Here is a 72,089-nt window from a genome sequence, read left to right as displayed (position 1 = left end):
GTCTGTATGTTAAACATATGAATATGCATCGGCATAGAGCATTTGCTCTCAGAGTTAGCAGTGAGCCAGTGTTGTGCCTTGAATAATAATCTAGCTGGGAAATGAAATTTCTTTGCCTTTGCTTCCTAATTGAAAAAAAGATAATATCAACAATTTTTTATTTTTTATTCTTAATGTCAAATTACATTTTGATTAAGCAAACTGATAACTGTGTTTGTACTAATGTTTGCTCATATGATAAAAGTACATTTTACGTTTCATTTCAAGATTTAGCTTCATTCGTTTAACCAAACTGTATATTTGTGATCACGCTGTATCATGCAATACATTAGCAAACAAGTAGAGTGAATTACAATCTTTCACTGTGTTAATGGGAAATATAGCAAGTAACAATGTAACAAGTTAAACAGCAATATGTATTAGAGATGTTTCATTCCTGTCTGTTTTACTAAAAACATCCAGTGCAGCTTTTCTACACACACAGTCAGCCTGAGGGTGAATCTAAGGTCAGCAGAGATCACTGGATAAAGGTTAACAAATTACCACTATGCCTCTCACACGCTTGATTGATGTTGAGGGGGGGAGATGTGTGTATAGAAGTTAGGTCAAGATAAGGTAAGTTTAAAGCAATGCCATAAAATGTGCTTTACAGAATACTTGAGGCAAAAGTAAACAAAAACAAGTAAAACTGGAAAAAAGGCCAAACTTTTATTATATATATATACATACTTACATACATATATATATATATATATATATAGATAGATAGATAGATAGATAGATAGATAGATAGATAGATAGATAGATAGATAGATAGATAGATAGATAGATAGATAGATAGATAGATAGATAGATAGATATACACTATTGTGTATGCTCTTGCATTTAATTGCTTCATTATCTTTTTTTTTTCAACAACAGGACACAAGAATTCAGCAGTGGTATGTGCTTACTCGACTAATCGATGGCAAATCATAACTCGAGGCAGATTTCTTTAGTCAAAGCTGTATTTAATTGATCCACTTGGAATGCTTTTATATCAACTCTGTGTTCCAATTTCTTTTCCAACTGTGCTCTCATCATTTTTGACCCAAATATGATGCGTGGACATCTGTACACATCAGGCAGCATGTCATAGGCATGGATGACATGAAGCAGTAAAGTGAGGGAGGAGCCAAAGTTACTAATTTACTGACAGGACAATTAGAAAGGACTAATCTCCTATCTGAGCAAACTATTCCAGATAGGATGGGCATGCAGCAGGGTGACGAACTCTCCAGGGATCCGAAGGTGGGGGTCTGTTACCCAGCGGGGCGCCACGGGAGTGTTTGTGTTGACTGATTTATCAGGGTAAAGGTGAAATTCGGATGCATCAGACTTCCTGCTGTCACAACTGAGCTGTTGTTTTGCTTATTGTGCTCATTATGACTCAAGCAATTAGACAAGATTTTGCTCCAAAAATAGCAACAGTCCTGAAAATCAGTCCAGATTTAAAATCCAGGAAGTTAAGACCCAGACATCGAAATAGTTTCCAAGATCGTCATAAACCATTCCAAAAGGAGACTAAAACAAAAGTAGCAAGTTAATCACACAGTATATGCTGCTCATCTTTTCCCAATCCCCATTGTAAATACATAGATTAGCTACATCTGTACATGCAGTTTCTGACCTGCGCTGACTTTATTCCTTGAACATAACAGATTTCATTTTCCTTTTCTTTCCTTTTTTTTTCTTCCCTTTGATTTTCAAACATTATTATCTTTGCTCTCAAGTGCAAGAAGGGTAAACAGTAGCGGTGGAGAGTCATATGTCTCTTTAAATAAACCGTATTGTCTGATGATGTTTTAATGGGCAAACCTCGATCCCCTGGGCAGTGACCCTTCTGACTGTGTTTCTGCTATGTACTCTGCACAGGGTGCTGAGATGTAATTACTGTGTACATACCAGGCTTTTCTCTGGTTACTACACTGCAAAAAATATCCAACTCCTTTACTATTGCATTTTCACTTGTTTCAGGAAATTCCATTAAACCTTTAGACGCTTCATAACCACTTCTGGAATAAATCCAGAAAGATTCAAATTGGAGATAACATGAATAACCCCTACTCACTTGCAGGCCGGTTTCTTCATTTTCTCCCATAGATCATATTTTAGTTACTCACAACTGAAGTTTTGAAAATCACATCATTTATCATAACCATAACTGGATCCAAGAAAGCAGTGTTAGGATTCCTCCACTGTGTAATGCACTCAACAGATGTTAAAATAAATCAAAATTAACATGGTAGGAATAATAACAAACAAGATTATAGATAGATAGATATGTATAGATAGCCATGGAATATGAGCTTTGCAGTGTTGTGAAAGAACTTCCATCCAAATGGTACAAAAAGAGCTTGTGTAGTTTTGCAGTGTTTGTGTGATATATAGGACGTGTTCCAGTAGGCACACCACAATAGCAAAACATATGCACCAGATGCTGTTGTGGAAAACTTTTTAAGCATCTTCCAACTCATTAGCTTGGATTTGTTTTGTTTATTTATTGAATTATGTAATTATTATCTGGCTATCTGCATATAATGTGCGTCGCTTTTTAATACACACATGTAATTTGTGTCTTTTATTGTGAAGCACTATATGAAAGATGCTATTTAGTGTGAATAAACAAATATATTACCTAATTTTTACCTACTCCAAATGTCCAGGTTTGTTGTGCATCATGTCCTATCACTCTGGGACAATTCAGAATTTGACGTTAAATAGTTGAATCATATTTTTCAAGGAAATTCTTTTTTGTAGTGTCTGCCTGTACAAAATGTTCCTCCCACCTTTACCCCCCTGAAGTCCCTTTCCAGTCAAAACAGACAGGGTGTCCACAGAACAGGCAACACATAACTTTGGCTGCTATTTTAGTGATGTTTTCTTGGGAAGAAGCAGAAACATGTGCAAGACTGAGGGCATGACAAAGAGGATGGGAAACTTGAATGAAGGAATGAGCAAGAGAGCAAACAATGAGACAAAGTACCTCAACTCATATGTGAACTATTCCCACATTTTCCTTTTTCAACTAGAACTAATGAATTTTTGCAGACACAGGAAATGCTTTGGGAATAGGTAAAATTTCATCAAACACCGGATGTGTGCTTTTGATTAGTCATTCAGACCAAAGCTAACTTTCATAAGACAATATTATAAGAGTGCTCGAGAAAATAGCTAATGAGCAGCTAAGCTAACTTTATCTTGTTCCAAAGCATACAGTCATCTAATTTTTTCAGCACTGAGACCTAATTGGATTGTGAAGAAGTGAATCAGACAAAGAACATTTGTCTTTCACAATTATCAGGAATTCATATCTTGCGCAAATTTGCTGGCTTGCATTAACATTCGATTAAATTAAGTATTGATGAGTAGCAGAAACCATTGTCACTCCAGTCTTCCAACCCTTAACACTCAAGAGATTATTCAAAATTTTCATATTACAGAAAACTTCAAAAATCCAATGAATTCAGGTCATCTTGTTACTTTTATCGGTAATTCACCAGCTTTTTGGCCTTTTGCCTCCTAGCGCCTGTCTTCTATTAGAGCTCAGTGACCACCTATTGACTCAGTGTACAGAGGAAGCAATACAGTGACGTGGTGGACAGTCTAGCGTAATTCACGAGCCGACACTGAGGAAGCAGCCTGATGAAGACGTAAAGTAATATCCCAGCCGCACATGAGGTCAGCGATCCCCCTTTTACAAGCAGCAGGGAAAGTTCGAGCATCGGTCACGAGACAGGGCTGGGTCCTTTTGTTTCAACAAGAGTTCATCAGTTCAGATAATATAACAGGGTGAGGTGGCTGCTGCAGGCCATTTCTAATGTAATTAGATAATATCACATGCATGCACTAAAATTTGCAGACACAAACAATGTTCAAAAGAGAGTTACGTCATTCATTCCATGTGAACTATTTTCCTTTTTTTTAAATTATAACATAAAAAAAATTGTTCCACTTTGAAAGGAAAAGAGTTGCTAATCTGAGATTGGATGTTTCATTTATTTATTATTTTTTTACCTTTTTCTGATTTTTTTTTTTTATTTCTGCAAATAGCACTATAAGAAAAATACCAGCACGTCTCTCTTTTTAAATTATTTAATGATTATATATCTGTTGTCACCGTGATATTTTGTCTAGGTGCAAAATAAAGAAAAAAACACAGTATAAATAACACTGTCTAGTCTGTACTGACATTGTCCATGCCAGGCCACCAGTTAACCTCAGATGGATGGAAATCGCCCACATATAAGGTGGTGTGAGGTGAATCACCATAACTTTGGTATTAGTCCCATAATGCAAGCTGACGGTGGGGATTTCAGAAGCAGAGGAGGCAAGGCCAGAGGGTGGGACTGGGGTCCAAAGGGTTTGTGATCATGGATCTTCTGTGAATCATGCAGCCTAGCGTGCGATCGGCACACTGCCCTCCTCTTGACTCCCTCATAAGCTCTGTTACAATAACACACTTGCCTTCACTCTGGTCCTACCCCCTCCTCCCACCACCACTAATACTCCACTTCCCTGAAAAACACGAGTGGAAGAAAAAAAAGAAACAGCCACGTACCTAAAGTTTCAAGATAAAAGCTTGATGGTATTTATTTCGGCCGCTGGCTGCCCTCTGAATTCCATACTGTTGTTAGCATAACTGTGATGACAAAGATAATCTTTGTTATTATTATTATTATTCCCCACTTTAATTAATTTCACCCTGGGGCTGAGAATGGTAATGAAGAGCAGACATTGACTGCTTCAGCACCACTTGACTTCCTTAACACTGAAAGCCCAACCAAGTATAAGTCAAGGTTAACAGTGCCACCTACAGTAGAGAGAAAAGTCCATCATGTGCTCTGATGACATGAAAGGAACAACCGTGGACAGATATGAAGTATCAGCTATCCTGTACTGAAAGGATTTTACCCATTTTAATTTAGGCTGGATTCAGGGAAAGTGGGCCTCTTTATTGCAAATAAATTGTTTAAACATGTTTAAAGGTTTTAGAGCCTTAAACTGTGAGAGGCCTCCCCTTTAGACATGAGTTGTAGGCTGAGAGGGACAAGTTGACAGCCTGTGGCTGTATATGTAGTAGTTTAAGTTAATTGTACTAAATTTCAGTCAATTATACTAATTTATACTAAAAGTAACTACTTGTCAGTAGTTTAAAACACTTTAATAAAAAAAAACCTCTAACAAAAAGTATATTTGATGTTGAACCCTGAAACCTGGGAACTAAATACACACACAAAAAGATGTTGTGATTTGAGGCTAAATAAATAAAACTAAACTGAACATACAGAGCTGTATGATGAGCTTTAATGTTGATTTAGAATTCAGAAATTATGGTGTAATATATACAATATGTAATTGTACCACTTATGTAAGTTCACAGAATAAATCATTCATAATCAACGAATAAGATTTGCATTCTGTCTGTCTCTCACAGCTTTACCCTAATCTTTTGTCCAATATTGAATAAAAAATGCTTAATGCCAAAAATGCTACAACTGACACAGAGACTAAAACATCTGAAACAAGTGCTGAAAACAACAAGAAAAGCATGGCATTGTGCATTCTTGTTTTTGATTATGGTCAGTGATGGCTTTGGTTTTTATTAGCTTTTTTGTGTTTACTGTAGTTGTTCAATTTGTAGTTTGTAAAAGAATTGTGTTTTTAATCATCTGAACTGACTGCACTTTAGTGTCATCAAGCAAATATAAATTTGCCTCTCTTTAAATTTCCCTACAGTCATGATAATGTTGCAAAGATCTAAAAAAGACTGTGGTCCAAGTGTCTCATAAGACAAATTCATCTTGATAGAGAAACCCACTCTAAGTCATTGCCTACTTTGTTACAATTTATTATTTCACAGCTGACTAATTTAGTTCATCAGTTTAAGGGACTACCCGCAGGAATCCAGAGATTTAACCATTTGCCTTGGCAAGAGAAAGACAAAAAAGAGGCAGAAGACGAACCATTGATGTTTATCCTCAGCCTTATCACTGCTGGCGATAGGCTTGTAAATATTATCCTATTCTCTTTAATCCACTGCACGACGTCGTGCTCACCCACTTACCGGAAGCTCCGACATTTACCTCGGGATTTGCCGGGGCTTGGGTTAGAGTGGCTGTGAGTGGGAAAGTGCTAATCTACAAGGCCGATTCCGGATTAGTCTGGTGAGCCAGGTGACCTGAGGCCCTGAGATCTTATTGGTCACAGGAGATGCAAGCCTGTGGTTCATGGTCGGGGGGTGAATGGCTAAAGGAAAACTAAGAAAATGAGAAAGGGATCTCACTGACTCTAAAGTCTCTTTTTTTCCCCTTTTCTCTCACTCTTCTTTTTTTTTCCTCCTTTTTTCTCTCCTTGTCTCTCTTCCGCACTCTTTCTTGCTTACTCTGTCTCTCAAGGAGCCTTGATGAGAATTCCACTAATCAGCTGAGGATTAACAGGGACTCAGACAACACTACAACTAATTCCCCCTTCACCGCCACTGGGGCAGCATGAGGCCTCACAGAACACTGCTGTACATCAGCACACTAGTACAGAATAAATCATTATGCATGAATATGAATTTTTCTGCTAGGCTCAGATATAAGAGATATTCACCTGTTGATTTCAACATTGCTTTAAACACGAGCCTGGATTATGTTCAGCTACATCATTTTAGAAGAAAAAAACTGTTGAATTGTCAATGCGTTTAATAATACATTAATTAGCTGTTAAAATAACTAAACAATATGGAAAGTTATGTTTTATTGCTTAATAAACAACTTTTTTTTGTCATTTATTTTTGTTTCATTTTTGGGAAAATGCATTTCACATTTCTGGCCATTTTTTAATCCGCATAGCATTTTAAAAATTTGAAATGAGGATAATTAACTGCAATTTTAGAAGCCTTTAAGCTACGAAGTAGTAGTTCCTTCCTTAAAACTGTGCAGCTGCGCTTTTGTTGAGCACAAATATGATGAAATATTCAATAAAAACATTTAACAAAGGAAAGTAAAAAAAAAAAATGTTACTACATATATGACTCATCTTGTCTAAAATACCAAAATTGGCAATAATGTGTTGTACAAACACAGCACAGCTCGATGTTTTAATCGTAATGTTTTCTTATATCGTTCATATTTTCTCTAAGACAAGTGTGTAAGCCTGCATGACTGCTTTGAGGGTAATCCTGTAGGCTTGGATAGGAACACGATGGTCAGCTTGGGTTTTTCAAAGTGACACTGGCATCAGGAGCTCATTCATTTTAATGTCAAGACTCATTCACTTGCTAGGTCATGCAGGCCCACCCACAAAGCAATTCTCATTACAAAAAAAGTGAAAATCAAAAGTGTAAAGTTTCACACCATAGATATGGTACATATTTTGTCACGATATTTTGAATTTGCTTAATTTTAGTAATGCAAACTGCAATTTGACCAGTCCAGAGTTCATGATAATAAATTAGAGGCACTGAAGGTAATTCGGTTGCATTTTCAGTCTGGTTAAGTACATTTTTGCAGCAGTTCCATGCTATCGCAGAGACAGGTTGGCTTCTCAGCCTCCCACAGTTTTGCAGTAATGAAGGAGCTGTCTTACCCAAACAAACAGGCTCTCTGGAGATGTACCTCAACTACCTCCTTAATCCAGGAAGTCTCCTTATCTCCCCACAAATGGCCCCGTAGTGAGCCACAGCACACTACAGTGTCATTCATCAGTTAAACCCCAGAGCGATGAGCAGGTACGATTGCTTGATGTTCGGAAAGTGAAAAGTGACCGTTCTGAATATGATAGCATAAATCAGGGCTTCACCATTAGTTTTGTCAATATCGCCTCAGCTTATTTGTCACTATATTGAATCCTTACCGAATGATGTGCTGTTACAGTTCACTGGCAGACTATTAACGATCATCTAACCAAAGTCTACCTGGTGTGATGGTGCTGTTGTGTTCTTTCTTTTCAAAACATCACATCTTGGGCAATGAAATTCATTTCAGGTTTTGCAGGTCTAATTCAGTTTAGTTAAAAAAAATTTAAAAATAAAATAAATTCATAATTATAATAAAGGTCAATCAAATGGACCAATATGAAAAAAAATAATAATAAAAATTTTAAAAAAATTAAATGAATAACAAATTAAATCAGTACATCCCTTTGTTCAGATCTTCTTAATGTTAAATGAAGAAAAATACAACAACTGTTGGACTGGATTGATTTGTTGAACATATCAAGAAAAGCAGTATTTTTTAATAAAGGGCCTGTAGATACTAGAACATCATGAGCCTTACAGAAACACACAATATAGCTTAGCCTCACTCACTCCCATGCAATTATTTTCTTTGCTGGTTTTGAAAATAAATTAAACAAATGAACAAAAAAGGAAAAGAAAGGAAAGAAAGATCAGATTTCTGTAAGACTGCACAGAATATAACTTCTATCTTGATATATATGAGCAGTTTTGTTTACGAGTTCCAGAATTATGTTGAGACTTAAAAATATATGGTTTACAGCCCTTAAAAAGTTAAATGTTCAAATTTAACTTTTATGACAAGTTTATGACATCTGATAGAAATACACTGAAAGGGCTTGTGAAAAGAAAAAGGAGGGCCTGGAGGTGTTGACACGGAGAAAAAGGGGGCACAAAAACAGAGGAGGGAGGACTGGAAGCAGAGTAAAGTAATTTGTGGAGGAGTGGTGATACTTGGCGCCACTCATTAGACAGCTTCATAAAGAGTTAAAAGCTTTGCTTCTTGGACTGAATACACTCCCACACAAAGCTTAATGGACCATGTCAGAAACAGAGCTGTCAAATAACAAAAAAAGGAACTTAAAAATTTATATCTATACATAAATATGCAGTATTTTAAGAAGCATTAAGAATTTAAGAAAACAATAACATACGGAACTAAACTGACAAATTACAATCGATTGCAAATAAATATGGATGAATATGGCATGATGGTTTGGTAAGATTATAATTTCATATATTTATTCAGAAATGACACAAAATAAAAAAAAACCTTTTTTTAAGTTAAACTGCTTTTCTGTTACCAATAACAACACAGTTAAACAATTAAATGCTGAAAATAAGTAAAATATAAATAGACTAAAAATATAAAATTGGTTATGATTTAGCTAATTTTAATTCACTATAATGCCCCCAGGTTTGCTCTTTGTAATTTAGATGATTAAAAATGTCTGATTTTTGTTTTCTTTTAACAGCTGTCAAATTTACCTAGAAAGTTAAATCAATGTAATACGAGACTGACTGTTTTTATTTCAACTGACCTACATAAAAAGTAAGTATTAGGTTTAAGTCTAATCAGTCTTTTTGCTTTTGGTTTGCTAACAAGACTTTAAGGTTGCTTTGTTATTTTGTCATGTATTTACTGTATCTGCTGTATAATTTGTAAATCTTCTAATTTAATAAATTGTGCAGTTCTCTCTTATGATTGAATTGTTGTCTGTGTTAATATGTGTATGTGCTAAATAGCCGAGCAGTTTCCCATTAATATCAATTACTCTGAGGCAGGTTTTGAGCTAGTTGCTACTTGCCAGTTGCCAGAGCTTTCATCCAGCAGTGTTGATCGTTAATACTGATGTGTACATTTTTCCAACTAAAGCTCTTATAAAGAGCTAAGACCATAAGACGGTGTTTGCGAGTTTAGTAACTACGCCAACAAGGCAACAAGGAGCTGGAGAGAATTGGAAACCGAGTACGCAGCCGCTTCAGAAAGCTGAAAACAGCTGTGTTTTTACAACCGCTGAAATACAACGCTGGAAAGGATTTTTTTTTTCCTCAGCTACCCATACTGCACCTGCCATTTCCATCACAGCCATGTGGTCACAAAGGGAGCAGTATATCTGTCAACAGGATCAAGTCCTCAATAGACCCCGCAAGCCACTCAATCCTTCAAGACACCCCCTCCACAGGCCTCAACAAAGCCTCAAAACCCCTCAACCTGGCCATGTTGGCCAAATTCATTCAGGATATCCTCCAGTTTTCTACAAGGAAGATACCTCCATCACCTGTCGAACTTGTCCAAACTACCTGGGGAGCTGTTTATTACCATTCCAGAGACCAGGTCAGAAGTTAGTAACCTGTTTCTGAGCTTACTTTGCGCAATTTTGCACACCAAAAATGTCTGTATTAGCAACATTATTTAGTGTAGGAAGAACAAGGACATGGAAAAATAAAAACTCACTAACCCTCATAAAGACACCTGTCATCGTGGCTCAGCTCTGAACTCTCCATAAGCATTAAATAGTATGGGTCCTGAGTTATCCCCACATCTGACCCAAGCGGTAGTGTGGGGTAGGCACCCTCTAGGTAAAGCCCAAAAGACGAAGAAAACGGGGATACTGGTTCAACCTGCCGGGGATTAGGAAGGGGTCACAGTGGATTGGCTGGGTTTTCCTCTCCCACCGAGGAGGGAAAACAAATATTAATCACCTCTAGCACTTCACACACAAAGGGCCCCAAGGCACAAGGGCAGGAGGGCTAGCTGAGAAGAAGACACAGGCCCCGACAACTAATGAAACTCCCTCCTTAGTGGCTTTGCCATGGTGGGTCTTGATCTCAAGACACCGTGGAGTGTAGAGTATGTGTGTTTGCAATGTTTGGAGGCAAATGTAGTTGTCCTTCTACATGCATGTGATTACTGTTATTACTGAGTTATTAACATAAAGGTAATAACTCAGTATTAAGTGCATGTTTACATCTATGACCTGTATATGTTTTACATATTCCGTGTACTTAGAAAAGTAACAGAGTGATCAAGACAGAGAAGGAAAATGAGCATGTGTGATAACATAGATAGCAGAAAATGTGTGTTTGTTTACTCTGTTCCTACTTGGCAACACGTTCCTCTTCCTCCCACACCTCCCAAAACTCCCCCGTCCTTCGTCCACAAGGCATCTCACAAGTGGTAACGACGAACCCCACCTGGCATACTGGTGATGGTGCCATCTGGTTGTGGCCAAAGCTCGCCATCGGGCCCGCAGTCAGTACCCACAAGCCAGTGTGGTGTTGTTTAATGAGCGCATATGAGCAAACATTTGACTGCCAGGTGGCGTTGCAGCCACGCCATGCAGACCAGGCGTGGTTCTGCCATTGCCGTTCAAACCCGGGGGCATCAAAGAGGGGCCTTGGATTTCTAAAGTAACTAAGACATAATCCACCCCCTTATTGGTCCCATTCATATTGAAATACATGATCAGAGGAGCTGCAGAGGCCTTAATCTTGCCAATGAGCGGTCCGGCACAGCTGCAGGGATAAAGTCAGAGTATGAGACTGCCAGTATATTAGAAAAACTCAGGCCTTGCTGATTGGATTAGGGGAGACGAAGAAGGGGGGGTGTCTCGGGGGTGAGGAAATGTCATCTTCCAGCGTTATGTGTGGCGTGGTGGTCTCAGTGTTGGCGACCAAGGATCAGGAGGTGGGGCAGACACACTTTGTCCCAGGGTTCAGTGACCCACAAAATAGAAATTGAAGGGGGTGAGATGAAGAATAACGACAAAATGGAAAGCAAAGGCAAAGGCTGAGTGTGTGTAGTCAGGCCTTGATAGCACCACCCAGCCACCCAGCGTGAGCTCGTCTGGTATTAAGTTGTAGCATGGCAGTTTTGAGGAGGAAAAGAAAAAGAGAGTCAGAAAGAGGGAGAGGACTAAACCGGGCATTAGCTGTCGACTTAAAGGTTTGTTCTGGTTCCTCTGGTAGGAAGAGCCGCCCCGTTTAAGTGTGATTGAGCATGGCTTAGATGGGGATCAATGGTTATCCTCTTGACTGTTTTGTTTTGAGGTTTCTTTTCTGTATTTACTGTGAGGAAAAGGAGAAGCCATTTTGTTTCACAGAGCATGAGCCAAATATTTCCATAGTTGTATGTCTGGCACTGGCATTGTGATTTATTCATTTAAACTGGCAAATACTTCTCAAACACACGCTTCACTATTCATTACTGTTGCACACTTAACTCCTCCTTGATTATCAACCTAAACATTGTCTATAAAAACTGTGGACACTCATTTTTTCCTGGTGGTATTTTGAGAGTGCTTGTATATCACATGAACATTCTGCTCGAGTTTATTTCTTGTTATTTGGTGAGAGTGGGCATTTGACCCTTGCCCTGTTCTGCAATCTCCTATGTAGAGATGGCTTTAATGTTTATCTAAAATAACACGCTGTATAGGCTCAGGTTTCTTTGCTTTTCTCTCTCTCTCTCTCTTTTTTCTTAGCCTCACTTTCTTTTTTTTCAGGTGCTAAAATCTCCAATCTCCTGAAATCTTTGATACAAACTTGCAAAAGTGGTCATTCTTACCCTATTTTCTAAAAAATAAAATATTAATTTGTTAATTATTCTCTCTTAAGCTTTTGGCTTGGTAAGCCTGCACAGGTTTTTATGTTCTTCTGTATTAAGCACATTTATTTAGCTGGTAATGAAATATGCTATTGACATTGTCATTGCCATTAAGCAACATGTTTACCGTGCCTTTTTCAGACTTCACAATTTAAATTCTATGACCTGCCTGCAAGCTATAATGTCTGTCATTTAAATGCAAATGATATAACATTATCAATATACATTCAGGGTTTAAAGCGCATTTAAAGCACACTTTGTATACATGTAATATACAAAATATAAGCTATAAGACAAACATACACAAAGACTCTACAGTATATATGCAAAAAAACAAAATCTTATGTAATATTTTTTTTCTGCCAGGACATTTATTGCTGTGGGTGATTAGACTGATTCAGCATCATTATCTCCTTCAGACACACAGTTGGGAGCAAAAGCATAGAGTAACACGGCCTATATGCACTGGGCTGACGATGGATTTTTGGCTCATGGTACACCTGCCCAAGATATTTACACTGGATTGACACTTAGCCTGCACTTAGGAAAGTATTGCAGAGAATTGCATGACTCTATTTCACATAAATTATTATTCTAATTTGAAGATTTGAACAATTTCATGATATGATCGAATAATAATGTTTCCTAACCCGATTGCAAAATAGTGCCAAATACACTTCTACAGAGAGAGAGAGATTTCAGGTTTAGGTCTTTTAATAAATAAAAATAAAATAAAATGTTGCACTACAATCTACATAACGGGGTCTCAATACTTTCTGAATCCCCTCTGAAATTGAATTCATATAAATCAAAGTGTACTTGCGCAAATCATTTCTTATTAGCGGACCATATATTATTTAAAATCCACCAGCAATTATTATTGGATATATGTGTGCCTCGACAGACATATATATGCACAAACATGCGCATGTGCATAACCAGACACACAGGTGGGACATCTAATCTCAGTCATTCTTTGAGTTTGTAGACAGCAGACTTTCATGGAATCCCTTTGCAAATTTAACCAGCCACACTGGAAAAACTTTACCACTTCGTGTTTTCACTGTGAGAATACTATGCCAAGCACATTTCTCCATAACATGTTAAAGATAAACTTTATATCCAGGACAACATTTTAATCTGAGAGACGTATACACAAATAGCAGCTTTCAATTAAGGTTCATTGTATTTTAGGATTGAGTTTAGATTCATTTTGAATCTTTCTCTAAACTGGAAGGTTGAAGTTTAAACTCTCATTTCCTTAAATTAGATCCACATGACCACTGATGTTTTTAATGATACTGCCCTGCCCCAATACATATCTACTATATCTATTATATCTACTATCTACTAGGCATGAATATTTTCCTACATTATTACTGAACAGTATTAAATATATGATTAAATATGACATTGTTGTCATATTATATAGTATAATGCACAATAGACATGAGAGGTGTGCAGTGCAAATCAGAATTACAGATTAGTACAAATGTTTGACCAAACCTCATAATACATTTAGAACAAATTTAACATTTACCTATCAAATACAGGTATAAATCATACATTTCTCAAAATGATGACATATTTCAGCAGTATTAATTCCTTTATATGTGCATTTTTTTCCTTTTTAAACTGTATTTATTCCATTTTGCTTAATTAAAAAAATTCACCGTGAATTACGTAATTCACTGTTATTTCTATTAAATACATGGCTGCACCGGGGTTTGATCCCACCCAGGATATTTACTTAAGCACTACATTGCTGCATGCTCTCTCAAAGAAGAGTTGATCATTGTATTTTGTATTACTATAATGTTCTCTCTGGAGGTTTGGAACCTTAAAAAACCTGTCTACCTCCGTTATCTATCATATGATGTCATACATCTGCACATGTACCGTTGGTCACTCGAGTCAAAAAGCAAATGTCTGCTTTGGTCCCTGTGGGCTAAATGAGCTAGCTCAACAATGCTATTGTTCCTTCGAGGGATCTACAGTTGATTAAGTACCCTGTTGAGAGAGTGGAGCTGTTGCCAAACAAATACTAAAATGTCCACAGCAACAATGGTTGGTCCAGTGCCAGAGATAATTATCCACTGTGTGGATTCACACACCAATGGCGGCAGAGCTGCCAAAGTGCTCGCCTGACATTGAGCATTTAGGGTTCGGTGCCTTACCCAAGAACACAAAGGGACCATGGATCAAAGTGCCAAACTACTCCTTATAATTAGGAGACAACCTGCTCTAAATACAAACTTCTTACCAAGTGTGAAATTATTTTACTTATTTCATTTATGTAGCATTGAAGTTCAGTCTTGTTTATGATAACACAGTGAAACACAATGATGTGATTCAGTTCATTAAAAGATTCTTAAACATAAAGATAGAAGTAATTAATTGACTGGCAGTTTTTTGTTTTTTGTTTGGGGGTTTTTGTAAGTAGTTAGCCGTCTTTTGGTATGACACACCACAAGTATACTGCTTCAAAAACTGAGTGTAAAGAACATGTTGATAGCCATTAACATCTACTTGTCTTATTTATAACTGCATATATATTTCCCTTCTAACGACTGCAATGGTGCCTATTCCTGCTGCTCAGGATAACAGTCTGTGCCAGTATGACAGACGGCAGCACGTAGCCCATGTGCGCCGTGGGAATTGACAGTTTGTGTCAGCTGTGTCTTCTACCTGTCGTCAATAAGCTGCCACTAACTCTCTTCCTCTTTCCCTGAGCAGGCTTGTTTTCCGTCCACTTGTATCTAAAGGCTCCTTGCTGGGTGACATACCTCTGTAATGCCAAGGAGCTCCAGAGCTATTTATCTCCATCTCTGCACCTTTTGGAATTAGTAACATCGCATTTCAATAGTGATTCCTCAATCAACAGTGGAGTGCTTGGACATCTGGCTGTAGCTGTGATACTTGTATATTCTTACATGTTGAAATAGCAGCAAGTAAATGAGGGAGTTGGTGAGTGATTGACTGAGTGTTGAATTTGTCAGGGAAGCACCATGTTTAGTCAGTGGTAAGACCTTCAGGCATACAAACTACAAACTACTACAGGAATGTAATATCAAATCTCCAAACAACTTGTAAATTAGTGAAGCTGAGCATGATCTAGGATGTACTGTCTAAATAACCTTAACAATGAGCTGGCTGCTAGATTGTCCTATGTCAGAATTTTACCTGTACTTTGGGAAGTGTACAAATAAAATATTCTCAATAAACTGCAATAGTCAATTTGCCAGCATTGATTTTTGTTCTGCAGCAGCAGAAAAACGTTGGTATGCCTCAGCCTGTGAGTGCTGACAATTTGATCTAACTAATTTCCAAATATTTGTTTGGCTCCAAGAAGTTTCAGAGTTGACCACACTTATCCTTTGGCAATAACGTGCAAAAACTGCAGCGATAAAATGCATTATCATTCACCGTTAATTGTTAAAGGAAGCTGCAGAGTTGGACGTGTTGTATTTTTAAGTAATATTCTATGAACTGCATCTTTAATAAACTCCAAAATTAATGGAACTGTTTTATTACAGTTTGAAAAAAATGTCCAGAATACCACCAACATCAGAGAGGTTAATTTTGTGAATGTGTGTTTCATCACAGTAAAATATGTTCCACCTAGTATAGCAGACATGACCACAAGATCAACCTGCAAACTGAGTTTGAATGTGGGTATCAAAATTTACATGTAACCAAAGTACTTTGGTTACATGTAATTATGTTACAAGTACAATGTAAAAAATTAAATTTAATGTAATCTGGTCAAAGAAAATGTATGTAATTAGTATACATTCATTGAGCATATTTTGTTAAGTATTTAGAGTTATTATTTTAAATAAATCAACCTTTTATTTTATACATCTCAGTCACATTTTACTCAAACATTTTTAGTGTCAAACTTACTGATTCATGTTTATGAGGGCAAAAATAATTTATTTGAGTGCTGGTCGCTTTCAGCCACTATCCGGCTTAGAGCTCAGTGACCCTGTCTGTAACTTTATGAAGTCTGCCACTTTATGCCTGAATTGCTGTGGTTTCTAAGCACTTCCACTTTGCAATAATACCAATTAAGATTGAAATATCTAGGATGAAAGAAATTTCACAAGCTGCCTTGTTGCAACAGTGGCATCCTACTACAATCCCACACATGAAATTCAATGAGCTCTTTAGATCAACCTATCCTTTCACAAATGTTTGTGAAGGCAATGTGAATAGCTAGGTGCTTGATTTTATACACATTGTACATTGTCCACAGTGTATTTGTAACTCCCCTTATGATGTATCTTGATCTGGTGGTATATTTCAATCAGCTTTGAATCCATCATGAAACAAACATTGCTTTACTCTGCTATGTATGGTAACCAGTAATTTACCTGAAGCCTGCTTCTCAGCTGCTGGTTAAACATTTAAACTGTGTGTCAAAAAAGTAATATAAAATCTTTAAATTGCCTGGTTTTGTCACTGTAGCTTCAGAATGATGATAAATTAAACTGAATTCTTCATTGTCTGTGGGCTCAAAAGTCAACTCCATATGACAGGAACACTGAAAGAGCTCAATTTTAAGTCTAGGCCCTCAGATTATACTAATTATACGCAATAACAGACTCAGTTCTTTGAAGGTTAAGCCTCATTAACTTCTCCGTGTAGGCACATGTAGCAGTAAAAGATCATCGGAAAACCCCTGGAAGAGTGTCAACATGTACAAATTCGGCTGTATCTACAAGTGGTATGTATTGTAAGTATTTCGGCATGCTGTACTTTCTGTAAATTATTCTGACTTCATGTTTTTTCCATTTTGTAAGTAGTTTTGTTAAAACCACTACTGTTTTCTAGACCAAATTAAAACAATTTGTGCATGTATTGTTTATCCAAGATCCATTCATTCACCTGACAGTTGTTGTTGATCTACTTATCAACTTCAGCTTAGTAAATTGTGTGATTTTTAATGCAATTTTGTTAGGCCTTTTTTGTAAATGAAAAAAGACAAAAAGGTAATCTACTTGGTTTAACTTGAAACAAAGTTGAAACACACAACCCTAAATCCATCTGCTTCCTCGGTGCTGGTACAAAATTCATCTCAAAAACAAACACCTGTTTCAGAGATGCTCGCTCCCTCAGTTTTAAGCTTTATTATTGGAGAACAAACATGGTGTTTAATCGTTCATATTAGACATGATTTTGATAAACCCAAGATTTTAATGTATCTCAGTGCACTGGCTCAAAGGTCACTGCCTTCCACCTAACAGAGGAGTCATATAGTAAGAGAATGAGCCCTGTAAAGGAGACCAGAGATTTACTGTGTCTTCCTCATACCCATGCTTTGATGCCATAACATTTTATGATGTATTTTCAGCAATACTTTTTAAGCACATCTATCCCATAAGGCAGAGACATAATTCACTTATGGCTATAGCTGAGTCATAGCCTTTCAAAGCCTGATCTAAACCTGATTTGAATTGCTGACGCACACAAGAGCTCATCTACAGTGTTATAGAATAGTCCATACAGAACGGATTTAAACTGATTATTATGTTATGTATACCATTGTTATGGTACTATAATGTTATTGTTGATAGTCGCATCATAACTGCACTATGCAAGTCAGTGTCAATTAAAACTCATATATTATACGCTAATTTTATTTCCATAATTCACTTATTATAAATGGGAAAATAATTTTGGTAGCTTCTGTGGATATTTTGTTATATTGTTATGGTTATATTTAACTTATGACTTATTATTTTTGATTTTTATTTAGATTTATTTATTTATCTAGACATATGTTGTGTTGCAAGGAAAATTAGCTAAAACTATTTATATTATACATGCAGAAGAAGAACATTCCCCACATTTTCCCACACTTAAGGTCATGAAAGTGTCTTGAAAAAATGATTATCGAAAAGAAAAAAAATGCTTACATATAGATTTAGCTAGGTGTCTTAACTTAGAAAGGAACCACTGCCACTTTTAGCCACTTCTAAATGTACATGAAACTCCCATTAAATGTGATAGAATAAAAGAAAATATCTAAAGATAAACTTTATTAGATAATTACAATTTATTGTTACTTAAAATGAATCAGAACATTTCCATATAAGGATGTAAGACAAAACACATTCATGTCTGATGCAGACAAGCAAATGCATGCAATATTTAGTTTCAGAAATGTTACACCGTAAAGAGTTTTGGCAGTGAGGCTGCTCTAATTAAGCTTAGATGTTTTGGTTCATAGTTCAAACTCACCCGTTTTTATTTGGAGAGCAGTAAGGGTTCAAACTTGTCCTCTGAGTGATGTGATTGGAGGACACTAAATCCTTGTTCTGTTAAGGCTCAAAGAAATATTGTGGATGAGAGAAAATATCTTGGCAAAAAGCATCAGTCAGAGATGCTCATGGGAAATTATTGTTTTTAAGTTAATAAGTTGTTTTACTCTTAGCTGAGTGAAAGGGGATTTTAGGGATTCAAATCAAAACAAACAAAATGTCCAAATGAACTAAAGTGCAAAGGAAGAATCCTTGGAAGGAAATCAGTTCTACACATGGTATGAGCAAAATAAAGTCCAGATGTAGTGAGCTGATTTTCTGCTTCAGCTGTGTTTATAGGCATGCAATAACTAACACAAACACACACACAAACTCTCAAAATGGCTTGTCAGGAATAAAAAATTATGAAGGAGCCCACAATTTCTTCATACTAATCAAGATAAATAACCTCTACTGTAGCAAATTGAACTTGCTCCATTTAATGCTTCTCTAATTTCTTATCTCAGCTGAGACATGGCATTAATACAAATTGTGAACACGAAGGTTTGGACCATATTTAAAAGCTTGATTGCAGCCACATGATTAATGGATTAATGTAGTAGAGTTGACAGATAGGAGCAGCTGTCATTTTAGCACCTTGACAGTCCATTTTAACTGAGTCTTGTGCACTTTTAGTATATTTACAATATAAAAAACATGTATAATAGCAATATAATAACTTTCATTAAATGTGCTACATTTCATAATAAAGTTTTATGTGTAATATGTACATTTTTTTCTACCTTACACACAAAAGACAGATTTTTCATTATATTATTAAATATATGTTTTCCTTTTCAATAATAAAATTTATAATTACAGTTAACAATGAACTCCTTTGCATGATGTCTCCCAGTTAGGGGATGTACTTTTCTCTAACCAACTACTGTTGCAACGTTGCTCCCCCTAGTGGACGTCCTTCTCTGCTGAATGAACAAGAAAACAGAAATTGTAAACAACTTATTTCACACAAGCAAGACTAGTCATATTTCTTGATGATGTTGTTGAATTTACTTTGAACATGTCTGCAAAGCTACAGGTTTCAACTTGGGCAACAAAAATTAATCACAGGAGACAAATCTCTCCCTTAATATCTCCAAATATTGAGCACATCTCAAAGAGCAATGCTGTAACTGATCATTAGGCAACACTCTCGGGTTAGGGCTCCCTTTGAAAACAGCCCAGTTAGCAAACAGAATGCTGATCCCTCTGTCACTGTGCTCTTCAACCATTAAACCGCCTTTCTTTATGAGTCCAGAGATGAGGTTTAGGTGCTAACAGAGAAGGACGCAGAAGGAGCAAGGGCCATAAAATCACTTGGCTTCCCATATCTCCATAAAGTCATATTTTTCATGCTTCACACAAAGTTATGTTCTATTTGCCCAGAAATGAGATATACCGACTCATAGAGATAGACTGTTAACTTCATTAACCATGAAATTGGATGCTTTGTTCATGTCTTTTAGGTGTTCTGTACTTTTTGAACTGTATTATGTGATACTGGCATTTAAAACACATTTTGAAAACTTAAAGAAGGCACAATTAATCATTTTGATTAATCTAAATGTTCTAAAACAAACATTTTATGGTGGTTGTGGGTGTTCCAAGAGCCCATGCAATAGTCTAACTTGTCAGGGCAGGGCAGAGCTCTGGGGTGGGTAAATCTACCTCCAGTACCCTGGGGATGTGGGATTACCCTGGGCCATTTGGCTGTTTCCAAACAGGTGAGGAGTCAGGTTAGACAAGACGGACTTTGTTGGGGTGTCCAGGGCTTAGTGGATATTACTTTAAAAGCAACTTGGTGGGTGTTCCCTTTGGCATCTCCCTGCCTCTCTGGGTTGTTTGTTTGTCAGTCATTAGAGATGGAGCATTTTGTGTGGGTAGTAGGTCTTAATCCAAGTGATAGTGATTATAGGGGCAGTCAATAGAAGCTAATTGTGTGCACTGCAGAGTTAATAACACAAACATAATCAGTCAGCTTTTAAACGATGAAGTAATCTTGTATTGTGCTGAAGGACTTTCCTTGCTGATTGCTAATGAATTAACATAGTATGAAAACTACTTCTGCGCCTTCTGTTAAAATATAATAATTTCTATGTACAAATGCAATGACCTTTGACTAGGGTGCGTATTCAAAGTCTTTAAATTGAATTGTTACTCGACCAAACTGTCAAGCATAAACCCTACCTTGACTGGGGACTTTGTGTGCCTTAATAAAGTCCTAATAACTGGGAAGCATTGTTTATTTTCTGTTACACTGGCCCTGGGGCCAAACAAATTTAAACCCACTGGCACTGTGGCTTTACCTCAAAGCCTCACATATCCGCTAAATACCATTGGAGATCTGAGACTTTTCCTCGACCGTCCCTTTCACTAATGTTTCTGGTGACCTGACTAGGCCTCCCTGGCACTAGTTTCATTTCCTAATAGTGGATCAGCTATGCTTTTTCTGTTAAACATAATAGAGTTCATTCTGCAGGGAGATTTGTTATTGGTTGCCGAGACGCTGTGCCGCTGATTCTTTTACTTGTTATCATTTGTTGCTTTACATGTAATGTTTGCAATTTAGGATTTGTAGCTTGTTTTGCTGTTACTTTTAGTATCCTGGTTAAGAGCAGACATTTAATGCTGAGAAATACAAGAGGAATATCTCTGAAATATCAATGTAAAGCTAGCGTTCTGTCAAAATAGAAATACATAAGCGCTTGAATAATAGACAAAGAATATTTTGATTAACAAGCTAAATTCAAGTAAACATGGCAATCTGGTCTTTTTTTGTTGTACTAACTCTTTAAAAAGTTCTGTGTATTTGCAGTGGCAAACAAATGTTTTAAAAAGATTTGATAGTATTAGCTTGGAGTATTTATAATGTGGATGTGTGGATCTGGGTTTTTGTAGATAAGCACATCACCACCTAGTGGAGCTTATTGTTTTTACAGCTACAGCAGATGCATTTCTGTCTCAAATAAAAGGCAGCCAATAGAATGAATGAAAAAAGAAAACCGCTAAATCATATTTTGTAGAAAATGTCAGGCCATGTATGTCACTTTATTACATCTCTGTATGTTGGGCATTTCAATGTAGATCTAAACATCCCATCCTATAATCGCTGACTGTCACTGATATCCATATCAAGGCCAGATTTTCCACGTTTGCTCAGAGAACATCCCTTTCAAGCAAATGTGTTTGCTCTTACACTCAAGACATGTGAGCTGAGGAATGAAATATCAAACAGGACAACTGTTTAATGGGATGCACGCATGCTCGCGCAGCCACACGGGCGCACACACACACACACAGTTATGCATGCAAAAACAAAGCAAATGAATCTCTGAGTTTACACTTGCAGACACTTCATACCTCAGTGTCCTTAATGATAATTAGTCCTCTATGATGCCCACCGAGTGATCAATGACTGTTCTGTGGGTTTTGCATGAATAATTTGTAAAGGAGAGAGTATGACAAAGAGATTGAGAGAAGCAGTAGCTGTGTCCTGTTGTGTTCTGGGACAGGGGAAGGCTAGATTACCCATGTGCCAGGGGAATCTAATGCAATTACGAGTGTTTGCTTACACCATGTGTCCTCTTCCGTCTGCGCAGCGGCATCGGGACTGCACCCGCCGCCATCCTCCCATTCAGCTCTCTTGTTTGTTTTCAGTATTTACGCCACCACAATTCCCTGCTCCTTCACCACCCCCTCCTCATTTGCCCCTGTTTTCAATATCACTAATTAAAGTAAACCAATAAGGTTGGGGGAGGGCAGAAAATAAGATTTGTTTGAAGACCAGATTGAACTCTACCGGCAACTCAGAAGTCAAAAGAGACATTGTGGGGGTTGTTGTTGGTGGTGTGTGTGTGTGTGTGTGTGTTTTGCTGGCAAAATATACATTATTTATAATGCAAGAAAGGAAGCCACAAAGGGAGAAAGGAGGTTTGTTTAAGAGATTAACATTGGCCTGCTTATTAGCTTTAGCACTCATTCCCAGTCATTTGCCTGTTCTCCCATGCCATCCACAATGGAGCCAGATTATTGATTAAAATCAACTTTTACATTTTAGTCTTAATTTGAGTCTCCAATAACGCTTCACATTAATGTATCTGTACGTAGAGCAGTAGAGGTAGGATGTTGCCCATTGTACTATATCAAGCCCTGGCTTGGCTGTCGATACCGTGGGACATGGATGACTTAAATATTTTGTGTATTAGCTCCAAGGATGACATTAAGTTAATCTGTCTATGCTCCCATTTGTTCTTTGAGATTTAAGAAATATAAGCAAACATGAAGCACACAGAGACTCCAGCTAAGATGAGGGCCGATTGAGAGACTTTTGGTAAAGAGAGGGAGCTGATCGCAGTGAACTGTTGGCTTTCTCAGTGTGAGGCTGTAAGAACACTGTCCATGTTCAAACCTCCCCGGTTAGGATTACATATTTGATGGTTAATCCTTTGCTTAAGTTTAAATCTGTGTGTCTTGCTGACAGCAAAGTTGACCTTACAATGTGAACCTTCTTAAAAACTAACTTCCCAGAGGCATACAAGATTTAATTCAAGATCACTAGGAAGAGATCACATTTACAAGCGATATGCAGTGAAAAACTGCGTCTACATGCAAGTCTGTGTTTTCAGTAGCAAGTCTTTACTTGCTAGCCTATTAATGAGGAAGAAAAAAACTTGCTGCAAGACCTACACTGTTAGTCTCTAACCCCTTCATTGAACAGCATTATTATCATGCCACTATAAATTTTGTTCCTGTTGCCCACATGCTAGAGTACTCTTACAGAAACTCTCGATATTAAAAAACTCCAAAAATCAATCTATTTATTCCTGCTAAACTGCAACCATTGATAGGTGATACAACTAACATTGTTCATCTCACTAAAGTGCATTACGCAAGCTTTGGGTCGTGACGTTCATCTGAATGTTACACGGCCATATAATTTACAATATAATAAAATAATATTGTATCTGCTTTTGAACACCATTTCTTACTGTCTTAAATGTATTATTCAAATATTGTCTGTGCCCTGCTTCATTACTGCTATAATATAAAGTATAATACAAAAAATAAAAGTTAAACTCTCTTAAGTCTCGAGGCATTAGTTTCCGGTTGCTTTAGCACTACATACATTTCTGTGTACATCGGTGAGATGGATTTATCTAAAACTGCTGAATCTGTTTGTCAGCTATGCAGACTCCTAAAGACACAAAACAAAGTGTCTTTATAATTTAGACTTCCAGGTACGTACATATTTAAATACACGTATATGTGAATTCAGCATTACTCAGTTGAATTGCTGCTGCCCACGTGTAATTGAAACTGTGGGATGGTTGAGTATGAGTAATCTAACCCAGCCACCTATAATGGATCATTTCAGGTTTCTTTTCTGTTCACCACAATTACTATCCAAAGAAAAGTGTATCAACTGTGTGTGTTTTTTGGGATTGGCCCAGTCTTTTTGTGGACAGGCAGTAAAAAAAGGAAGCGTGATCCGGGTGCCTCAATTTGGAACAATGGTGAGTTGTTGTGAGGAAAAGTGGAAAAACAGAATGATGTACTTCACCGTGGTGGTAGAGCAAGGTTAACTATGGCCAACCGCACTCATCTTGACTTTTCTTGTCTTACCACAACCTTGAAACTCCTATGAAGCAATGTTCAACTTGGGAGCCATCAGAGCCAGAATATTTTTCAAGGCCAAAAACAACGAGTGCTTGTCTACCACTAAAGTCAATTTATTTCACGTGATTTTTTTTTATCCTAATATTTTATCTCATCATATTCTTGGGAAAAGGTGAACAAAGTTCTTTTAAATAAACTGCAAAAAATGTTATAAAAATGTAACTCGCTTTAAAGGCATATTACTACAGCATATTGACCATTTTAAATTGTTCCATGTAGATACACAACCACTTATTTCATATCAATTATGTTCTTACAGTCACATAAATAAAACGTTCACAAACCCTCCCAGGAATTACCTCAGCCACATGAGGCTGTGGGAAACAAGGGAGAGGTAAACTGAGCAGGTTTGGAAGAAAGGTAAATCTCCAAGTACTTTCTTCATGCTTGTGAACTTCTCCGGGATTACCGGGTAAACACACAGGGTCTCAGAGAAATATTTCCCCTACCTCCATGCCATAACCACATCAAAATACTCTGTTGACTCAAAGTTAGCACTAAAACAAAGAATAAGTGGCAGATGGGATAGGGCTGTGTTCAAGTCTGTCATGGATAAGTCCTGTCAAGCCCACAGGGTCAGAAGTTATTCCACTGTTTTGGGGCACTACATTTAAGTCAAGTGACAGTGAGTCACGGGTAAGAGCATGAACACAAATTATGATTCTCTACTTTTGCCATGGTATCTAATTAATATATAATAAAAAATGTATCCTCAGAGTCTTTAATACTAGGTCATAAGAGCTATAAAAAGCTAGACTCAAACTACCCCAGAGTATGACTCCTTCCCATGCCTGTTGGTGATGTGCTGGGTGACCACTATGGGAGAGACTAAACAAAGGAGTGCCATGATAGCACCTTAGAGCTAATCTCTCAATTACTACTTTACTGCTGCTGTCAGACAAAACACAACAAAAGCTTAGACCTGTCACGCATGTATCTCTGTATGTGTGTGTTTGTGTGTCTCTTTGGTAATAGCCATGTGTGGTCTGCCTAATCCTGCTCTTTGTTGCAACTTAACTATTAAACAGTGTCACAGGTTATAAAACACAAACATATGGTCATGCATGGCTCAATAAGGGGTGCATGATAAAGTTCTTATTAGGGTTAAAGGTTTTGTATAACACTAATGCCGCTGAGAAATGTAACTATAGATTTTAATATTGTACGAGGAGCACAGAAAAATGTAATAGTCTTGTATATACTTTTGTTAGCCATGTCATATGTCTTTTGCTTTTAGAGTGCTGTTGCATGGAAAACATTACTATAACAACACTAGTATCTGAATCCATTTCAGTCACTTTATAATGCCAAATGCACTGTTATCAAGTCTTCAACACATGGCAGCCATAATTTCTAAAAATAAATGATAATACCTAGATAAAGTAGGCTTTTCACTTAAAAAACAACACACAATGCCGTGCCAGATATGTTACTGCACAGTTCACTAATGCAGCAGAAAACCAGTTGTCCTTCCACTACACTAAGTACCACATTGTGCTGTCCTCCAGTGAATCTGAGTATATTCCACTAACACAGCAGCTAAAGCTAACCGTGTCAGTGAAAGACCGGGAATGTCACAGGCAATGCCTGGCATTAGCCGTATAATGGCCAGGATTTGCTGATAAAACAGGGGCCTCACACTGGCAGTCTTTAGTGACTTAAGTGGGCCGTTCTTCCATAGCCTTGAGGCTATACAGTATATCTACTTGGTCTCAGGTTTAGTTCTCACAGATATGGATATTGTAATTTCTTGACTGATCAATTTTAGTTTTACTTTTTTGATTTTCCAGTGACACGAAACAAGTGTGCAAGAGGTTTATGAGAACACAGTGATATCAGTATCGTATAGAACTGAAGCCCTGCAATGTCGCACTGCAAAAAGAACATATAAAGACTAATTAAAAGTAGTTAACACTGAATATTTGCAACACTGCGTTTGCCACTGAAACACATCAAAATATATTGTGTGTAGAATGGATATAATACAGAATGATTGCTTCTGTATGTTCACTGAATACATCATCAATGTCCTTAAGAAATGAAAAAATGGAAAAGTGAAACACTTCTAGAAAATGTATTTGTCATAGAATAAAATATCTCAACATTTTGTCAGACTTAATTGTTAGCCAGTGAAAAACAAATAAACCTGTCACTTTTCTTGTTTGATATGAATTCTCACTGTGTGACTGAAGCAGCCATAATGTGAAACGGGAACGAAAAACAGATAAAGCCAAATATAAATTAGATGTGTATTAAATTATTTCAGAATATCTAGTAAAAGAATAAATATTACTAAGAGTAGATGCATTGCGTTGCTGTATTGTGTAACCATGTTGCTGAAACTGACCCTTTTTTTCGTCTTTAATTGTTTTAGTTTTGTTATTTATTTATTCTCCTTAATGTGGCAGAGAAAGAAAAATATTAAAAATTAAAATTAAAAAAAACTTTTTTAAAGTAATGTCTTTTACTTTTTGAATATACATAAATGTAATCATAAAAATGCATACAGCTTGATTCCAGGTAGCAGGAATGTGAAAATGATGGGGTGAAACAGCTAAACATCGGCTGCTGCTTTCAGCGAATCTCATCGAGTCAATGCCACTCCACAAGACAAATAATATTCAACCGCGTCCTTCTATTTCCATTACTAATTCTTTTGTGTTCAGAGAAACCTTTTCCATATGACATGAAATAACAAACAAAGACCAATATAGCATATTCTTTTTTAAACCCACATAGACTGTTTTCTGCCTACTATTCTTATATTCTTAGCATATATAATGTGCCATCATCCTGTCACACAGGAATATAGCTTAATAAATATGAGGAAATCCCTTGATCCCACTCTAAATGTTGTGAAAAGGCAAGGCAGCATGTTTTGATTTTTTTCCAGACATACCTTTATTTGTGCCATGGCATTTACCTCAAGTATCGTGTCTAAAAGTCTCAGGAAAGTAATGATACCAAGAGAAAACGAAAAGAAAATCAACAGAGGGGGGAAAAAACATGTAAATATCAGGGTTGGTATCTCTTATCACTATTCAACTCCATGCTCCTTCATGCTAAAAGGTTGTATCCAAGAAATATCTGCAGAAAAGCTGTACAGATGAGTGAAAAATATGACGAGATGGACAGTTAAGGCTTTTCAAATGCATACAGTGCTGAGGTTGTAATTCAGATAACATGTCCTCCCTGTGTTGGTGCACAATGCTGTGATAATTCCAGAGGTTACAAGGATCAAAAACAAAGAGGGGAAAAAAGAGGTGGGAGACTTACGGTCGTCACTTTGGATAGTTTTCCCATGGATGAGGCAGATATTTGGACACATGTCCGCAAGAAAGCCTTATAAATCTGTGAGCATGTCCAACATTTATAGATGACAGTGCCCAGTCACATAACCACCTGTCAAAACTTGTCTTCCTATTTCTTTTGATCTTCCCCTCTTATCTCCTTCTACTGCAGCATTATGTGCATTATTATGTGTTCTATTTCTCGACAACATTCTCTACTTTGAGGGTTTTTTAGTAACAGAAGGTGACCTAAATTGTATAATCTGTGATTGATAGCATACAGGCAGAGGAGAAGGAAAGGAAGGAAGAGCACCAATTTATTTTCCATTTTAAATAAAGATGGAAAAGTGAGGTAAGTGCCAAGGGTATTCATCTGATCTGAATGGAACTTCAATAAAACAAATTCCTTCGGCAGCTATTTCAGCTCTTCACTGGGAGGCATTCCCCAAACAACCTTTTGTCTTCTGTCCTGACAGCCCACAACTGTTATTCTAGCCCTTCTCTGTGACTCCCATTTAAATCAATATATAATATTACCAAGGACGAAATTTGGTAAGCCTGACCACATGAAGCAGATGCTTCTTCATGGTTTATGACAGATTCAGCTACTTGGTTCCTGTGTCTTTTAGAGCACCTTCTATACAAGGGTATTTAATTACAACTATTGCTGTACATTGATATCTGGATTAGAATGACCATCGTTGCAGCTTCCAAGCATGACAAAAAAAAATTGCCCTGATGTTCCTGCAGATGCTGTATATTTATAAATTACAACCAATTTACAAAAAAAAAAAAGAAGTAAACATTTTTGTGTGATGGATCATGATAAACAAAAACAATAATCTCAGAAATCCACATGAATAAATGATTCTTTGCACACTGAAAACCTGTTTTTATTGAGATGATGCCTTTAGTGGACCTAAACATCAAAGCTTTTACACGACTGCCATCTAGTGGCAGATGGTGGCATGTCATTTCCTACAAAGCCGAGCATGGAAAATATTGTAATTGTCAAACTAACACAAAAATGACAAAAACAATGCAAAATGTTATAAAAGTGACAGAATACTTCATTTTATGAGCAGACATTAAAGGTTTATCCTTTGTTTAAGAATCTTGAAGGCTGACGACAGTGCGGATGCTAAGAAAATAAAAAGAAGAAGATGAATTAATATCGAAGTTTCAATTCCCAACAGAACCAAAACATCCATCCTACAATAGAATTGCAATGTTTATACAATTAATCAATCCAGTGGACATTACTACAAACATTATCCATTTTTTTAAGCCACAAGTCACTGTTCTAGCTTAATCAATGTGAATATTTGGATGTTTTAAGGTCTCAAGGTAATCAAATACTTAATCAATAGAAATATTAAGGACACACTATACCAAATAGTATTTAAATTTTAATGTCCTGGGAAATAAGTTTCTGAAATTATTTCTAAAGATCAATCAAATTGAATCTAGTGATTTGTTTAACCAAACAGAACATGTTAGACAGACGTTAAAGATTTGAAAATACTTTTCTTACATACACAATTTTGTCCCTATATAGCAATTCAGCCCCAATATTTATGGCTAAGTAGACTTTTTCGTTGTTGTTTATGTACACATATGAAAGGTCTCACCTTTTACCACTTTTTAAAAGGTCAAAGGCCTTATTGATTTGAACCAGCGGGAGCTTCTCCGTAATAAACTCATCCAGTTTCAACTTGTGATTCATGTAGTCATCCACCAGTTTAGGCACATCCTTCACACTCTTCCACCCTTTAGAAAAAGTTAACAAGCTCAATTTGTAAACATGTTTTCATGTAATATGAATTGCATTGTTGTAAGACCGTCCTGTGGACACATTCACAGCCAGTTCAGTGCACATCAGATGTGAGTTTGATGTGCTCATAGTACATGAAACATATGTAAATGTATTGTTACAAACTGTAAAAGTGATTATATAGTTTATGTAGGATATACCTAACTGTCTGTTCTCACTGAACTTCTTCTTATATACGTTTTGAACTCAGGAACCAAAAACTGATGGGTATTTTGACAGAAATTTAGACGATTCATCGATTGTTTAATTTGTTAACTGAGCACAACTCAAGACTTTTTACAGATTCTATTTTTTGGGGTTATTCTTTGGGTTATTAAATTGTACTTCAATAATATTTAGGTTCAGGAATGTTGATCAGAGAAAACAAGCAATGATTGTTTTTAATGCTTTACCTAAAAAAATTACAAAATAAAATTCTAATGCCAAAGCATTTGTAATATAATTTTTAACACATTTTAAATATTAATAATCCAATAGTAAGGTTTTTTACTCCAATATAACATTCGATTTTGCACTGAAGGGCAACATTAGGGACAGTTTTTCAGGATGATACACTCAATTTTATGTTCATCACTCAATTCCACAATTACACCAGTTACCATAAACCTGTTGATGCGTTATGAAATGCTGTTAAATAATCTAATATGTATGGTAATTTTTTTTACTTCACCTCCAAAATAAGTGCCCTTTAAGGTACGTCCCATGAGAAGCTTTTCAACTGAAATGCTCATTACTTCTGTCTCTGTCCATCCAGCAATGACGCAAGTACCCCAGGCATCTCTTGTGGACTCAAATGCAGCATTCTAGGGTGACAGAAGCAGTTGCTTAGCTAATTATCATTTTGTATTTGCATCATTATAGAACTGTTTCACTTGTGTCACTTTTGCAAAAGAGATCAAATCTAGGTTAACAAGGAAGACATTGTACAGTGTATTCCAATTATAGTCACAAGACTTAATTTGCATTGAACAATCGCACGCCAAATTTCAAATGAGGCACCCACCATGATAGCTGGACTTCCAACACACTCTAGCGCATAGTCCACACCTCCACCTGTCTTCTCCACCACAACCTCTTGGATAGGCTTGCTGTAATCTCTTGGGTTTATGCAGTCTGTCGCTCCAAACTGTCGGGCTTTCTCAAACTTGTCAGGGTTGATGTCAACCCCGATGATCCTTCTCGCCATGGCAACTTTGCAACCCATGACAGCAGCCAGCCCGACAGCTCCAAGCCCAAAAACGGCACACGAGGAATCTTTTTCAACCTGAACGCACAAAAGTTGGAAGCCAGTCAACTAACAATTCTTAAAGATCATTTCAGCATTTTCACAGATAGTTTTTACAGTAAATATAACATTTAGAGTACATTCCTTTAAACGCATACATGAGATATTATCAGGTCTGTGAATCTTGATTAAAGTTATGTCTAAATAAATAACGCATGCAAGGATTTCCACTCATTTTTAGTTGGTTTCTTTTTAGTAAATGAGTACAAAAGTGTCCTGATTTTGTCATTTTGTCATTTTATTTATGTGTGTGTGGACCTACTTTTGGCTGCTCCCTTATTCACAAAGGGTCACCTCAGTGACTTTGGCAATTTTTAAAGCAGATTTCTTTCCACATGCAGCCAAAACAGGAACATTTATTTCACATGTTATACAAATGTGTAAACAATTGCACTACTTTGCATTATTTGAATTTGTATAAAGTAACAAATTAAAGTAGTTGACATGTACACCTTATCCTGAAAACTTAGAGGCACTCATGCCATTTCTGCCATCTAGTGTTGATATTAAATGACTACAGTCTTGCAGCATATTGTAAGACAGAAAACTTCCAAATACAAATATCACTAATTTTTCCTTTTTTTTGGTTAAAATATGCTTGGCTGTTTATATATTGTCATGTTTATCAATATATCTTTTCAAATTTGTTGCTTCGTCACATCTGTTCTAAGAGTATTAGTTTGAACCTTTAGAGTTCAGTTTTCTAACCTTGCCTGCATTAATAGCAGCTCCATAACCCGTGGAGACACCACATCCAAGCAGACAGACTTTGTCTAGCGGTGCATCGCTTCTTATCTTTGCAACCGAGGTGTCGGGGACCACAGTGTATTGAGAGAAAGAACTGACTCCAAGGAACTGGTAAACCTGCTGTCCCTTGCAAGATATCCTGCTAGTCCCATCAGCCAAAATTCCAGCTTGCATATTTGTCCTAAAAACCACAAAGAACAGTATTTACGTGAACACATTTTAAGTAATAGAGTAAACGTGGTTGTCTCAAAAATGGGGAAATAAAATCACCAGTTTTTCTTGCAATGATTTGTTTTTGGACTTAGACAGCGTTCACATTCCCCACAGTATGGCAGAAAAAGAGGAATAACTTTGTCCCCTGCGAAAACAGCAAAACAATTATGTAAGTCTGAGAAGAAAAAAAAGAGAAATAAGACAAATGTCATCTGACTGGTTGTGGCGCACTTTACCCGGGGAGAATCTGGTGACTTCTGGGCCAGTGCTCTCCACTATGCCAGCTGCCTCGTGACCAAGTACCAAAGGGAATGGTCTGAATTTCATCCCTTTTCCAGTCTCAAACAGGTATTCCCAGTCTGTGTGGCACACACCTGTGGCAACAACCTGTACAAGCCAAATGATGTGACAGTTTTAGGAAGTGGAAGTGTCTGTGGTTAACAGTCACACTAACAGGAAATTAGATTAATCATATGCAAATCATATGTATTGTCATATTGCTGACAAATTTGAGCTGTGCCCAACCTTAATTCGGACTTCATGAGCTTTAGGTGGTGCCACCTCCACTTCTTCAATACAAAGAGGCTTCCCGGGCTCCCACGCAACAGCTGCCTTGCATGTGATCACCTAAAGGGGAAGAAACCCCAAAACAAAACAAACAAGTTTGCAAGGATGAGTGACTGTGTTTGGGCGCTGTTACAGATGGAAACAAACAACGAACACTCTCCATGACAGAAAACTTTCGAATGAAAAGCAGAACCCCCAAAAAGCAGCAGTAGCTGTTTATAAGACAAACAGTAAAAAAGAAAAAAAAAAGCTTAAAAACAACTTTTTTCTTACCTTTCCAACTGTTGCCATTGTTGACAGATGCTGTCTTCATATAAAACAGCCTGTATTTAAACAAAATAATTTAAATAAAGGAATAATTAAATCTTCACTTATCACCAAAACAGCTGCGAGTTACATTATATCAACATTTGAGTGGGTAAGGTTGAACTGACCGAGTCAAACAGCAGACAGGTTGCACCCTCTTCTAATTCTAGTTTTTCTTCAATGGTTTAGCTCTGTCAGCGCATTTACGACACTTTCCGAGACTGCCCGGTGCCTTTACGGCACGTTACGGTCACACGTGTTGTAGTCGCATGGAATTTCGGCAGGGCGGTCTGAAGTCTAGCCACTCGGTCAAATTTGTGAGTAATTTTCTTTGTTTGTGCAAAAACAGTGTTGCGCACTTTTTCGGTGTGTATGTTTTTAAACGACTACGTATCGTGTTGGTTTATGTTAGAAAAAACAGATGAATTTTCGTACTTTGAATGACTGAGTAATGCTAACGTGAGCTAACGACTTCAGCTAGCATAAGAAAGAGCTTCCAAGTCGGCATAGTTTGCCTGAATCATGGGCAGGCTAATTCATTCATAAGTGTTTAGCTTCAAGCATGAAATCACGTGAGCTGTGTCGTCTTTGTGTTTTCGTTATTTCTTATTACAGAGCATTTGAGGAAAATGTCGTTCAGAGGAGGAGGAGGACGAGGTGGTGGCGGATTTGGACGAGGTGGAGGAGGATACGGTGGAGGCAGAGGTGGTGGAGGATTTGGACGAGGTGGAGGAGGATACGGTGGAGGCAGAGGTGGTGGAGGATTTGGACGGGGTGGTGGAAGAGGGGGTTTCAACAGACAGCAAGACTATGGACCTCCTGAATATGTTGTTGGTAAGCCCAGTTCTAACAAAACGCTAAACCGAGTGCTTCTTTATACACATGTGAAGCTAAACTTTTACCACAGCTTCGCGTGAGTTCTCAGCCATTGAGATACAAGTAAACAGTCTTGATGTTGCCAAAACACTGACTCTGTAATATTACCATTACACAGTTATGGAGAAATGGTGTGGATGAGTAGGCTGTGAGAATTTTGTCATCATCAAAGATGGAGACTATCCAAGGATGTGGAAAACAAGACTTGTCCTGTTGCCTGTCTTCTGTCTCTTCTTTTCTATGTTTGCTGAAAAGTCACCAGGAACTAGTCTGTGCAGTCACAAAAACAAACAAAAAGAACAGGCAGGCATGCAGATGTCCACGCACACCATCTTGCTTGAATCTATGTAAAGCCCATGTAACATATGTAAGATGACATTATCAAGCCAGCATTTACTGTGTTAATTACTTTGTGGTAGAGTCCTGGCAGTTTACATGCGGTGCCAGTCACGATAGAAACAAACAAAAATACCAGAAAGTTTTTTTTTCCCCCTTCTGGGTTGCCACTCTATGCTTTGTCATTTTTATAATTGTTCCTCTAGTTTTTCCACATCTTTGTACATTACCCTAGTGTCCATTCCAATAGTTTTGGCAATCTCCCTCCAGGAATTTGCTGCCGATTGTGAGTCCGTATTATGGTTTCTATTCCTTTAACAGATCCTTACATTGTTATTCTGTCATTGACAAATTCTAGCACTGCATCAAAAAAGTAGCCAGAAATGCATAGGAGAAATCAAAGGTATTCAACAGGCCATTCACGGTTGTAGTGGGCAGTGTTGATGTGACATGTAATTAAGTTTCTGGGGAGGTGCATGTCAGTTTATGAGGGTAGGTTGCATTATAGGGTTTCTCAGTGTCTGCGGCTATGTACATTGCCCACTGAAGCATACGTTTCCAGTCAGTATTAGCAGGCAACTCTAAAACAACGGTGGACCTTTGGGTGTGTGTGAATGGTGAACTTCAGTAGATATTCTATGTGACGAGAGTATGAAATTAATACACCGTGTGTCACCTACATGAGGTATTCAAGATCCAGTTCATGTTAATTAACTTTAACTACATGTTTCCAAGTTGTCCCAAAAACACCAGAAAACCAAAAAGATGTTATATAATATTAGTAATAGTAGTGGTGATAGTAGTAGTAACAATAGTAATAATAATATGAGCAATATGTAAGTGTTTAAATGCAAACTGCATTACAGACAATCTTTTATATATTTAATGATCATCCCACAAAATGTGAATATGACATGCTGTACCAGGAGTTAGGGTGCATGGAATATATTTTTAAGTCCACATTGTAATATTGTTAAAGATGTATCTGTGTTTCTACTCATTGGGCTGTTCAAAAACAATTTTTTTCCAACTTATTTGAACTTTGTTTTTATATGTTTATATTCTAGTGCCTCAAAGTCTCTGTTTTAGCATATATTCTGGGTCACTTCCTTTAACCCCCATTTATTCCCTCGGCCTCCAAAGAATTTCAGACTTACAGAAACCTTGTGCTGGATGCCCATAAAGTGAACTGCAGAGCAGTCAAGCATATGCTGACGTATTATAACCAGACAGAAATTTAAATTGGGTGTCAGTCATGGTATTGCACGTCTTAAACTTTAACTGTGTTTCATTGTCTTCACAGCAGTGGGAGAGTTCATGCATCCATGTGAAGATGACATTGTCTGCAAGTGCACAACAGAGGAAAACAAGGTTCCCTATTTCAATGCCCCAGTGTACTTGGAAAACAAGGAGCAGATTGGAAAAGTCGATGAGATATTTGGCCAACTCAGAGACTTTGTATCCTTTCTATTGTCTTTGTTTTTCTCTAAACCTTTGATTAAGTAGGGAATCTGTTTGACATTGTCAGTGTTCTTGTTGCTTCCTTAACCCACCTTTGCAGTATTTCTCAGTAAAACTTTCTGAAAATATGAAGGCATCTTCATTCAAGAAACTACAAAAGGTACCAAAAATGTCTCACTAAACTTTTCTAGTGACTAATTTAATATCTTAGATTTCTAACCAAAATGTTGTCTTTTAGTTTTATATAGATCCGATGAAGCTACTACCACTGCAGAGATTCCTCCCGAGGCCACCAGGAGAAAAGGGGCCTCCAAGAGGAGGCAGAGGTGGAGGAAGGGGTGGTGGTCGTGGAGGTAAGATGGCATTCTCATTTTAATTTAATCTTCTGGCTACGTGTTTAGAATATATAACAAAACAGACATTTTTGTTTTTCTTTAGGAATTTTGCTCAGTTTTTGCTCAGTATTTACTTTTGTAGATTGAAAATGGAAAAAGCCTAATGCATGCAAGAGTAGTTTGATTAATTTTACTTTCTTTTTGTCTCAGGTGGTTTTCGAGGAGGCAGAGGTGGAGGTGGCCGTGGTGGAGGAGGAGGCCGTGGTGGAGGAGGAGGCCGTGGTGGAGGAGGCTTCAGAGGAAGAGGAGGTGGCGGTGGTGGACGTGGATTCAGAGGTTGGCAGGTTTTCTATCGTCTTACAATGTTTTGGTTATTTTCCCTGATGTGACACATGGTTTATTATGTCTGAACTTTGTTGATCTTTTGTTTTCTTATAGGTGGGAGATGATCTGACTCTGATGGTTCATTGTGACCATCACATCCTTATGGTCACTCTCGCAGCTAAAAGGTTATGATCTGTGTCAGATCCTGGCCTGTTGGACTCATATGAAGATTGTCTCTATTTGTAGAGTTGATTTTCCTGTTCTATTTTAATTTTTTTTTTTACCAGTTTTAGAAGATTGCTGGATCTTCAAGATTTGTATTTAAAATGTATTCTTGTAGCTGGAACCTTTTTGAGTCATTTGTGGGGATTATTGTATATTTGTGAGAAGAATGACAGGCGTTCGAACGTATTCACAAACCTCCATGTCCAAATGTCTTCATGTGCAGGATGTCAGACGTGTTTTCAGCTAAAAACATTGGTAGTTTGTAATATAAAGAGTTACCATTGCAATCAAATGCCTCAATTAAAAAATGTGCTTTATAATTGTGTGGCTGTTTCTTTATCATTCAGCAGTTTTATCCACATAGAAATTAAAAGAAAAGAAACAAAAAAAACCAGGCACAACTATGTTTTTACTTACTTTGGGCATCTCCTTGCTTATAAGTCACCTAAAAATATGCTCTATTTAACTCAAGTTACAAACCAGTGGAGGTTATGTTTCAAAACCCCTTTAAATTAAGGCTGAGAAAATCCTTCTGCTCATACTGGGTTCCTTGTAATGGCAAGAAGACGTATCTCTTGTCCTGCATGAGTAGGACTGGATGACTTGTGACTTGGGGACAGTTTTGTCAGTTCTTTTTATAAGACTGAAGTGGGAAACTCAAAAGAGGAAGTGATCGATATCATGTTCTTCTTTTGACTTGTTTTGAATGCACTGAGTGACAAAAACAAACGTGTCTTATTCATTGATGTGTTATGGGCTTAGTCTGTGGTTTCTGTTTGGCATGCTTTTAAAAAGCAAAAATATACTTAAAACGATGCAGGTGACGGTTTCACGAGATTGAGGCTGGACCATCTGGCTTGTCCATACTTGCGCAGCACATTGAGGTAGTGCACTTTTATAAATATCTGGGTGTCCCACTGGATGAGAAGTTCTACTGGTCACTGAACACTGATGCTCTACACGAAGGCGCAGAGCCAGCTGGTGGGCAAGCCAACTGTGCTTGGCAGGAGGCTGGACACTTAAGACTGTGGTTGTGAGGGATACATTGAACAAAATGAAAGCTAAAATGGACAACAGCAGACACCCGCTCCACAGCCTCCTGACTGGGCAGAGGAGCAGCAGTGGCATACTGCTGCAGATCTGAGTGGTTCAGGAGGCCCTTTGTCCTCACTGCTAGTTTAACTGGCAGTTTTTTTAACTGGTGAAAGAAGTTTTCTTAGTTGTTTTTTTCCCAACACTGTAGTAGGATTCTTCTTTCCTTCTGATTTTTGCAGGTAAAAATATCAATAACTGAAACTCACATTTTTATATCTTTCTTATATGAGTCTGGCATGTTACAAAAGCCAACTCAGCTTGTTCAGTGTGAATCTTGTTTCCTGTATCTGGGCACAGTGTGTTGATCTATGTCTCAGACTAAACCCTGTGAGTTTTTCAGTGTAACAGAGTAACAGCTGGACAGCATTCAATCAACCCTGGGTTCTGGATGAATCAAACCTAAACAACCGAGCCTAAATAAGGACTAAAAGCAATTCTAATAAATTATTTTATTTTATTTTATTTTTAAAAAGGTGCAAAATGAATAATAAAGGTGCTAAATTGAAAACAACACCAATGAAGTAATTATTCATATAGTGCTGAAACAAATGGTTTGTGACTCTGACTTTTAGATTTATATTGAGGCTTAAAAGCAGATTTGGAAGAGTGTGCTGTACTTTGAAACAAGCTTCAACATATCAAAGATAATTTCCTTATCTAGCTTTTTTTTTTTAATCCTAACATCATCAACATTATTTACATGAAGGAGGTGCTGCTGGCAGTATCTCACCAATCAGAAACAAGGACAAGACTACTGGAAGTAGAGTGACTGATTTTAAAAAGGAAACTCTGATATTAGGAAAATATGACGAGGTTAAACACAGAATACAGACTGAAAACACCAGAGTGTGTACGGTATGTGAGGAAATTTAGAGTCTGGTAGGGAGGTCAGCTGTGTAAGGTTGGCATTTAGGCATTATATATATATATATATATATATATATATATATATATATATTTAATATTTGTATGACAGGTCTATCATAAGTGAATTTGATAGCTTATAATTGTTATTCCAAATTAAATTTTAGATGTGTGTGAAACAGTATTTCAGCTGCATGCCTGGTGCTGCTTAACTGCCATAAGTGAGTGAAAATGAAATATAAAAACAGAATTCAAAACACAAATTGCATTGTAATCCTGCTCACTCTTTAAAGACACCTGAAGCATGTTTGGTCAAGAACATCATTTATTATTGATGTTGACTGGCACCGTTAACAATTGTCTAGTTTAACACGAAGTACTAAGATGTTCAAGTTCAGAGTTAGTACTTATTCCAACTGTACAAATATATCAGTAAACTTTTAAAGATAAACATAACATATTCTCCAGCATCCAAAAAGCAAAAGTCCCCACTGTCAATGATGACATTCAACAATGACTGAAGTTATTTCTAAAAAGTGTTTAAAAAATAAAAGATTGCAGCCTACATGTTTTCATTTATTAATTCGTTTTATTCACAAGTATTTTTTTAAATATTTTTTTTTAAATTATTATCAGTAGTAACATAAGTAGTACCAGCAGCATGCAACTATTTGAAATTCTTAAGCGCCCTTTTTTGGCCTATTTTCTTCATTGCTCCCAAATGCGTCATGCGTACGCTAGTCGTTCTCGTATCTGATTGGTCCGAAGGTTAACTCCTTTACGGCTGCTCAGTGGCCCGTCTTCTTCTCTAGAAACAACGAGCATGGAGACAGCTGGTGAAGTGAGTACTGTTCACAAAGACTGTGTAAGAAATATATGAAAAAACAAACAAAACAAACAAAGTTTCCGTTTGTGCATTAGTCGTAAAGTTGCCTTAAAGTTCAAGTTTATTGTAAACCTGGCAAGTTCTGTAAGCTAGCATGCACGCATTAATTTGCTCTGAATGAAGTACAAAGAATCACTGTTCGATTACTTAACAGGGAACTTTGGTGGGTCAGCGGCAAATGTTTTTTTGCAAGTAGCTGCAGCACTTAAAAGCCATAGTGATAATAGTGATGGCATGGTTTAAAAAGCATCAAGACTGACGGCGCTATTGGGGGTTATGTAGGCTGAATACTATTAAAGCAAACATCAGGAAGAATCTTAGAGATGCATAATCTTTGACAGAGTGCAAAGGCTAACTACGCTGGGTGCAACTAGCTCGATCTGCCACAGGGACTGTAAAGCTGGAGCCAACCCACAGCTGCAGCTACTCACTTGACTTGGAAAAACATGCACATGTAGACATGGAAAAATACTGTCCTTTGCCTTCAGGTAATCAAGTGCAAGGCAGCTGTTGCCTGGGAGCCAGGGAAACCTCTTTCTATTGAAGAGGTGGAGGTAGCCCCACCTAAGGCCCATGAAGTTCGCATTAAGGTAACTCAGATCATCAGACTCGTTCATAAATCTAAAGCCTGACTTGACTGCAACTGAATAAAAACACAAAACAAAACTATGTTCATTTTAGATTCATTCAGTATTTGTGTATTCTTTTAAGATATGTTGCTATAGTCATGTGATAAATAGCTTTCATAGGACTCTAGGCAATCATTTGAAAAACTACCTTTACTATTCCCATAGGAATTAAGAGGGTAAGTAGCAGCCGGGTGCTGCTAATCAAATGCACTTAATTAAAGGATCATCAGCAAGTGTAGCTTCCATTATTAAAGCAGATTTTTTTGGCAGTTTGCTTGTCTGAAGTATTTATACAGTGCTAGAAGTTTGGACATGGCTTTTCAGAATGGGTGGAAAGAAAAGAATGAAGCTGTTGCAATCATTGAAAGTCCAGACCGCATCCTTAAGAGAGCTTAAGAGCTGTGCATAAACAAGGAAGAGTCCTATGAAAGTGTTATTTGATAAGCAGAAAAATAAACACTTTGTTTTTGCTCTTTATTCTTTCAATCCCATCAACCCCAGGCTTTTGCTTTTAAGGTTTGAAACCACATGTTAAATTAGTCAGTGTTTTTTTTTTTTTTTTCATAAATAAGGTTTAAGTTCAATTCAACATAATGTTTTAAATGTAGTACTAATATTATACTCTTCCATCCAGCAGCCATGCCTGACGTGAACTTTAAGTGACACTGTGTCTTTCAGATCTTTGCTACAGGCGTGTGTCATACAGATGCCTACACGCTGAGTGGCAGTGACCCTGAGGGGCTTTTCCCTGTCATCTTGGGACACGAGGGTGCTGGAATAGTTGAAAGTGTTGGCGAAGGTGTTACCAAGTTTAAGCCAGGTAAACAACTGCCAAACAAAACATTAAAACTTTAATATTTTACTTCTTGGTATACTTAGGAATAAATATTTGTTGCATGTGGGTTGTTTTTGTCTTGTTCTTTTTCTAAGGTGATACTGTCATCCCGTTGTATGTGCCTCAGTGTGGTGAATGCAAATTCTGCAAAAACCCCAAGACTAACCTTTGCCAGAAAATTAGGTAATGTATGAAGGCCTATTTCCGTAACCTTGAGGTGCTGAAGTCTACTTTTGTGATAACAATTTCATTAAAGAAAGATGCCCCACCACAGGGAAACAAAAGCTCAGTCAGAACAGATTATGTTTTCTTTGCACATTTCATCATGCTAATCTGCACATTTCCTTCCCCCTTCACCCTGCAGAGTAACCCAGGGTCAGGGTCTGCTTCCTGATAAGACATCACGCTTTACTTGCAAGGGAAAGCAAGTGTATCACTTCATGGGGACCAGCACCTTTTCTGAGTACACTGTAGTGGCTGACATCTCTCTGGCCAAGGTGAATGAGAAGGCTCCGCTGGATAAAGTGTGCCTTCTCGGATGTGGCATTTCTACAGGATATGGTGCTGCTCTTAATACTGCCAAGGTGGGAATGACATGACGCTGCTCATCAGCAAAGACATTGTGCAAAACATTAGATTTCATTGGAATATTCACAATCTTTTTACATGTTTGTCGCAGTCTCACCTATAGAGTAATAAGAAAATAGTTGATAGATTCTTTTTTCTTAGTTTGCAGTTTCACACAAATAGTTTTTGATGTGCTAGCAGGTCCTTCAATTTTAAATGATGTATTCAGGTATTTACAGAAAGAATAATAAAGGAGGCAACTGTTAAGATCCATGTTTCAATTATTGTGTGTTTTTTACACACACGCACACACACACTTAAAAAACATAAGAACAGCAATAGGTAGGCCAAATCTATTTTAGAGTTCATACTTGGATTATTGTTTATATGGTTATTTATCATGTAGGCACAACACTTAAACTTTCACATTTGTATTCTACCTCATGCTCACTCAGGTTGACCCTGGTTCCACATGTGCTGTGTTTGGCCTTGGAGCTGTGGGCTTGGCCGTTATAATGGGCTGCAAGGCTGCCGGAGCAACCGGGATCATCGGTGTGGACATCAACCCTGATAAGTTTGAAAAAGCCAAGGAGTTTGGAGCCACTGAATTTGTAAACCCAAAGGACCACAGCAAGCCAATCCAGGAGGTTCTGGTGGAGATGACTGATGGGGGTGTGGACTACTCATTTGAGTGCATTGGAAATGTGCAAATTATGGTGAGACTCAGGCCCACCAGCATGCATGACCCTCATGCATGCTAGAAAGATGTGTGAAAAAACAGTGCACATTAGAATTCAATTTTTATAGCACTGTGGTGTAACTTTGTAAGTAGTGTACAAGGTAAGTTTAAAAAAACAACAACATTATTGTTGTTTGGGTTTTTTTGTGTGTGTCAGAGAGCTGCTCTGGAGGCATGCCACAAAGGTTGGGGTGAAAGTGTCATCATTGGTGTAGCTGGAGCTGGACAGGAGATCTCCACCAGACCATTCCAGCTGGTGACAGGTCGCGTGTGGAGAGGCACAGCCTTTGGAGGTAACGGCCTGAGTTAAAGAATTTATTTTAAAGTGCTTAATATTGTCTGGCTGCAGCTTTTGTCTTTATTTTGTGTATTTTTTATAAGCATAACCTTTTATTAAGTGGAGTCAGATAGGACACATTGTTTTGTAATGAAAACACAATCTATAATGGTATTTTATGAGCCTTATTGTTGTTGGCTAATGTGAAAACTGGAATGCATATGCTGTTTTTAAACCCATAGATTCAGCATGTTAAGTTTTGTAGCTTCTTTTAGTTGTATTAAGACCTATTATTTATCTATTTTATCTATGTAATTGGTGCTTTGCCTCAACACTTTCAGCAAAATGGTTCAGTCATGCCTTACTGATATTGGCAGTTGTAAAACTGGTTTTGTTGTTCACCCTCAGGGTGGAAGAGTGTGGAGAGTGTTCCTAAACTGGTGGAAGATTACATGAGTAAGAAGCTGAAGGTGGATGAGTTTGTAACCCACACACTGCCCTTTGAGAAGATCAATGAGGGATTTGACCTCATGCATGCTGGAAAGAGGTGTGGAAAAACAGTGCACATTAGAAATTCAATTTATAGAAGTGGCTCTGTAGTGAATGTATTTTGTTGTTGAACTGCAGTGCCTTGCATCCTTAGCCTAACTTTCTTTTTTTTCCCCTTCTCATTGCAGTATCCGCACAGTGTTGACTTTCTGAAGTGCCTGAAAGAAACATCCTTCACATCCAGCTTTTAAAGAGTCTCCTGCCATAGTTAAAGCACTTGTTTCTCAGCACTTGTTTTGATAGTGTACTTTTGACTGTTAGATGTTTTTACTAACAGTAAGATATGTTTGACTGATCCATTTCAATTAAAACCTCTGTAAAACCAAAGGTTTCTGCTTTTCTGTTGGTTGTTGGCTGCTCTTGAGCAGTGTCTTTCAGTGACATTTAGTTGGTTAATATCAAGATGGCAATATTTAATCATTAATTTACATAAAGGCACCAATATTTGTTATATTTTGGAAGCACCTGTTAGATAATACCACAGTGAAATAAATTAATAATTAAGAATGTTGCTTACATACTGCAATATGGTCTCACAGGTCACTCACTCATATTTCCAGTTCTTGTGTATCATATAATGGACAATGGACGTCATACTTTTTCCTATACAGGTACAAAATGAATTTAAAAAATTGCCTTTGCGATATTCTAATGTCTTGTGCATCAGGGTCTGTATAAACTGACAGGCTGTTTGGGTCAGAGGCATGCATAGTCGAAACACAAGAACATATAAATATATATATACACATACACACACTGATTTTCCTAAATGCAACAACACATTTTAGGAATAATTGTCCATATCAAACTGTTATTTAGAAAAACATCGACAAGTTCCCACTGCTACAGTGAAATATTCAGTCTTAACCATAAGATGATTCTGTTTTCGCGTAATGTACATAATTATTATGAATACAGTTTATTCAGTGCGTTCGTATCACTTCAGAGTTTATTTCCACTAACCACTGTCCACGCTATCAAACCTGAAGGAGGATGACGTTTTTCCCCCTCACACGTTGAACCAATATTTAATTTTGTACGTATTTGCTTGCGCATGCGTGTTGTGCTTACCATACGACCCAATCCAAGCTATTTTAACACACGGCGAAAAACTCAAAGTGATTTCCAGAAGATGGCGACCGCACTGGTGGTGAGTCCCTTTGCTAGAATAGGTTATATGTGGTTCTTTATCTTTCAAACAGCACGTTTATGGAGTATTTAATTAACCAGCGGTAAAAGACAACTAGGCGACAGTTTAGTCTAAATAATCGAGAGTCTGAGAAATCTTGTAAACTTTACTTCTGACAGGTAACAGAACTCGCTAGCCAAGCAACTTAGCGTAGTAAATTATAGCCAGTTGTTTTTAAAATCTTAATATCAGCAATATTGCTTGTAAGACCATTTACAGTAACTGTTTTTAAAGCATCGTTTACGCCGGGTTAACACTGCGTTGACTGGGTATATGCCCCGGTCGGTGCCCTGAGTTGAACTCAGATACTTGTATGAATGAGAGGACACCGGTAACGACTCTCGTGGGTTCCAGCTAACGTTAGCTGGAAACCAAATGTTGGTCAGTGTGGGGAAATGTGTTTAAGAATGAGCTAGACATCTTCTCTATAATGCAATTTAAAGTGGCAAACGATAATAAATGCTACCCTTTGAGAAAACCTATTTCTTTTCTCAAGTTTGCTACAAGTCTGTAGATTCAAGCCATTTTACGTCAGCATGGTTCCACGGGGAGGTGGAGCACTCAACAGGGCTAAAGAGGCCCTGAACATGTAGACACGATAGCATAATGTGGCATGGGTTGAAACGATAAAATATCGTAAGACGTTAAATTACTAAACCTCTCAGACACCGTGTGCACACACTTGGTTATAATCATTAAAATACCAAAACAACTTGCACTTCTTTTTCTTCTAGGTGTCAAATTCCGTTCCTGCAAATGGTGAAACTGAGAAATGTGAAACAGCTGTTCAGAAGGTTGTGAATCCTGAAACGTACATCAAACACCCACTACAAAACAGGTAAGCATTTATCCACGTCTGTCTTTTCTTGTAGAAGTATAAATCGATACAGCTTATAACATTCATGTATCATTCTACCTTATGTATAACAGTTGCAAAAATACTGAAGACAGTTAAACTGTTATATTCCAGTAGTGTGAGTCTCCTTAAATGAATTTTGCTGTTATATAGTATGTGTGAGGTGGTAAAAGTTTGCAAATTTTTCTTCACTACCAACCTGACAAATGTAGACAGTATGTGGTCATACTCTGTAGTAAGACGTTTGTTTGTTTGTTTTTCCCAGGTGGGCTCTTTGGTTTTTCAAGAATGACAAAAGCAAAACGTGGCAAGCCAACCTTCGTCTCATCTCCAAATTTGACACTGTGGAGGACTTCTGGGCGTACGTTTTTGTTACTTGTTGAGTTCATGCCACTCAGTATCATAGACTTAAATGCAAAGCTAGAATTATAGTATGGATGGGTTTCTGGTTTTTGTTTTTGTTTTTTTGAGCAAAAATGTTGATGATAATTCCTGTTTGTGTTGGTGTGTTTCAATGAAATTCAAATTGGCCTATTTGTTGAGGAGAGGTTGCATGTATTCATATGCTATGCTCATTATACTAAGCTTGGAAAAAGCATGCCCATCCTTAAACTATAGATCCTATAGTGTAGTCTCTGGGCCAATGGTGACCCTTAGAAGTTATGAACCACTGTAAATTTTATTTGTCGCAGAGTTGACGCCTTATTGTGATGGCATCTCTCTCCTTAAGAGAGAGAGAGAAGTATTTCCTGTGTTGTCTTCTGTTCCAGACATCACAACAGACTAAACCTTCCTAACACTGCCAAATCCAGCTTGTCACAAAATATGAGCCTCACAGTTGAAAAAACAAAATAGACTCTCTACAACTTAACTAACAGTGTTTGATGTTTATGTTTGTCCTGCGCAGCCTTCAGTCATATGCTGAGTCTATGAAATAGGAATTTATTTTTTTTTGTGTGTTGTGCCAAGACGAGCTGTGGGTTGCTGGTGATGCATGAAATTAATTTTCTTTAAAAAAATGCTTTCTTTCTTAGATTATACAATCACATTCAGCTGTCAAGTAACTTGATGTCTGGCTGTGACTACTCTTTATTTAAGGTAAGAAGTGCTTTTGTCCCTTTCAGGACTTGCAGTATCCCCATGTAAAATGACATTTTTCTGGTATTTCCTATTCTCTGGTTCACAAAAGTTGTTTTAGTAAACACTGAAAGTGGACCCCACCTATCGAATAATCAGAATGGAAAGGAGCATCTTCTGCATTAGGCTGACAAATGGCGTAGTCCGTGTGCATTGACTGGTTTATTTCAGCTTTTCAGTTTATTGAAATGCTTCATCCAGTCTTTCAACAGAAAAACCTTCCAAAATTTAAAATCCCACAATAGAGTATTTATTTATTTTTTTGTCTTTTTTCCTCTCCCCGCTGTCATAGATGAGGGTAGTTGTGAGCATACACGTGTCTCAGTAATTCAGCTTCATGTGACTTTAGTTAATACATTAGTTGTCTGTTAATGTATTAATTTCTTGATGACTTGTTTGCAACAGTGATGTATGTGGTGTGGGCTTGTGTTTGAATACAGGATGGGATTGAGCCCATGTGGGAAGATGAAAGGAACCGGCGAGGCGGCCGCTGGCTGATAACTCTGTCCAAGCAGCAACGTAAAGTAGACCTGGATCGGTTCTGGTTGGAGACGGTATGTTGCGCCCTCTTGTATTTTTGTTTGCTCTAACAGAGTCATCATTCTTTTCATCTATTGGCCTTGTACACTGTGTATGTTTTGACACATGGCAATAGGAATGTACAGTGTAAATGGGTGTAGATAAAAGGATGAGTTCCATGTAGCAGTCTTTTTTTATAATAGCAAACCACAACTGTGACAAGCCAGTGAATGCTAAGTACACAACTTTTCAGGTACTAACTGCATGTAAAACAAAAACATGTGTCCACAATAACAAATCTTTTAAAAATTCATATTTTCCTGCAGCTCCTGTGTCTTGTTGGAGAAGCTTTTGACGACTACAGTGACGATGTTTGTGGAGCTGTCATTAATGTTAGAGCCAAAGGTGATAAGATGGCTATATGGACTACAGACTATGAAAATAAAGAGGCCATCACACACATAGGGTAAGTTGAAAATGCCACAATTAAAGATGAGGGAAAAAAATCTGAGCACATTAGATGCTGTTGTGCAAGTTTTTGTTCTTTTGTCTTTTCTCTCTTCTGTCTAGAAGTATGATTCAGAATGATCTGTAGTATCATATAGTATTAGTCTTGGAGTAAGAAGCCTGTTACAGGAAGATATAACAAATGTGTGGGGTTTTTTTTTTTTTTTAAATGACTGAGTTTGTCTCATAGCTACTATGTAAAATGTCTTTGCTTTTTTTAGGCGTGTGTATAAAGAAAGGCTAGGCGTCCCACCAAAAGTGATCATTGGTTACCAGTCACATGCAGACACGGCCACAAAGAGTGGCTCAACAACCAAGAACAAGTTTGTTGCCTGAGGATCCAAGGATTATCAACCAAGCCTTCCTGTGTTTCCAAATAGACTTTTTTTTTTTTTTTTTTTTAAAGTGAATGTAACTTCGATCTTTTGGAAAACATTGGGGGAAAAGGGATAAAATTGCTGTGGGTTTTTTTTTTTTTTTTTTTTTTTTTTTTTTTTTGGTCACTTATCACATGTTTGGGACACTTAAGGAGACTGTGTGATAAAGATGCCTTTTTCCCCCATTTGGTTCTCAATAATTTGGTGTATTTTTAGCTTTTTTTTTTTTTTTTTTTTTTTTTCTGTTGTTAAAGTACTCAACATTAAAGGCATATGCAATAAAAACATGTAGTTTAATAAACTGGTACTGTACTCCTGTAGCAAATTTCCAGTAACGGCATAGGGATTTAAAATGTTTACATTGGAATTAAAATTAAACAAATCCAAGTAATGCGTTGACTTCAGAAAAGTAATTTTTTTTTTTTTTTTTTTTGGGGGGGTTCATGTGAGTGTCTAAAGAGTTAAAACTTCACATCTCTGTAAGGACATCAACATCAGTGTTCCATGATAGATAAAATTAATTTTCTTTGGCCAAAGTATGTGTTCGGTGCATGTGTTTTCCAAAACATGCGTGTTATACAGCATTTGTTTCTTGAAGTGAACAGCCGGGCTGTTCACTTTCTTTGCACGGTATTTGTTTCTAGAACATGGTTAAGCTTTGTTAAACAATGCAAACAGTTATTTCCATTCCACATTTTTGTGACAAAATGAATATTGTTGGATGAAACGGTGCCTTTAATGTAAATCCCTGCCTGGTATTTCTGAAATGTACAGAGCGGCAATGTAAATAAACTTGTACAGTGGCTTTTTTTTTCTGTTTTTTGTCAACATGGTGTGCTATAAACTTGTCAGAAAATGTTTTAAAGCCTCTACCAAAGCACTCAACAGTGGGTTAGGAGAAGTTACTTTTTTTTTCCCTGCATTGCAAATGTCTATTATGAAAGAAACTGATTTCAGGGGGAAAAAAAAGGTTTGATTCTTGTGTCCAAACTTAACTTTGCTGCTTCATGATGTTCTTTTTTTGGCATGGTGTTCATTCATTGAGGAAAGCCTTGTGCTTTATTTTTTTATTTATTTTAATATTTATTTTTTTAGAGACGCACTGCTAAAATGCTTTCAGCCTTAAATAGTGTTTTATGAGGGTTTTTCTTTAATCCTATGATACCCTGTTCACCATTTAAAAAAAAAAAAAAAAAAAAAAAAAATTAATAATAAATAAAATAATAATAATCACATTACTTTTCTGAGATCCTCAGACTCGGTATCCTAGCATTAGGATAAGACATTGTAAAAACAAGGTTTGATATTTGTTCTTCAATAATTAAAGGTTTACACGAAGCAGCTGTAAGTGATGATCATCATAAAGTTGCCCCTGTTTCTTTCTCGAGCATTGTAGGGTTTGTGTTCCAATTTTGTTTGCTGGTTTTATAACTACAGTCTATTGAGGAAGATTAAGCGGTTTCAGTGGGAACCGCTGCATCACTAATTTATGGTCCGTGCCTTTATTAGGCTGCACAAATTGCAGTTTAAGGGGGTTTTAAGTAATCTATGACATCAATTGACTGTTACTTTAGAGCAACAGCAGCTTAGGCCCTCCTGTCCATTTGAAATAAGCATCCTTGTAATTGACACAATCTATCTGGTCACGTTTTCACACGTGACAACTTGGAGGAAATTAGAAGAGAGCTACAGGAAAGTCTCTTGAGGTCATAAGAAAAAGCTTTACCTCATCAAAAGTATTCCTTGTTGAAAGCTTTGGAGCATTTTCATTTTGCTCCCTGGTAGATATTCAAAACATTATTTGTTGATGTTGAACAAGTGAAGGTAATTGAACACATTAAATCTCTCTGCTTTAATGCAGACCAGAGTGACTAGTAAATGTTCTGCAGTTAAAAGGCACTGTTAAATGTTAGCTGTGTTCTACAAAGCCCTTGACATTATGCTTCTTTTCCACTCATTCACATGCTTACACCAATAGTAACAGAGCTGCCATGAGTGCTGCTCACCACTGGGAGAAACTGCAGGATCATGGTCTTGCTCAGTGGTACTTGAGCACATGAAAGGGGCAGGGTATCAAACTGCTAACACTGCAATTAGTGGTTAGCTTGTTCTACAGCCTTTATATTTCATATATTTGCAATGCAGACAAAATACATATGGCCCCATGAATCATGTCTAACCTCATACCTCAACCTTTGGATGGTGTCACCTTGGACTCTACTGCTACTCCAGTACTGCCATTTTGGACCAGGTTATGTCCTTAAGCTTACACACTAAACAAACTACTACTACTGCTTTCCCCAAGTCTGTGCAGGGCTGACAAAATATTGTTTGTATTTGACTGACACTAAAAAAAACTAGTGCATGGATTTACTTCCAGGGTGGACACACAGAGTAATTTCATACTGTCAAGTTGTCCTAAAAACTCCTTGCAGCAAGAGTTCTGACAAGGCACTCAAAAAATAGATATCTCTTCTCCAGTATTAGCTTCAGTGGCTTCAATTTTAATCCAGAATGGAATTTAAAATCATCTTCATATACAAAGTGCTGAATGATTAGGCCCCGTCATATCTTAAAGAGTTCATATTACCTCATTATCCCCATTTGGGAGACAGACAGCCTCTCTACTTTTAAGATTAGACTTAAAATGTCCCTTTTTGATAAAGCTTATAATTAGGGTTGGAACCTGATTAAATTCTTGTGATGTTACAGGCTCAAGCTTCTGGCAGACCTCCTATGATACACGGAGCAGTTCTCCACGTCCCTCTTTTCATGTCCTATTTGTTTTCATACCACATCAACTTTTGTCTGCTCTCTTCCTTAGTTAACTATAGGCATAGCCTAGTCACCTGACGTTCCCCTCACCCTTCAACCAGTTGCACTAGATGTCTGCTACTCCTTGAGTCGGCTTCTACCTGAAGTTTCTTCTTTAAAGGAAGTTCTTTCTCCCCACTGTTGCCAAGCCATTGCAATTTATCTCCAATATATTAAACTATTGTAAACTCCATTCTTATACTCATGGCAAGCTGTGAGTGTGCCACAATAAGCTCTGGTTTTATTGTGTAGTTTTGAAAGAAAATGGTGGATTGGTTGAAGATCTTGTCATAAGACATTGAGTCAAAAGTTTTATAGGTGACTTTGCATTAGTTTAAATGATATCCAACTGCATTTCCCCATCTTGGATAGATTCAGATAGCAATGTCAGCCTTTGCAACTATACCAAAAGATTGCTCAATTTACTAATATCCCACTCTTTAATGTAATGCTGCAGTTATCATAAATACTAATCAATATGACTGCCTATCTAACTGTTTTTATAGCCAGTTATGTCAGGTCATATAAATGCATTTTTAGGTGCACTAAATGGAGCTTATGCGTATGTTCAATAAAAAGAATCTGTATTCATTCATCTGCCTGGATTCCTGGGTGTTCAGGCTGCTAATCTATTCTTTACATCACTTCCGCTTCCCCACACTGTCAGACTTGTTGTCTGATCCAATCAATTTCTTGCCCACCTTCTGCAAGTCAATCCACCTCTCTTCTGTGTGCTTTAAATCTCAGTGCTCTTCTGTCATTCTGTAAGACTCTCATTAGTGCAACCCACCTAGAGATCTTCCTTCACCTGCTTCATCTCTGACATCACCAGCATTTTGACTCCGGCAGTCCTGTCCTATTTCCTACCATCATTAGACTCCACTCTGCAATGTAGATATCAATGAACCATTTTGACTTCCACCAAATGATTCCTTCTTCTCAGATGCTGTTCTTGTATTACTGATCAGTGAGATCATTTTCCTTTTTAGTGTATAAAGGTGTGTCTTTCTTTGCTTGCGCCTCCATCGCACAATCCAAAGACAAGCATGTTACATTGATTGTTGATTCTGTAGGTGTGGCTGTGAATGCTGTCTTGCTTACAATGTTTGCATGTGATAGACTTGTGAATAAATACTGAGTTTACCACACTCAGTGTCACTGCCTCTGACTCAGTGCCAGCAGGGATAGGATGGATGGATGGATGGGATTTAATTGTCTCTTTGGATAGGCAAAACTATGATACAGCATCCAATAAAATCTCAAATAAGATATATTTCTTTATTTTATCAAACATGTCCCATTGTTTTTAACTTATTATTATATATCTGTTGCCACCGGGATGTCTGCCTTTCCTTTATTTTAATAATTTCAAAGCAAATAAGATGCCTGACGCTGCATTATGATCATCTGTTAGCATATTTAGTGCGAGTTTGTGCAACCTGCTTTTCTTCATATGCCTTTTTAGCTGATTAGCACTTCTTGTGCTCCTCTTGTTTACACAGCTGACACCTGAGGTCTGTGGATTTCATGTCTCTGATGCCTTGACAGATGGAATTGCTAATCTGATCTGACACCTAAAATTGACAGTCACAACATTAATGTGCTTCCCATGAAAATCAGGTGCAAATTAAACAGGAGTAACGTATATTTCCCTTCTTTTTTTTCGATTTGTATTTTTAAATTTTGAGGATCCTGTTATGATTCTTAGAAAATGCTGGAAATATTATTCATGTCTTATCTATCTATCTATCTATCTATCTATCTATCTATCTATCTATCTATCTATCTATCTATCTATCTATCTATCTATCTATCTATCTATCTATCTATCTATCTATCTATCTATCTCATTGTTGCTATGAGTGTAATTAATGATGAGCAGTTATGTTGCCATGTGAGTAAGGCAGAAAGGTTCTTTTCGTTTACTAAACTGTCCACCAGGAGGCAGTATAGCTACACACTTGACTTCAGCTTTCACTCTTGAATCCCCCATAAATGTTTTGGTAGATGAAATTGGGATTCCACTGAGTGAGTCTCTGTTGCACACACCAGGGAAAGAAGATATCTGTAAATAGCAGGTGGGTGCCTTATTTATTTATATATCCCCCCCAACCAAGAAACCCCAACTCCCTCTGCCCCCCACCCCCTAGTTGCTTTAGGCAACTGTCAGCCTCCTGTTCACCAGCCCACCTCATATGCACAAGTGCAGCTATAAACACAGTGACATGACACCCCGTTGGATGAAGCTGCAGCATAAAAGGTTGCAGATAGTTCCTTGCATCTGCAGGAGGTGCTGATTCCCTCTGTGTTTCATGACAGATGTGTCACTGAACTACTCGTTCACTGTACCTCACCAGCGGCTGCTTTTGAGGACTCTGAGCTAGTCTCACTAGGTAGGTTATTATCCATGGTGCTGCTGACAGAGTCCTAGAGTCAATAATAATCTTGTCATCTTTCTGTGTGAACCAGAGGGAGGGATCCACTCATTTGCCAAGTAGTATATAGAGGGCTTCATATCACGCAGACACATATAAGTGTGCACAATTGCACACAAATGCACAAGCCCTAGAGTTCTGACTGCATAAGACTCAGGTCCTGTGCTTTCAGATCAGACTCACGTGCAGGCTGCTTGGTGTTTCTGTCTTAGAAGTAGTACACGAGAGACATATATTAAGCCCCTGGTGTTGATAAAAAAGGGAAATATTTGAGTTGACTGCAGTACATTATAAGTATTTGTGTCTCCTTCATGTATTTTTTTGCATATATGACACACATACATTTTAATATTAGACAAAGTGAGTAGATACAAACTAATTACAAAATGCAGTTTTTAAATGATTATTTAATTTATTAAAGGAAGACAGAATCCAAACCTAATATTAATGCGGAAAAGTAATTACCCCGTAAACCTGATAATAGGCTGTGCCACCCTTGGCAGCAAGAACTACAGTCAAGCATTTAGAATAACTGGCCACAGTTCTTGTGGTAGAATTGTGACCCACTCTTCTTTGGGTAGTTGTTTTAAGTTGTTGTTTTGCTCAAGCAGCACTGGAGCATTTTGAGCATGAAAAAATTTAAAAATCCAGATGGGGACAAATACATTTTCAGGACACTTTATACGTCAAAATATAAAGTTTGTCACATAAAAAAAGTGTTAATATTATCATTTCACATTACACACATTACGTCACACGAAGGTAAATGTATATGTGTCTGTTTGCTATACCTGTGAACAGTGCTTCTACATTCTGTGTTTCATCCATTGCCCTTAATTAATTCAGAATAAACGTTTTTTAAAGCTGTAATATGAATAATTTCTATATATCTTAAATTGTTGCAAAGAGAAAGGCTGTGGGGCTAACACCAGCACAAACTAGTTTCGCTCATAACTGCTTCAAACAGATCTGTTTCCAAGTATAGAGAAGCTATTTTACTACCCAAACACAAATCAACTTGTGGAAGTACAACCAGGATTATTCAAATGATCCATTTTCATTCAAATACTGATCATTGTACCACTTGATTGTTTCCAAAGCAAAAATGTCTGCCACAGTAGTTTCATTATTCTTCGTGTAACAACAGTGAATCAGCAGCTGATCACAGAGTCTGAATATTTTTAGACGTAACCCTAATGTGTTAGAACAAGGGGAAAAAAATGTCACGTTCTGTCACATATTTCTCAGCCTTTTCTGTGAACAGACTGCAAAATGGCTAACACTAATGTTAATAATAAGCTGCCTGGACCCTTCAGCAGAAGGATAGATCATGTGTATCTGTGCCTGCAAAATGGCATTACTCAATGAAGTGAACAGCCACAGTAAGCTAATTTATTTAGCAGTTCACTGACTTGCAGTGCTAGAATACAGTATGATTGTCCTTAGCAGCTACAGTTGATGTAATCTGCATGCAGACAATAGCTTATATGCCAATAAGCAAAGCAAACAAAGTGAACGTTAGCTTTTTATGAATTTCTTGAACTCAAACTGACATGAAAATCCAATTTGAACAATGGAAATACACTAAAAATGGTAAAAAAAAAAAAATGGAGATGGCAAAACATTTACAATGCAATACAATGTAATGTGAAGTAAATATATTACTGATCTGAAACTATGTACCCTCATGACTTCCTTCTGGATCCACAAAAATCCAAATAAATATTTAAGGCTTTCATTCTTATACCCCATACCTGAAATTATAAATGAACAATTCCTTTTTTGGTCAGAGGACTAGTTCTGTTACCACTGCTTCACCAGGTGTTGTTGTATTGATTTAAATTGCATTCGTGCCCTGAACAAAAAAGCAGCACCAGAATCAGCAGGCTGCTGACAAACATCATGCCGCAGAGAAATAAAGAGAAATAAAAATCACTTACTTGTGAAGAGTGAAGTGAAAAATACTATGAGTCACCCTTGAAAACACCAGCAGTCAGAAAACATGGATTCTGACTAATCAAAGGCTCTTTTATTAAGCCTCTGAACCCTTTCTTGAAGATTTTAATCATTTCAAAAGAATCGCAAATCATCCTTAATTTTAGGAATCAACTTTAATTTTCTATTCAGATCACCAAATTTGGTTCACCAGAACTTCTTTTTTTTTAATCCATTCAGTTGGTTTTTGTCTTGCTTTGTATTTTCTTCTTGAAAATTATAAACTGTGTTGAAATGTGATAGCACTGATTTTTGTATGTCTGCTGGAAAACTCTTTCACTGTGCAAAACCCAGTAATAAGCAGTAACACTACTGATTAGAGTCTCCGAGGGAAGGAATTAACCTATGTAAAATGGATAAAAAGTAGTTAGGGAAAATAATCCTCAGGTCTTTATTATACAGGAAAAGTAAACAAAGTCTTTTCCACATCATAAGCAATGCTCCCATCCATGCTGATTTGACCTTGAGCGAAACAACAAACTCCTACCTGCTTCGGGCAGTTTTATGCACTGACCCAGTTGGTGAAACAGTAATGTGTTTGTGTGTAACACAGCAGGCAACTAGCTCTTTTTAAAAAAGCACTTATTCCCTTTCGTCAGTTTCTGTACATATATTCAGTTTGGCAGTTATTTAGCTAAATGAGCTTCAGCAGTAATCACTAGTGTCACAACTCCAGAATCAAATCTATGTTAAATTCGTTCCCCAAAGCTTTGGGTATCATCCATCTCTTAGCTTCCTTCTGTGGACAGGTTTGGTTTTATGACCTAGTTTTTCTTTCTTTCTTTCTTTTTATCTGCAACACATTTACATCAGGTAATATCGTGGCAGGATGAGCTGCTGCTTCTTATGCAGAGTTTGATCCCGACTCTGCGGTCAGCTCATCGTGGCTAAATGGTGTTTCCCTGGCAACATATTCCCTATAAGAAATGCTGATGAACGCAGTGGAGTGAGTGGATTGGAGATCTGGGAAATCATTCACTGGTTGCAAGAGCTTGTGATGAGGATAACATATCACTAATATTTGGGACATAACTGAAACACTTTCAAAGCACTCATAGTGCCTGTTTAAAAAACAGGAACATATATAATATATATATTCCTTTGGACATGCTTTTGCCACTTATTTTCCGTGTAGTTCTTGTACCTGATGGTTTCAAAGCAATGTATTTTTGTTTGTTGAGCCACTGTCACAAAAACACATCACTTGTTCCCATTTCTTTAGCTGAATCTAGAAAAACCTAAAGTATAAATGCTATTTTTGCACCAACAGGGTGATTCCCAATAAACTTGGTATATCTCAGCATGGCGTACAATGATTTTGAGGAGAAAAAAAGCAGTGGCAGGATTAACAAAAAAAACTATCAACAGCAAATGAACAGTATCTGAAAAACATTTCAAACAGTCCAGTGAAGATGTGACACAGGAGCTGAGAGATGCATCTGGCCCTTGATCCATCTACTGTTCACTGAAGAAATGGTCTCAGTGGAAAGGTGGCTGTCAAGAAGCGGTTCTTAGGGAAGAAAACAGGCAAAAGGGCTGAGATATGCCAAGTTACACAAGAACTGGGCTGGAAATTAGATGCAAAAGGTCTTCTGAAGTGATGAATCCAAATTTGAAATTTGTTCAAATTGTGGTTAGTTTGTATGGAGGAAGTCAGATGGAGGAGGTACATCAGTGAGAGCCTCCAGCCATCTGCACAGTGGTGGCTCTGTCATGGTTTGTATTTCAGTCAGTGGTGTTGGGGATCTTGTCAGGCAGCCAACATCCAAAGAAAAGCCTTGGAATGTGCTTCAAGAAGCCCAGACAACTATTCCCAAAGACTAATTAAAGGAATTACAAGAAAGCTAGGCAAAGCGAGTTCAGACTCTGTTGTAGAATAAAGGTGGTCATAACAAATGTATGACTTTTAAGTTTATTAGAAGTGTACAACCTTTGTTTTTGCCTTATATACTTGTACAGATGTACTGGTCGATATATAGATCTGCACTTATTACCACTTTTACTAGAACAGTTTAAAGATGGCTCCAAGTTTTTGTACAGTGCTGGATATTTGGTCACGCTGTATTGACTCATCCTTTTCTGCTCGAAATATGTTAGGTTAAATCAGATACTGATATGCCACTTCATTTGAGGCATTTGCTTTTTTGTGACGGATAACTGGGGCGTGATATTGTTTGCGAAACAAACAAAAACCCGCTCGCTCTCTTCTTCGGGACAAAGGTTAATGCAACAAATCTGGCATGGTCTATATTTGTAAGTATACAAAACTGCCTCTAATCCAAATCTCCAGCATTTAGGGAAGTGCCTGTGATTTCCAATGTGTGTACATCGATTTGTTAGCTGTGTAATCCTCGATTGTGACAATGGTCAGCGAGATTAGGGGCTAGAGCCACAGCGTCGGCCCTTTTAGGCGGGTAATGGGCAAAAAAGCGTGTTAATTGCCCTTGACTGTTGAAAGTAAATTAATTATTGATCGCTCTCTCGACTCCTCTTCTGTACTTACATACCCTTACAAATCCTTTTATCTCCGGCTCAGAGTAAGAACATTTCCTCTTTTCCCATCATTATGCAGGGTGGTGAGCAAGAGGACCACTAGCCTACCTCTTCAACCAAAGCCATCTTGAATTTTGTTCCCGCTTGTAGTTGTGTAGCATGCTGAGCAGTCCTGTCAGAAAATCTCACCTCAAAAGACGCTTACCTTCTTCTCTGATCTCTTGCCACCTCTCTCACTCACACCTCCTCTCTCTTTTCCTCCTCCTCTCTAATTTTCTAATAGTGTCTCCTTCATGTTTTTGCTTCTTCCAGCTCACACGCACACATACTTACAGCCCACATACTACGCACATGTCCCCATATACCAGCAGTGGTTGCAAATAAATAAGTGAAAATGAATAAAAACCCAGTTTGAGGTCTAAAGTCTGCTTAAATTGATGACAGTGAACATAAAGGCGTGGAGGCAGTACAGACAACAGCATCATTATTCTACCTATTGATTTTCTCCGACTGCTACTAAAAGGAATAAGCCACCTTGGACTTGAAATGAGATATAAACAAAGTCCAACATGATACAGCTGCATAATTTTTTTTTCTGCAGCAGTAGATGTGAAAGCCCACGCTTAGCTTAGATGCTTGGCTACAAGTTGAACAGCCACAAGGGGTAGTACCCTCCATGGAGAAGGAGGCTAGAGGGCAAGATCAAAGTAGCACGGAGGGAGGTTAGCCAACTAACGGAGTAGCAGAAAGGTGCGACAAAGAAGGTGCATAAGAAATACAGCAAGCTGTCCATACCTGAGGCCTTGGAAACTGACAAGCAAAGACTCACAGCCTTGGCCAGCCGCTTGAGGAGGTACACCAGAGAGATAGAAGGCAGGAGAATAAACCAGCTGTTCTCCACAGAACCAGCAAAGGTGTACTCTCAGTGGCAAGGGAACAATAATAAGAGAACAGCACCACCAAGGCTGGAGACGGAGCAATACTGGAAGAGCATATGGGAGAAGGACGCAACCCATAACGGCAATGCTCAGTGGCTAGTGGATCTGAGGGCAGATCATAGCGACCTCCCTGAACAGGGTCCAGTAACCATCACAGTGGCAGATATCCAAGAAAGGGTCTCCAGTATGAAGAATTGGACAGCACCAGGGCCCGACATGGTTCACGCCTACTGGCTAAAGAAGCTGACTGCACTCCACGAGCGTCTGGCAGCACAAATGAACCAGCTGCTAACCGAAGGTCGGACGGTCCTGATCCCCAAGGACCCCAAGAAGGGACCGGTCCCCTCCAACTACCGACCAATAACCTGCCTCAGTACTACATGGAAGCTCCTGTCAGGCATCATATCGGCTAAGATGAACAGGCACATGGGTCAATACATGAGCGGGACACAGAAAGGAATTGGCAAGAATACCAGAGGCGCAAAACACCAGCTACTGGTAGACAGAACAGTCAGCCGAGACTGCAAGACCAGACTGACCAACCTGTGCACTGCCTGGATTGATTACAAGAAGGCCTATGACTCAATGCCCCACAGCTGGATACTGGAATGCCTAGAATTGTACAAGATCAATGGGACCCTAAGAGCCTTCATCAGGAACTCAATGGGGATGTGGCGCACAACACTAGAGGCCAACTCCAAGCCCATAGCACAAGTCACCATCAAGTGCGGGATCTACCAAGGAGATGCTCTGTCCCCACTGCTGTTCTGCATAGGCCTGAACCCCCTCAGTGAGATCATTAACATGACTGGCTACGGATACCGACTACGGAACGGAGCAGTTGTCAGCCACCTCCTGTACATGGATGACATCAAGCTGTATGCCAAGAGTGAACGAGACATCGATTCGGACTGGAGAAGTGTAGTCGGATGGTAACAAAGAGAGGGAAGGTAGTCAGAACTGATTGGGGATTGAACTACCAGAAGGCAATCTTGCAGACATAGAGGACAGTTACAAGTACCTGGGGATCCCGCAGGCGAATGGGAACCATGAAGAGGCCGCTAGAAAAGCTGCAACCACCAAGTACCTGCAGAGGGTCAGGCAAGTCCTGAGGAGTCAGCTGAATGGTAAGAACAAGATCCGGGCCATCAACACGTACGCCCTGCCCGTGATCAGGTACCCTGCTGGGGTAATAGGCTGGCCAAAGGAGGAGATAGAAGCCACTGACATAAAGACAAGAAAGCTCCTTACCATGCATGGAGGGTTTCACCCGCAGTCCAGCACCCTGAGGCTGTACGCTAAGCAGAAGGAAGGGGGCCGGGGACTGGTGAGTGTCAGCACCTGTTACGTTTCGGTGTTGTCAGTGTTTTGTTTTTGCGTGACTGTCATGTGTTTCCTGTTTTACTTTGAAGGTCTGTTGTTATCTTAGTGTGTTCAGTTTACGTTTCCTTGTCTCGTCAGGTCTAATTTGCCCCAGCTGTGTTTCCCTCCTGTGGTCCATTCCCTGATTGCTCCTTCTATGTATTTAAGCCCTGTGTGTCAGTTGGTCATGGTTGCGATCTCCCCCGTGTTGTAAATAGATTTGTCGATACTTTAGTTTTGGGATTTTGGTGGAGAGCTGTAGTTTTTTTCTCGTGTGTTTTTTTTCTTATTTTTATTTTCATACGTTGCACGCCGGTTGCCTAGGCCGGGGTGTAACATATGGGGACTCGTCCGGGATTGCCTTCCCTGGAGGGTCCGTGGGACCGCTCCAGCCTTCATTCGCCTTCGCTGGAGGGTCCGAGGGACCACTCCAGCCTTCATCTGCCTTCGCTGGAGGGTCCGAGGGACCGCTCCGGCCTTCGTCTGCTGGAGGGTCAGTGGGACCGCTCCAGCCTTCGTCAGCCTTCGTTTGTCTTTGCTGGAGGGTCCGAGGGACCGCTCCAGCCTTCATCCGCCTTCGCTGGAGGGTCCGAGGGACCGCTCCAGCCTTCGTCGTCTGCTGGAGGGTCCGAGGGACCGCTCCAGCCTTCGTCGTCTGCTGGAGGGTCAGTGGGACCGCTCCAGCCTTCATCAGCCTTCGTCCGTCTTCGCTGGAGGGTCCGTTGGAGGCACCGCTCCAGCCTTCGTCTGCCTTCGCTGGAGGGTCCGAGGCACCGCTTCAGTCTTCGTTTGTCTTCGCTGGAGGGTCCGAGGCACCGCTCCAGCCTTCGTCTGCCTTCGCTGGAGGGTCCGTGGGACCGCTCCAGACTTCATCCGTCTTCGCTGGAGGGTCCGGGGGACCGCTCCAGCCTTCGTCGTTTGCTGGGGGTTCATGGGACCGCTCCAGCCTCCACCAGCCTTCATCCGCTTTTGATCAAACATTTCACTTGGGGTTACATGTTTGATTTTTGGGTGGGGGGAAATGTTACGTTTCGGTGTTGTCAGTGTTTTGTTTTTGCGTGACTGTCATGTGTTTCCTGTTTTACTTTGAAGGTCTGTTGTTATCTTAGTGTGTTCAGTTTACGTTTCCTTGTCTCGTCAGGTCTAATTTGCCCCAGCTGTGTTTCCCTCCTGTGGTCCATTCCCTGATTGCTCCTTCTATGTATTTAAGCCCTGTGTGTCAGTTGGTCATGGTTGCGATCTCCCCCGTGTTGTAAATAGATTTGTCGATACTTTAGTTTTGGGATTTTGGTGGAGAGCTGTAGTTTTTTTCTCGTGTGTTTTTTTTCTTATTTTTATTTTCAGACGTTGCACGCCGGTTGCCTAGGCCGGGGTGTAACAGCACCACAGTCCAGGATGAGACAACGAACATCCAAGAATACATTGGGAAGACGGCCCCAACTGACCGAGTGCTCAGTGAATACCTCAGGCAGCAGAAACCCAAGAAAGAGGAGGGAGACGAGGAACCATCATGGAAGGACAGGCCCCTGCACGGTATGTACCACCGGCAGATAGAGGAGGTGGCTGATATCCAGAAATCCTACCAGTGGCTGGACAAAGCTGGACTGAAAGACAGCACAGAGGCACTAATCATGGCAGCACAAGAACAAGCTCTGAGTACAAGATCCATAGAGGCTGGGGTCAATCACACCAGGCAAGACCCCAGGTGCAGGCTGTGTAAAGATGCCCCAGAGACAATCCAGCACATAACAGCAGGGTGTAAGATGCTAGCAGGCAAGGCATACATGGAACGCCATAACCAAGTGGCCGGCATAGTGTACAGGAACATCTGTGCCGAGTATAACCTGGAAGTCCCAAGGTCAAAATGGGAGATGCCCCCAAGGGTGGTGGAGAATGACCGAGCTAAGATCCTGTGGGACTTCCAGATACAGACGGACAAAATGGTGGTGGCTAACCAACCGGACATAGTGGTGGTAGACAAACAGAAGAAGACAGCCGTAGTGATCGATGTAGCGGTCCCGAATGACAGCAACATCAGGAAGAAGGAACACGAGAAGCTGGAGAAATACCAAGGGCTCAGAGAAGAGCTCGAGAGGATGTGGAGGGTGAAGGTAACGGTGGTCCCCGTGGTAATCGGAGCACTAGGTGCGGTGACTCCCAAGCTAGGCGAGTGGCTCCAGCAGATCCCGGGAACAACAGCGGAGATCTCTGTCCAGAAGAGCGCAGTCCTGGGAACAGCTAAGATACTGCGCAGGACCCTCAAGCTCCCAGGCCTCTGGTGGAGGACCCGAGCTTGAAGGATAAAACCGCCCGCAGGGGCGTGCTGGGTGTTTTATATATATATATAAAAACATTCGTTATATATGTATAACGAATGTTGAAATGTAACAAATTGGAGGGAGAAATGTGTCAAACCACCAGAGAAAGGTGTGAGAACAGCTTCAAATCACCTTGGTTTTGGGTCTACAAGTTTATAATAATAATAATGGATTGGATTTATATAGCGCTTTTCAAGGCACCCAAAGCGCTTTACAATGCCACTATTCATTCACTCTCGCATTCACACACTGGTGGAGGCAAGCTACAGTTGTAGCCACAGCTGCCCTGGGGCAGACTGACAGAAGCGAGGCTGCCATATCGCGCCATCGGCCCCTCTGGCCAACACCAGTAGGGTAAAGTGTCTTGCCCAAGGACACAACGACCAGGACAGAGCCCAGGGATCGAACCGGTGACCTTCCGGTTACAGATACGCTTCCCAACCCCCTGAGCCACAGTTGCCCTAAGTTGAGTGAAGTTTAGAACTTCACTCAACAAATAGAAGGCCATACTTGTGAAAGTTCTACCCACCTTTGCAATGGCCATGATGAACATTGTGTTCAGGGTCATTAAGCCATGAAGTGACCTATGGATTTGGGCTTTATCACATGAAATAGACCGCTACGGTCATGAAAGACATGTTTCATGACAAAATAAAGATGACTGGTCTGAACAAGTTTGCAATGATTTGCAGTGACACTTCTGTAAAAAGGGACAAGTGAATACAAACCATACTCACCGCAGGTGTGCAGGTTCAGACTCTTCCTTTATCACGTGTCTGAATGTGTGTTTGCGGATGCGTGAAAGATGCTGTTATGAAATATACCAATATTTTATCAGCGACCAAAATGCATCTCAAATGAAATCAGAGCAGCGTGACAGTGGAAGTAGCATAGTTAGATATTATGTGACAAGATTTTCATCACTATACATACTATACATTACTAAGTAGGTAATTTTAATGCTTTAGTTTGTTAATTATTTAAATAAAAACAAAAGCACAAAGGAAATAAGCATAAATTAAAATGTGGGTCTTAAGTGAAGGTCTCAAGGATCAAAGGAGTATTGTGAGATCGTAGCTGTGGCTAGAACAGGTTATCTTCTAGTTAAAAGTTGGTGGTTTAATCCCTGTTTCTCCAGTCTGTTTGCCAAAATATCCTTGGTGGTTTATCTTTAATACAGGAATTGTTATCCTGACTTTGTGTACCAATATAACACTGTGAGACCTGGTCTGTTTCTCCTTGGTTTGGTCCTTGGTAAGTTAATTGTTCTAGGGTTAAACTACTTATTTAATGCACAGATATTTTAAGGGTGTTTTTGCAACTGCTGTTTTTAGTCCATTTAAATTGAACCCTAGTTCCTTTTCCCAGTTGGTGCAGTCCATTTGTGCAGGTATGAACACATTAATTGCACTTGTGTGTAGATCTAAACAACTTCACGGAAACGCGTTGGAGGAGGTACGGTTTCAAATGAACACCAGAGGAGTTCATTTAAATAAATGTGATCCGAACTAACTACCACCTGCACGTTACAACTTGGAGCTAAAAGAACATTGCGTAGCTATGTATGCTATTCTCCAACTCTCAATGTGGAAAGCTTATAGATGTACAAAGGTCTGTGCGGGCTAGCAGCTAGCCCTAAAAATGAACTTAAATTCTCAATGATCTCCATTGGTCCAGAACAGAGTACTTTTTTTCTACATTTACTTTTGTTGCTTTGACCCCAGACACCTCTGGCCAATGAGTGGACTGAACAATCTCATGTGGTTTGTAATTATGCAGTTTGGCTTGCTTGGTGAAAACTCTCTGTTACGACTGTGCGTAAATCCCCCCTAATATTGGTATGATCCGAGCTCAGACACTAAGCGACTGAGCGAGGGGGCGGGGCAGCTGCTGCCTGCAAGTGCGCTGTTGGAGAAACGCAGCGAGGCAGACAGAGGAGAACTGAAGTTCGACCAGGTACCAAAGAAAATCATTCGTACTGTACAAATCATGTAAATATGACGATGTATCACAAAAGATTGATGTCAAACTGATCACTTGACCCATATTACGTTACTCGTTCTTCAAGAGAATCAACAAAAGGCAAAATGAAAAGCCGAACAACAACAATGCTGTTTCTTTAGAGCAGGGGTAGGCAACTCCAGGCCTCGAGTGCCGGTGTCCTGCAGGTTTTAGCTCTTACCCTGGGCCAACACAACTGGATCAAATGATTAGTTCGTTACCAGTCCTCTGGAGAACTTCAAGACATGTTGAGGAGGTAATTTAGCAATTTGAATCAAGGACACATTTAAAACCTGCAGGACACCGGCACTCGGTGTCACGGTCTGGGGGGCAGACCGTGGGGGATGTTGGAGAAAGGACCCAAACGCTGGACTTAATGAAATGAACAGTGGGTTTATTTACAGTGAGGTAAATGTACACCACACATTGAATCTCCAAAAGTGCTCCCTCGACTCCCGTGACGTGTCTTCTCCCAAGTGCTGGTATCCCGTGCTCTCTGCCCCTGTGCCTTCACACACCCCGTGTGTCTTGCAGTCCTGTGTTCCACTCTCCTGAGGAAAAAACACAGACACAGCCGTTATGGCACCAACTCCAGCAGGCATACACTGACCAGCACTACAAACACTGACATGGAGTCTAACTCAACGATCCTGCGCCGGAGGAAGCTCCATCGCTCTGTTAAGTAGCTCCCCCGACGATCCTGATCAGAAGCAGGTGTGTGGTAAGCTAGGCGTGACCAGCAGCTGGCAGGGCCACACCCATCAGGCCTGCAGGTGGCTGTCCTTCATCCTCCAGCCTCACACACATACACACACCAGCATTGAACACAAGAACACAGTGCAGCAAACATACATCCAATACACTAATAACAATAAAGGTCCACACTGTTCACGAACCCCGAGTCCCCGGAACCGGGTCCGTGACACTCGGGGCCTGGAGTCGCCTACCCCTGCTTTAGAGAGTCTTAGCTTACATGTGTGTTTATTTCATATTTTCAGTTGTTTCCCTCCAGGGCTAAATAACTCAGTTTCAGTAATGCACTGATACACGAGAATGGACATAATGAGCTTCTTTCAAAGAAAAAACTCAGGTAGATGTTATTTTATATATTATGCTTTGTATGTTGTTCAGTATATTTTTATGCAAAACAAGAGGAATTTCAATACACAGCATTATATTTAAACCAGATATTTACATACACTTTATGGAAAACACAAGAACATTTTTTTTACTGTACAACATCAATTTAGAGTAAACTTGTTTTGTTTTGGATAAATAAATATTGAAACATCTTTTGAATTAGTTATATCTCAGAATAAAGAGAGAGAGCTGTCTATTTTTTTATCACTTTGATCAAATTTAGGAGTACATGTACACTAAGGTTATTGTTAATTAATAAGAAAACGCCAGACGATTCCATTCTGAGCTGAAGAAGTTTCTGATAGGTTAGTAGAGTCCATGTGAGTAAATTGGTGGCACAGCTGTGGATGCATATAAGGCAAAACACAGAGCCTGTTTCTTTGAAATGGGAAAATCAAGAGATATCAACCAAAACACCAGGAAAAGAATTGTGTGGCTCAATTTTGAATACAATTTGGTGCCATTGTCAATTAAGAAATACAGATAGTTTCTCTCTTTACTCTTAAAGTTAACAAATATGTTTTTTTATATTTATCAACCTAAAAAAAATAAACATTTAGTCTGATTTGATGTTACAATGAATTGTTTTTAGGTTTGTTATTTTTCAAATTCTATATTTATTAAGTTATGCAGGCTTGTTTGCACAACAAGGCAAAATAATTATATAAACTTTTCTCAATCTAAATATTGTACTTTGGTAGAATTAAAAAATAAGTGTAGTGCAGGTCTATGATGATTTTTAGTGCTACTATCATCTAGTTCTGACTCTGTCTTGGTTAAATCCCAAGTAGTCCTGATTTTGAACTGTTGTAGTCCTGTTTTAATTCTGGATCAGTTCTGGGTTTGGTTGAATTGGGGTTTAGTCCTCGTGTCTTGATACAGCCCTGACTTTGTTCTGCCTTAAAAAACTAGTTTAAGGTGTCCTGCATATGTGATATATAGTTTTCCCTATATGAAGTCATTCTTTTTTGAACAAAACTCAAAACAGAGCCTATTACTCTTTCAGTCATTTCTAAACACCCCCCCAACCCCACATGCATCATACTACCCTTTAGGGCTAAGCCCCGGGTGTATCAAATGTCTGCCTCCGCCTCTGGTTGACAGTGCAAGTTGGGGCCCATTTTTATTAACCTCAGCAGCAATTTCTCAAGGCTGAAGTTAACATTCATCTTAACAACCACGCACAATGACAGTGGGTAATTAGACCTCTGGTTGCTAAAATTATGTTTGCCTGTAATGATATGATGTCACTAAATGTAATTAATGATGAATATGCTAATAGGAAAACTTAGCTGGTATCTGTCATGCACCGTGAACTGCCATACATTGCAGAGATCTAATGTGGCACAAGAGTTTAAATACTTCTGTGTGATGAATTCCATGCATTTAAAAGGTGTCCATGCTGTCAGCTGGGGGATTTCTGCATCACAAATAAATAGCTGTATTTGTGTAGCACTGCCTCTGGAGGCAGGATTTTAAAAATTGCCTTCTCTTTCTTTCTTTTGGCTGGATTTTGTGTCAGGAAAGAAACTCCAGCTAAATTTCCTCATAGCAAAAATGTTGTGAGAGTTTATTTGTAGATTCTCTGAAATGTAACATCTGCTGTGTTGCCACACAGAAAATAGCTCAGTATGATGTAATGTGACATATGTCTGACTACAGAAATAGAAAACCCACACTCCAGAAATTGAACACAGAAAAACATCAGCTGGTATTCCACGTCTGACTCTGTCCTGTTGCACTTTAACTGAGGCTGTGTTGTACTTGAAGTCGCACTTGCTTTAATGTACCCACATGACTTTGATAGTCGCTTGCTGAATGTTCCCACACCAATGTCACACATAAAATTCAACTCACATTCATTGGCCGTGGTGACTTGAGCTATTCCCATCCTGACACATTTATCATTGAAGGACCTTGAATCCTCCTGTAGCATTTTTACTATGATAATTGAGAGAGAGATTTAGACAGATCTCCGGCTTTTCTGTGCCCTCCTGTTGGCAGGGTGGTGTTCATCTCTTTGAGGCTGAGATCTTTATGGTGATCTAATCTCTTGCATTTAGGGTTTTGGTCAGTTGAATTATATTCTTTCACTTTCTGATCAAGAAAGCAATTTCTTTTTGGCTGAGGTTTATGCACTGAACCATTTCACTGACTTGCTTTAGAGAAAGTTAGAGGCAAAGTTATCTATGTGATGACTATGTTATTTCTGTTCAATCATGTGTATTTTCATTTTCTTTTGTCTTCAAAGACAAAAGAAAATGATGTGAACAATGTATAACAACTTGATAAATATAACAGCAATACCGTATATAGTGCAGTAATCCTTTTGGATTTAGGTGATCCACCAAACAACCGATAACAACAACAAAGCAGATCCAGCAAACTAAGCCACTGAGAAGAGCATGTGTGATTATTTGTGAAGAATATAGTTTTATAGTATAGTACAGCGGTCCCCAACCCCCAGGCCTCGGACCGGTACCGGTCCGTGAGTCGTTTGGTGCCGGGTCGCGAGAGTTGAGGCTCAGGTGTGAAATGTATGGTTTTCAGGGTTTTTATCGGTTTTCAGCGTTATTTTGTTATCGTTTTTATCGTTAACTCGGTTTTCCTGGGTCTTTTCACGTGTGTTATGAATAAATTTTCTTTTTTTCGGTACCGGTACTAGTTTTATTTTGTTGTCTTTATCCGCGACACCTTAAAGGCCGGTCCGTGAAAATATTGTCGGACATAAACCGGTCCATGGCGCCAAAAAGGTTGGAGACCGCTGGTATAGTATATCTATGTTTATTAGTGACAGTATAAACAACACTGGCACTGATAATAGTGTGATGAAAAACACAATCCCAATTATACAGAGAACATTAACACTGCATTTTTCATCATTTTCCAATCTCCTCTGTCTGTGAGACACAATTCCCAAAATATTAACGTGTCGTATTTTGTTTTACACATTTAGCCTGGGATTTTAAGATATTTCACAGTGGGTGACGACTTATAGAGAAGATGATATGCGTAGACGAGGAGCATTTTACTGGATATATATCTATGAATATTTTCCTATGACATGTACGAAAACATTGTGAACCAAAGGATATGCCGCTAAATATTTACATCTATTCCCCAAATCTTGTTATTCCATGGATGTTTGTTGGGTAAAGGGTTCTCTTTGTCATTCGTTGTGTCATATTTTTCCATTACATGACCCATGAATGATTCAGGAGCTACTGTGTTTGTTGCAAACAGTCATTCATTTTTCATAACAGCTGTATCTTGAAAAACCTCTTCTGTCCTGGACCACCCTGCTAGAGCATGGTTGCATTTTCATCACTGGTGAATGAAGTGTAATGCAGGCATTCTTCTTTTGTGCATGCTCAGATTTCCAGATGCACGATTTCTCCTGGTTTTTTTTTAATGGCACTTCTATACATTGCTCACAACCTTGAAATATTCACCTCTTTGGCAAAGACGATACTCTAAGTTTCACACACATAAACATTCGCAGTGTATACATAAATATAAATTCTTACTGTTTGTGTATCTTCGTCAGAAAACCCACAAGGTTTATTTTGCCCTAACCACACATGCAAATGCTTTTCAGTGGGAAGACAAATGCATATGCATCAGTAATTGACTGTGCGTGGATATATGCTCTTAGGTGTCTGTTGAGTCAGCCTCATTTGAAGCCATTTCCTGTACAGCTGCTCTGGATAAGTAGCTATTTACTGAATGACCAAAATATCAAATGATATAAATGCCTTATATAAGAGGTGCAGTGTTAGAAAGAGAGCCACACTGGATTCTCAGACCTAAAGCTATTAGTCAAGGTATAATACAACCACACATCAACTTTTCACGGCTGTGGCTTATCGCAAAATAAACACTATACTGAACTGAGACGTTTATACTGTAGTTTAATTGAATTTTGACCTCGGGAACAGATATAGAGCTGCAATGTAGAGGCGACCTAAGAAGAGAAGGGATTATGTGCAGTGGGGCCATCCAAAAAGTCTCTGTGGGGCAGAAAATAAATAAATAAATAAATGGAAAAAAAAGAGGCAGTCATGTTTTGGGCAATTGGTGTGACTGTGTCATAGAATGCAGCTCGGTACATATGTGTGTCTCTCTTTGCAGCGATTTCCCGCCAGCCTAGAGGGAACAGTTATCTCCTTGACTTTTCTTTACCTCAAGTCAGTGGCAGACTCTCCACCCACCTATATCTGTGGCTGTGCCAGGTGAGAGTGGCAACCTCATTTAGATAAATGCTTTTCCTTTTTTTCCCCAGGAACTTCAGGTTGTAAAAGGAGTTCAAAGGAAAGTTATCTTGTCCTTTCCTTACACCCTACCCCCAACACACACACATACACACCAATCCTTTACCCTTTCCATTCTTTTTCTCTGTTTCTTTCCCTCCACATCTCAAGATTAATAATGCGGCATAACTGATCCCCCCTCCTTATTTTATCTACACCAGATAGTGCTCAGACAGCACAAGCTAATTTTAGAGGATGACACTGCTGAGTGCTTGCGATAAGGAGCTCACAATGAGCAGGACGTTATTTTCTCTCTCTCTCAGGTTCCAGTCCTCAGGTGGAAATCACCGTAAACACGGCATGTCCCAGATCTTCAAGATTACAAAAAAATTGCAGAACATATTTTGCATCATTAAGCTTTGGAGACTGCATCTGGCATGCATCCTGTCTTACAAAATTAGCGTTTGGCTGTGATGTCTGCACTTATTCTTGTTTATACATATGGCTGTTCGCATTTGAGGGAACAAACCACAGACTTGTGCAGCTGTAGAAGAGGCACAGTACAGAAAAAAGTGACAGTCTTTGAGAAAATCATTAATATTTCATTTTAAAAGGACCCCATGCAGTTTTTCTACAGATAACACATGCTTTAAAGAGACATATTTTTTTTTAACAATTAACAAAAGACGTCGAATAACGGCAGGGGGCTCCAGATCCTTGGCTGACATAGCAACCTGTTTAGCATTCGAAGCTTAGAGCCCACAGTGCAAGTGTTTATCATACAAAATGTATTATTAATTTTCAAGCCTTCAGAAATATCGACCTCAGTATTTGTCTAACCTAATCATGTTTATTTTATCTTGCCCATAGCGTGTAAATCATGCTAAATCAGCTCTAATTACACTGGAGTGGAGTTTGTCTACAGTTGAGGCAGCAGAGATTAGATTCAAGGACAGGATTATTTTATTGCTGCGTTTTTTGTTGCCTCCTGTTCTGGATGTGTATTGCTACACTGACATGTGGGCGTGTGGGTGTTTGTGATCTTATCTTACGAGGTAGATAATTGAAATTTATAGGAGGCACTAGATAACATGAATGTACATCGAGCCAGCAGACAACATCAGGAGGAGCAATATATATCCTGTAGCTGCTGTTCATTTTCCAAGAGGCTGAAAATGGAAAACCAGCGACTGGGTTATATGGTAGACTCTGACATGGACTTTAGTTGCTGGACCTGACATTTTCTCTTTGGTATAAATTGGTAAACCACATACACCGAGTGTTGGTATTACTTATTCGTAACCTGGTGGATTCAAAAACAGCAGCTGTTTTTGTTTTTTCATGTTCAGTGTTCAAAAAAGTAATATATTACAGATTATATGTTACCTTTTCAATATAAAGGATTAAGGTATATAATTACTCTCTAGAGAAAGTAATTCAGCATGATACTCTTTACATATCTTTTATTTTACTCAGTAACATGACCAGAAATAGTGCTATCAGTGTTAATCTCGTTAAAATGACGTTAACGTGGCAAATCTCCGTTAGCAAGTTAACGCGAATCGTCCCGTGCGAGAGGCTGCACAGCGCTAACGCATTAACGAGCTAACAGCACTAACGCGTTGACGGAGATTTGCCGCGTTCATGCGGTTATGACGTTAACGTCATTTTAACGAGATTAACACTGACAGCACTACCAGAAATGCATTGTAATAATAATAATGTTTCGTTAAATTACAGTCAAAGGCCAACACTAATAAGAACATGCATATGCCAACAACACAAAGCAAATGTGAAAGCTAACCCAAAGAGACTTCAAAGAGACCTCCATTGCAGTTCTGCTGTAGAAATGTGTACAGGTAGAAATGGAGGCTACAAGCCTGACTGCTCATCATTACCTTTGTGACCTCCTGAAGATCAGGCTCTGGCTCCTGTGCTGATGCCAGTGTGAACTCAAATACTTGCCATGTTGTGTTAGCAGTACAATGTAGTTGATTCTGTTGTGACCAGTTTACATTTTATCATAGCGTTCTTGTATGTTTCAAGTTTTTTTTCCCTATTAATCTGCCCATCCTGTAATGCAAATATACAGGATGGGCAACTGTAACTGTAACATAATTACAAATATATGGTAAAGGCACAGCTGTCAAAAATGTCAAAAACTTCAGCTACCAAATTACCAGCTTATTAAAATTTTAGGCCATGTACATATTATTATTATTATTATTATTATTATTATTATTATTATTATTATTATTATTATTATTATTATTATTATTATTAAATGGACTACAAATGCAATATCTCATATCTATGGCCAACAAATTATTTTATATTTTATTTCCAGTATTTCCAGTAGGAAATCCTTTTTCCCCCCCTAGGTAATGCCATAGCAAATGATAATCTCTGTCACTGCAAAGTGTTAGAGGAATGCACGCAGAGATTCTTGTCATATTCAAATGAATGTTTGACAAATGAGTTTCTCTTGAGGACATATGATACATTATTAGCATTTTATTATTACTAATGATTGTGGTGATCAGGATTATGTAGAAAAGATCAATCATTTCCCTTCCTTTCATTTAGAGAATGAAAATGGTTTATGGCACTTAGAGGAGCATTAGACCTGGGTCAAAGATTTTGATGTTAGTGGATTTTAAAGGAACATTTCTACTTGGGCCTTATTCTCATAGTTTTTAAGATCATGACCGTTGATTTTGTTGAAGATATCACCACTTCTGTCTCTCTGGAGCTTCTAGATGAGTATCACATGCAAAACCGAAAGAATGACAAACATTAAAACACAAACAAACCTTGCATGATTGCTTAATTATGTCTTTACCTGTAGTGAGCCATGATAAAAGTTCCTTATTCTGCAGCATATATAATGGATTAATAGGCTATGGTGTAACCATTGCAGAGGTCTCAGCTTCTTCATCTATATTGCATTTATACTGCAGTGATAAATCCCACTCTTGACATCTACACTGCATTAATGCTGTAATAATAGCAAAAGTAAAGGTCCCTCACAATGCATCTATCTTACAGTAGTCTTGCAGGAGCTGCTTCAACCTATTCTTTTAAAAATGTGATAAAGTAGAGTTGAAGACTTGCAGTGTGTTGCGACAGTGACCTCATATCTCAAACAACTGGGTACTGAGCCATT

At 38.6% G+C, this 72,089-nt stretch overlaps 4 protein-coding genes across 4 annotated transcripts; 3 read left to right on the top strand and 1 right to left on the bottom strand.

Moving 5' to 3' along the window:
- Positions 1-28,494: 28,494 nt before the first annotated feature.
- Positions 28,495-32,821, bottom strand: LOC101485738 (alcohol dehydrogenase class-3). The gene is made up of 10 exons (XM_004553610.5): positions 32,723-32,821; positions 32,562-32,611; positions 32,247-32,348; positions 31,958-32,108; positions 31,779-31,866; positions 31,470-31,689; positions 30,480-30,740; positions 30,147-30,279; positions 29,274-29,412; positions 28,495-28,783 (listed from the first exon to the last, which is right to left on the bottom strand). The coding sequence occupies exons 2-10, from the start codon at positions 32,577-32,579 to the stop codon at positions 28,750-28,752; spliced, it is 1,146 nt and encodes a 381-aa protein (XP_004553667.1). The 5' UTR covers positions 32,580-32,611; positions 32,723-32,821; the 3' UTR covers positions 28,495-28,749.
- On the top strand, positions 32,775-36,471 carry gar1 (GAR1 homolog, ribonucleoprotein). Its single transcript, XM_004553611.5, has 7 exons — positions 32,775-32,911; positions 33,210-33,428; positions 35,110-35,264; positions 35,368-35,427; positions 35,506-35,620; positions 35,813-35,938; positions 36,041-36,471. Exons 2-7 carry the CDS (start codon positions 33,224-33,226, stop codon positions 36,049-36,051), a joined length of 672 nt encoding a protein of 223 aa, XP_004553668.1. The 5' UTR covers positions 32,775-32,911; positions 33,210-33,223; the 3' UTR covers positions 36,052-36,471.
- A 2,369-nt stretch (positions 36,472-38,840) lies between these two features.
- On the top strand, positions 38,841-42,919 carry LOC101485457 (alcohol dehydrogenase class-3). Its single transcript, XM_004553609.3, has 9 exons — positions 38,841-38,951; positions 39,485-39,586; positions 40,304-40,445; positions 40,556-40,643; positions 40,825-41,044; positions 41,483-41,743; positions 41,924-42,059; positions 42,452-42,590; positions 42,721-42,919. Exons 1-9 carry the CDS (start codon positions 38,934-38,936, stop codon positions 42,743-42,745), a joined length of 1,131 nt encoding a protein of 376 aa, XP_004553666.3. The 5' UTR covers positions 38,841-38,933; the 3' UTR covers positions 42,746-42,919.
- A 683-nt stretch (positions 42,920-43,602) lies between these two features.
- LOC101485182 (eukaryotic translation initiation factor 4E-1A) lies at positions 43,603-48,159 on the top strand. Its single transcript, XM_004553608.6, has 7 exons — positions 43,603-43,742; positions 44,516-44,619; positions 44,903-44,998; positions 45,672-45,735; positions 46,215-46,328; positions 46,620-46,759; positions 47,022-48,159. The coding sequence occupies exons 1-7, from the start codon at positions 43,647-43,649 to the stop codon at positions 47,134-47,136; spliced, it is 729 nt and encodes a 242-aa protein (XP_004553665.2). The 5' UTR covers positions 43,603-43,646; the 3' UTR covers positions 47,137-48,159.
- Positions 48,160-72,089: the final 23,930 nt, after the last annotated feature.

This window comes from Maylandia zebra, linkage group LG2 (genome assembly GCF_041146795.1).
Source record: "Maylandia zebra isolate NMK-2024a linkage group LG2, Mzebra_GT3a, whole genome shotgun sequence".
Classification (NCBI taxonomy): Eukaryota; Metazoa; Chordata; class Actinopteri; order Cichliformes; family Cichlidae; genus Maylandia; species Maylandia zebra.
This window is presented reverse-complemented; position numbering and strand designations above follow the sequence as displayed.

Excerpts from the sequence above, each read along its gene's own strand:
- LOC101485182 (XM_004553608.6), top strand. The coding sequence starts at position 43,647 with ATGCGTGTTGTGCTTACCATACGACCCAATCCAAGCTATTTTAACACA. Across the intron at positions 45,736-46,214 it reads GTGACTACTCTTTATTTAAG|GATGGGATTGAGCCCATGTG; the intron begins GTAAGAAGTGCT and ends GTTTGAATACAG. Across the intron at positions 46,329-46,619 it reads ATCGGTTCTGGTTGGAGACG|CTCCTGTGTCTTGTTGGAGA; the intron begins GTATGTTGCGCC and ends ATTTTCCTGCAG.
- LOC101485457 (XM_004553609.3), top strand. Across the intron at positions 39,587-40,303 it reads CCCATGAAGTTCGCATTAAG|ATCTTTGCTACAGGCGTGTG; the intron begins GTAACTCAGATC and ends TGTGTCTTTCAG. Across the intron at positions 42,060-42,451 it reads GAGAGGCACAGCCTTTGGAG|GGTGGAAGAGTGTGGAGAGT; the intron begins GTAACGGCCTGA and ends GTTCACCCTCAG.
- gar1 (XM_004553611.5), top strand. The coding sequence starts at position 33,224 with ATGTCGTTCAGAGGAGGAGGAGGACGAGGTGGTGGCGGATTTGGACGA. Across the intron at positions 33,429-35,109 it reads ACCTCCTGAATATGTTGTTG|CAGTGGGAGAGTTCATGCAT; the intron begins GTAAGCCCAGTT and ends TTGTCTTCACAG. Across the intron at positions 35,428-35,505 it reads CATTCAAGAAACTACAAAAG|TTTTATATAGATCCGATGAA; the intron begins GTACCAAAAATG and ends GTTGTCTTTTAG.
- LOC101485738 (XM_004553610.5), bottom strand. Across the intron at positions 30,741-31,469 it reads CTGCTATTAATGCAGGCAAG|GTTGAAAAAGATTCCTCGTG; the intron begins GTTAGAAAACTG and ends TTGTGCGTTCAG. Across the intron at positions 30,280-30,479 it reads TTGGAAGTCCAGCTATCATG|AATGCTGCATTTGAGTCCAC; the intron begins GTGGGTGCCTCA and ends CTGTCACCCTAG.